The sequence below is a fragment of the Anoplolepis gracilipes genome, unplaced genomic scaffold (genome assembly GCF_047496725.1).
Source record: "Anoplolepis gracilipes unplaced genomic scaffold, ASM4749672v1 Contig19, whole genome shotgun sequence".
Lineage (NCBI taxonomy): Eukaryota > Metazoa > Arthropoda > Insecta > Hymenoptera > Formicidae > Anoplolepis > Anoplolepis gracilipes.
The window spans coordinates 1,943,057-2,015,145 of NW_027328667.1; the positions used below are offsets into that span (position 1 = coordinate 1,943,057).

The 72,089-nt window shown below is 39.1% G+C and overlaps 1 protein-coding gene and 1 pseudogene across 1 annotated transcript; one reads left to right on the forward strand and one right to left on the reverse strand.

The window, feature by feature from the left end:
• Window positions 1-13,997: 13,997 nt before the first annotated feature.
• On the forward strand, window positions 13,998-14,950 carry LOC140675515 (uncharacterized). Its single transcript, XM_072910113.1, has 2 exons — window positions 13,998-14,516; window positions 14,663-14,950. The coding sequence occupies exons 1-2, from the start codon at window positions 13,998-14,000 to the stop codon at window positions 14,948-14,950; spliced, it is 807 nt and encodes a 268-aa protein (XP_072766214.1).
• A 40,454-nt stretch (window positions 14,951-55,404) lies between these two features.
• LOC140675516 (uncharacterized) lies at window positions 55,405-65,088 on the reverse strand (annotated as a pseudogene).
• Between the last annotated feature and the right edge of the window lie 7,001 nt (window positions 65,089-72,089).

Consider the following 72,089-nt stretch of genomic DNA (forward strand, 5'->3'; position numbering starts at 1 on the left):
TTTTAAAGTACGTGTTTTATTTCGATATTTGTCTACTAATTTCCCACGTGAAATTTCCGATTTTCCAAATCGTGATGATTTTTTTGAAATTGGCGGAATGTAATACGTGTTTGTACTTTCGGTAGGAAATAATTTTACTATTTCTTCTGCTACATATGAAAAATCATCATTTTTTAAACTGAAAACAAAATAAACATAAAAATGAAAATATAAAATATAAACATATATAAACATATATATTAAAAAATATATATATAGATATTAAGGTATATTACATAAATAACAATTTTAACGTATTATAAATAAATGTAAAATGAAATTACTGGATAGTTTCTTTCAATAATTCTGTCAATATAATATCGACAATCATCATTCTAGAGTTTCGTGTTAAAAACTTGGAGGTTTTATAGGATTTTATAATTGCCTTTCCGTGAGCGTTAATATTTAGAATTTCTTTAAGATTCATAGTTCTCGTTCTTAAGGCATAAGTCAGCTTTCCCGAGAAAGCATCCCATCTTTTTAAATTATAAGCATCCTCAGATGAACTTTTTACACTTTTAGTATCTTCGAATGAATTTTGCGACAAAATATTGTCTGACATTTGAGGTATCTCTGCACTCAAGTTTGTAACCTAGTCAGTAAAAAATAGATATTAATGCTTAAGAATGAAAATAATTCCTCAAAAAAATTTAATTGTGGATGCTTATGTATATTAGAATGTATTTAAAAAATTTTTTTTCTCATTCTTATCATGGCTAAATTAATTTTCGACGTCAAAAAATTATTTTCAAATATTTATCCCCCTATTTCTATTAGCACGTTTAAGAGTTCACATTATTTTATTGGTAACATTTATAATTGATAATGTTTTATAAAGAGAGATTAAAAATTTTTGAGGAAATAAAATTCTTAAAAAAATTATCTAAAGTCAAGTTAGTGGAATTTAATTATTACAAAATTATAGGCGTTAAAATTCACTTCTAAAAAAAAAACATTACAAACATGTTTAAATTTAATTGAATTAAATAAGAAACAGGTTCTCCCCCTCCATGTATTTATTGCTTAAGAAATTGATAAAGTTTTTAAAGGATTTTTTCCATGATAAAAGTAAGAAAATTTTTTTTGTCAAAAATGAAAAATATATTTATATGCGTACTAACATGAGGCTCTTCCTTTTTTTTAAATATTGCCGTCCATTTTTTTGAAAATACAATTCTTAATCCAATTTTGGGCATCATCTCTTTAATAAACTCTGAGGTAAGGACGGGGAAATTTTCTTCCGTAATAGCATTCTCTAAAAATTTAAAATTTTTATTAAAATTTATTTTTGTCTCAAAAATGAAGAGAAAATTAATATAATAAACAAAATAAATATTTTGTGGATAAAATCAAATTTTTAGTTGATTACAAAACGTTTTGTTTTAACTAAACTTTTTGATTGTTGACAGACTATTTCAATGTTCAACTAAAAATTTAATATATGTAACTTTATTGCCTCAAAAACGGAAATTAAATAAGTACAAATGAAATAAATATTTAGTTGACAAAATCAAATGTTTAGTTGATTGCAAGATAGTTTCGTTCAAAATAAATTAGCTTTTTAATTGTTGACAAATTTAATGTTCAACTAAAAATTTAATATATGTAACTTTATTGCCTCAAAAACGGAAATTAAATAAGTACAAATGAAATAAATATTTAGTTGACAAAATCAAATGTTTAGTTGATTGCAAGATAGTTTCGTTCAAAATAAATTAGCTTTTTAATTGTTGACAAATTTAATGTTCAACTAAAAATTTAATATATATAACTCTATCGCCTAAAAAATGGAAAGAAAAGAAGTAGAACAAATGAAATAGAAATTTAGTCGATAAAATTAAATGTTTAGTTAATTGCAAGATAGTTTTGTTTAAAATAAATAAACTTCAATTGTCGACACAATATTTTATGGAAAATTTTTGACTTTACCAAATTATATTTAAGAACGCACATAGATAGATAATCATAATATCGAAAGTTTTCATCCATATTTTTCTAGCTAACAAAGTAGTAAACATGGAACCTAATAAGCGACTTTAAATTTTAAGCAGTTATACATCACTTTGTCCGATCAAAGATAAAGATATCAAATATCAAAGAACACGTGTCAAACACCGCACAACAAATACGCATGATACTACAGCAGCACAAAAAATGATGCACGTACAAACTTTTATAAATCTCGTGCTAGTTATTTATTAGTAACTCTAAATATGTTTTAAGCCATAGAAAGAAACTAATCTACAATGCATAAAGAAGTATATAGATGAGATTTATAAACGTTCGTACCGGCATCATTTTTTTGCCACTGTATCACGCGTGATTATTTGCTGCGTATGTGTTTTTTTGGTATATATAATATCTCTATCCTCGATCGACAAAGAAATGATGCAAGAACTATACGTAAATAAAACATGAAAAAACTATTGCATAAATGAAGAAAATAAAAAACTTTACAGTACATACCTTCCAATATTTTTTTAATATTTGCTTCTACGTCAGATTTCAGCCCCCACGACCGAATAATATCTGCCATAACGTTTCTCACTTCACACTTGACGACACAATTTGATATAATATAAACGATCAAACGATGTCTTCTTCTTGTGACGACACGTCTTCTTCTTATACGGCACGTCTTCTTGCAACGCGCACAGTATTGTAGACTCGGATGCCTAACACGAACGATAATACGACAAAAACGACAAAGGCGATCAAACGACAAAAAAGAAAAGACCCGCACTCACTATCCATCGCAACTTATTCGGAAGCGCCAACGTCATGTCCTTACGTGTTCGTGCAAGCTCAGCTAGCGTACTCTAGTGTAGTACTGACACTTGCGCGGTGATCAAAATTCAAAATTCAAAATTGAACAAAATTCAAATTTAAACAACAATTTTATTTAGTTAAAAGAAACATATTAAGCAGTTGACTTTGTATAATAATGATATGATATTTAATCACGCTCTTTAGTTATTTATGAAGAAAAATAATTATTGTTTTTAACAAAATCATGTGTAGATTAACTGAATTTTTATTTAACTTAGAAATTTTACCAAAAAGTTTATTTATTTGATTTTTGATAATGTTTGATTCATCTATCAAATAATTTTTTTAAAGCTTCAAAACTCTTCGTCATTTTGAAAAATTGAAATTGTCGAAATCTGTTAAATATTTTAACAAAAATTTTTTCTATATCTAATTAAATTATTTGGTTGAAAATACATAATATTTATCAGTCCTCACGGTATCATTTAGTCAATTTGATACTTGAAATTAAAATAAATATATTATCTAAGTAACTAAATGGCACGTAAAAACAAATAAATGCTACTAATATTTCGAACAAAATAATTTAGTTGAATTCATTTAGTTCATTCTTCATTAAAAATTGTTGATGGTAATATGATTAAACTATATCTTTTTTAGTGCAATTAAATAATTGTTGAATCAACCATTGAATTAACCAACTATACAAATTTAGTCCGTTCCACTATTTTTTTTTCTCAGTGTGTATATACAGGATGTCCCAGAACAACCTTCTGTCCGTAAAATGACGTATTTCTGACACAATTCTAGGACAATTTTTCCTTTACCAAAATTTGATTTGAAGCGTAGTTTTTGTGTTATAAGCAAAAATAGTTAGCAAATCACGCGTTGAGTATAGAAGGCAGGCAAGAGTGGCGCGACGCACCGCGAGCGCAGGCGCAACTGACCGTCCGAGGTAATTACTGCCGCATGAGTCGCTAACTATTTTATCTTATAACATAAAATTATGCTTTAAGTAAAATTTTGGTAAAGAAGAAAATGTCTTATAATTACATCAGGAATAAGTGTTCCTTAAAATAAAATATCGGACGCTGCGATCAGCTGATTGCTACACGCGATGTGTCTCTCAGCTGAGCCAGAAAATCAATATATCGATCGGTCTAAAGTCGTCGATGACAATGTCGATGACAATCGAAGGAGCGTCGCCGTCGCGGAGACGGTTATTTCTCTCTCTCTTTCTCTCACTCCCTTTCTTTTACGCACACACTCAGATATACATACATCGCGTGTAGCAATCAGCTGATCGCAGCGTCCAACAGCCGGAACAACTTTTGGTCATTAAAGTAACGCCCGCGCTCGCGGTATGCCGCACCGCTCCTGCCTGCCTTCTGTACTCGACGTGTGATTTGCTAACTATTTTTGCTTATAACTAAAAAACTACGCTTCAAATCAAATTTTGGTAAAGGAAAAATTGTCTTAAAATTGTGTCAGGAATACGTCATTTTACGGACGAAAGGTTGTTCTGAGACACCCTGTATATGTATATATATATGTATATATAGGGTGGATCATTTTAATCCATCCAGTCGAATATCTCGAAAACCAAGCCCGGGAGAGAAAAATGTTTCAGACAAAAGTTGTTTGGTTTCGAGGGGGCCATAAGATGATACCATTGGTTTGACCTTGAAGAATTATTTGAAGATCACATGAAGGTCACCTCAATTTTTTTAAATAGCATCCCCTATTTTTTATTACATATTCTTGTAACTGACCTCGAGAGCTGTCCAAAACACTATAATCAAATGTTTCTTTATTGAGTACTTTTCGAGTTATAAGGCAAGACCGGAACATTTCGAGTTATAAGGCAAGACCGGAACATGATCCAGCCACTGAAGGCAAGATCTGAGCATGATGCAGCCAGTAAAGGTAAGATTCGAACATGCTCCATACCCTACACACACACGCGCACGTACACACACTTTACATACACTTGCACACACCCTACACACATATTCCACACACACTCACACATAGGTTATGTGACATAACTTACACGCATGTCTACACACTTTACATGCTCTTACACTACACGAACACTCCACACACATACACATACATTCCGCATTCATTCACACATAACCTATACACACATACACATATACCTCACACACACTTATACATACACATCCCACATTTACACACACACAGATAATCGGCCCATGTAGACGATTGCTACAAATCCTATTCGCAGAAGTACAAACCTGATTGATCCCTTGATTGTTCTTGATGTTCTACTCATCTTAAATAGTCTATTTTTGAAATAATATACTTTCTATTGTTTCCAAAGAAAATATCGACAAGAAAATTTATTTGTCACTATTTAGGAATCAATTGATTACGAAAATCTCTTCCACTGTTGATCGGAGTATCAAACTTTATTACTCACAATCAGAGGCTTACGTCTGCCGACAATACCCATGGCTGATTATCGTCCCTCAGAGATTGTTGGTATTTTCCTTGTTCTCGGAGAATGTCAACTAAATTATCATGAAGCTTTGCGAGTTTACCGGAATCGTTACCCCGAAAGAGAACAACATCTGAATCATACTACAATCCGGGACCTCGAACTAAGAGCTCGCCAAGGCCGTTTAGAACGTCAAAGAGCACATCATGAGTATGATGAAGATGATGTGCGTCTGCACATTATCTTGGCATTCATCTTAATCCTTATACAAGTAGTCGTATTATGGCTAGAGAAATTGGTATCCCAAGAACAACGATCTTAAGAAATTTGAAGAAAATGAAGTACCATCCTTATCATATCACGTTAACACAAGCTCTTACTCAAGCAGATATGCCGTTGATGGCTGTCTGTTCCAGCTGAGACATGCTTACGATCTATAAATAATTGTGTTAAAGGTGTACATGTTGAGGATTTTAATCCTCAAGATCTTAAAGATACATCAGAATTATTTAGATTATTTCAATTCTGAAGACACTCTGTTACATTTTAAAACTGGCACTGAAATTGCAACGTCTTCTTCAATCGAATCGCTTTTTGCTGAATATAAGACACGAGTTTTCAAAGGATGCATACCGATGAGGGTCGATAAATTTGTAGCCAGTCTTCTGGATTATCTCGACGGCAGATTATGTTTGGATAATGCTGCAAATACTTTTTCTGCAGAACAAGAATGCAAAACATCCCCGAAATAATGATCGACACAAATAAATTGTAAATCTGAGGATGATAAATATTCCGACTTTTCCAGTAAGTCGCATTTTAATTCAACATCGATTTCTAACATTAATGATAACACTATTGCAAACAGCGTAAATTCTATTAGAGAGTGGATATAATTTGCCCATGTTCGAAATGGCCACGATTAAATTTGACCACATTCGAAACAGCCACGTTCGAAACGACCATGTTCGGAATGACCACGGAAAATATTGCATGGAGTTCAATTTTCCCACGTCCAAAATGGTCATGTTCGAAATGACCACGTTCGGAATGGCCACGGGAAATATTGAATGAAGTTCGATTCGACTACGTTCGTAATGGCCACGTTCGAAACGGACACGTTCGAAATAATCACGTTTAGAATAACCTAACCACGTTCGAAATGGCCACGTTCGAAATGACCACAAAAAATATTGCACAAAGTTCGATTTGGTCACGTTCGAAATAGCCACGTTCGAAGTGACCACGGTCCTGATTGACTACGTTAATATTAACCACAATAATATTGACCACGGTCCCAATTGACCACGTAAATATTGACCACACATACACACACACGAGGGGAGGTGCAAGGGGGGCCTCCGGCCCTCTCTCTCTCCTACACCCACCCCGCCCACCTCGCTTCGCGTAGAAAGTTGCAACCCATGTGAACTTTGCTTTGTCTTGCAACGTACATTGCACGTACGTCAATATTAACGTGATCAATCGGGACTGTCGCCATTTCGAACGTGGCTATTCCGAACGTGACCATTTCGAACGTGGCCGTTTCAAACGTGGCCATCACGAACGTGATCAAATCAAATTTTATTCAATATTTCCTGTGGCCATTTCGAACATGACCATTTTGGACATGGCCATTCCAAATGTGGCCGTTCCGAACGTGACCGTTTCGAACGTGGCCGTTTCGAACGTGGCCGTTTCGAACGTGGCCAAATCGGACGTGTCCATTTTGAACGTGGGTAAATTGAACTCCGTGCAATATTTTCCGTGGTCATGCCGAATGTGGTCGTTTCGAACGTGATCAAATTTAACCGTGGCCATTTCGGACGCTCCTATTACAGACAGTTTTTACGATATACAAAAGAATCATTCAGAAGCATCGATATGCTCCATTTCTGACGACACTGTAATCCATTAAATTTTTAAGAAAATTGGAGGGGTTTAAAAAACAAAGATAAATTTACCAACATTAAAAAAATCATACTTGAACAAATGTCCCGAGTGGGAAAGTATCGAATCAACAGATTTTTATCCCAATAATGAAAAATGGTAATTTATGCCAGCCAGTTAAATTACAAAGACACTATAATGATACAAAATACATACGCTTTTAACTCTCTTTTACATATAACTGCACACATGATAGGTGTCATACAGAGTACAAACGTATTGTACAAGATATGGATGATTCTTTCATGCAGTTAGCAACAAAAATTGTATTTAAAGGAAAAATAACTAAAAACGAGTACACTGAAAGAGCATCCATCCTCAATAATTTGTTATTATTCCAACAAACAAAGTACACTAGACATTTCCAATCGTTAGACGCTATGTGTAACGCTGCTCACCTAGCCGAATATACTTTCGCCTCGTAACCCAGTCTTTGCAGAAGCAAAAAATGGGAAATTTGTAATTACTCCAATGAGAGAAACTTCGCGACTATAAGTATTAACGTGGATGTCTTATTACATAAAGGGCTTGAAGATATCCAAGATGCCATTGATGACGTAATTATGTCGAAACAAACTTGCATAAAATATAATAATTCATGCTACATTGCAGAAAGATATGGTCCGCAGATTATAATAGATACAAGTATTTTAATAGACAAAAATTATTTAAAAAATATAGAATTAGAACCTAAAAGCTATAGTTTACATAGTATTGCAAAAAACATTATAATACGTGATAACAAATACGCATTGAGAGGAGTCGTCAATTACATAAATCATGCACAACATTACAGTTTTATTATTTACTAATGTCTCGTAGTATGAATATGACAACTTAAAATTAAAGAGAACACAAGTGTCTTCAACGAAATATATGATAGTGCCACACGTGTTAATATATGCACAAATAAAATAAAATACAGCTAATTTTATTTTTTATTTATCTCTTTTATTTTTTAGATATATTTATATATATATATATATATATATATATATATATATATATATATATATATTCATTCATGTAAATTTATGTATATTTTTATTATGTTATATGTTTATAATAAATTATTTTTATGTATCCAAGAGTTGTGCGATTTATCAAGTCCCAGCCATTTCACAAAAACTTCATCGCCTTTTTTGCGTATCACCTTTTCCACGAGATACACGTCGGGATTAGCAACACGTTGTAGTTCGTATTCGTAGAATCCTCCGGCTACTGGATTTCTGCGCGAATCTTCGAGTAGATATGTCGCGGGATTAGTATTTTGTATTTTGACAATTTTAAACACTTCGGCTGACCAATTTGGTGTGTAATCTTTATCAAAAATGGTCTTGAATTTACTCACACGTATTGAATCACCCACTTTGAATCTCGCTGGAGCAGCAATTTTTACATTGTTGTATACTGTATTTAAAAGTCTATCAGCGATTGTTGGAGTGACATCGATAGGTCTCATATTGATAGTGCGATGTTTTCGCGCGTTATATTCTGCAACGAGTTGGGATAAAACGTCGATCCACTTGTAATTACCATTTAGCGTAAACAATTTCCACATATTATTCTTTAAAGTGCGGTTGAATCGTTTCACGATCGAGGCTTTCATGATGGAATACGTTGAATAATGATTAATGTTATGTTTCTTCATGAGTTTTTGCACATTTGCATTATAAAATTCCTTTCCTCTGTCTGTTTGAAAATTTTTCGGACATCTTCCACCATCTCGAATTAGTTTCGCAATCGTTTCAGACATTTTGTTTCCGCTCTTACTTTTGAGCAATATGGCCCACGCATACTTGCTCAACACATCGATAACAGTAAGTATGTAATTGAAACCTTTGTTGACTCGTGCATAAAGACGCATCTCAACCAGGTCTGCCTGCCACAGATCATCGAATCCGCGTACTATGACGCGTCTACGCAGAAAATTTTTTCTCGCCGGAGCGTGCAATTCTTCCACGAGTTTCGCTTTTCAGAGTTGTTTTTCTTTTGTTGTATATTTGATCGTGGCATATTTCATAATAATGTAAAAGTTCATGTATAATTTTTTATGTATCTTTTCCTGAGTCGGATGTAGTTTGCACATGTGTCTGAAGCATTTTCGGCATTTCATGCATCATTATCTGAAGCGTTTGCACGCGCGTTTCGAGCGCAATAATTGTTTCCTCAATTTCTTTCTGTCTATTCCTCAAAATTTCAACACTCATTTCAACGTACCGTTTGTTAGCAGCATCGTTGTCATCTTCCGGTTGCGCTACACATCGTATCTTGCGCAACCTTGCGTCAAAACCGGCGCTAATCAGACACAGAGTGTTATCTCGCACATACGTTCTTAGTAATCCGTTCCATTCATAGTATGCATTATTCGACGTACCGAGCGATACTCCAAATTTATTAATTGACATTTCAATACGAAATGTTTTGACAGAATGACTAGTATCGTCAACATGTTTAATTTATAATAAGACCTGCCTCGCAAAACTCTTGGATAATTGACATAATTTCATTGCCATGAGCATTGTTAGCTGCTCGACGTGAAGCTTCCAGCAGCCGCAAACGATCTACCAATTCGTTGGGATCGTTTCAATGCACGTATTCAATATTATTCTCACTCAGTGTCATAGTGCGTGGTAGGTTTATACCTTTTCCAATTTTTCTCTTGATAGGAAATAATGAAGCGATTATATATTTATATTTGTATCCTTTGTTACCTAATACTGGATTATGCACACTGCTATCACGTCTATGCGCGTTTGTCGCCAGTAATATACTTTTATATTTATGCATATCGTTCTCTGTATATACAGCATCGTCGGGAATTCTCTTGAAAATTAATTCGTAGAGACCCGGCGTCCCCGCATATTTTACTCCATTGATAATTATATTATCATTCTTATCCATTTCGAAATGTTTATCGCCGAGTATCATTCCTTTGTCGGAAAATTTAACACCATATACGTAATCCATCTCGTTATTTACATCTTGACCCAAAATTGCTCCGATATATCTTTGTCCGAGCAAAACAAGATGTTCTCACAACATTCTGACTCTCGGATGTTTGTAATTGACGTTGAACCGACGTCACAACCGTTTCGGGTGTGGTCTCAAAAATTTCTTCGATGGAAGGAGACAAGATTATTTGAGGTTGTTGTACAGCTTTTATCGGAGTCGATTGTCTCATTCGCTTTGATTGATTTGGTGTAGAAGTTATCAATGAATCGTTTGATCGTTTTTGTCCTCCATTTGATTTTTTTTCATAAGTCAGTGTTTGATCGTTTCTGCTTTATGCTCTCTTCTTCTTCTCTGGGTATACCAAACGACTCCACTTTCGATGCATCAGATTCTACATCGATGGTATTCTCAATAATTTGTTTTAGAGGTTCAGTGATCGACTTAAAATGTTTCCAAAGCGACGTCTTCCTCAATTTTACCAGTTTTTAAAGAGTGATATTTTTTGCAAATTGATTCGCTCGTTTTTGCAATCTCTCACAATCTTTTCACGTTCATCATCAGCATCATTGTTGTTTATCATGATGGATATTTTGTAGACGTTGTTAGATTGATGTGTCGACAGCGACTAACCTCTACGGTATTGCAAATTCATTAAATCCTTTTCTATATCGTCCATTGGTCAGCGAGCTGTCTTTATCAATAACTACGAATCCATACTTGTGCTGCCAGCATTTCTGGCATAATGCGTGAAAATCGTCGTATGACATGTCAGTATTTACATGATCGTTGTACACATGTTTCAGGTTTGTACTATTCTGTTGAAATAAAATCAACAGATTCGCATTGTCGCGTATAAGATGCTTGGATATCTTGGCATACGTTTGACAAAGATAGAAACAGTCGACGCTCGAGTGTCGACCCATTGCAAAGTACTCTCTTATCGTATCTTGTTTATCGCACGCCACGTCATCAAAGATAAAAATGGAATTCGGAAGCGCCTCGCTTAGAGCAACGACTTCACTATTATTAGAAAATGTGGAATAACCAATTTCATCTATCGGTGTCAATAAATATTGATTTTTCGGTTGTTGAAGCGATTTTGAATAACAGGTTCTCAAAGCGAACACCGTACGAACTTTCAATTAGACTTATCAATACATTAGTCTTACCACAATTTGAAGGACCGCAAATAATACCTCGTATAGTAATTGGTAACATGTTTCCATGCTTGCGTATTTCTTTTTCAAGCATTAGTCTATTATCAAAGTTTATAACTTTGATTATCGTCGCTTGCCGCACAAACCGCATTTTGAGAATGAGTCATGAGACCTATTTATAGATGTGCATCGAATCGAAATCGCTCAGTATTGAAAATGTTTTTTCATCTGTCGGACGACAGTCATATTTTCGAGCTTACCTCTGAACAGTTGCAATATATACCAAAGATTATTTTATTGAGACAGTTTAGCCGCTACGTGGAACGTCTGTGGGACAAACTTCCCGAACATATAAAGGCTGATTCTGAAGTACAATGATATCGTAGATGTTTGCGACATTATAATTTACCGTGGCAGCAAACACATATCGACGGTCCAGCACCATTTATTAAAGACTGCTACGAATGTCAGCGAGAATTATAAGAGGTAGTGGTCTATTGAATCGTGCGATAAACGCGCTTCCTATCGAATTACATATTCCTGGATATCAGTTTTGCGGACCGGGAAGTCGTTTAAAAGAAAAATTGGCTAGAGGCGATCGAGGTATCAATCCATTGGACGCTGCGTGTCGCGACCACGATATAGCTTACTCGCGAAGCAACGACCTCGGCGAACGACACGTTGCGGATCGTATACTAGCTGTGAAGGCGCGGGAACGTATTACCGCGAGGGATTCGACTCTTGGTGAAAGAGCGGCTGCTACGGCTGTTTGGACGGCCATGAAGGCAAAAACGAAATTTGGTATGGGAATGAAGATGAAAAAATCATTCAAAAAGAAAAAAATGTTGAAAAAACGAATACTTCCAATAGCAAAGCGTGGTGGTATTTTACCGATTTTACCATTGTTGGGAGTAGTCGGTTCTTTGGCTGGTGGAGCAGCGGGAATCGCAAAGGCTGTAAACGATAGCAAGGCCGCGCAACGCCAATTCGAAGAAATGCAACGTCACAATCGTGCTATGGAAGGTCGTGGACTTTATCTCGCTCCGTACAAGCGTGGACGGGGGTTCTCAACGACTGCTAAGAAAAAAAACGTTAAAAAAACGTTAAAAATGCCTGCGGGTGTAACAACTAACGTACAATTGGAACAACTTATAAGACGTATGCGCATTCCTTTCTTTAGAGGTGTTTTCATGCGCAATAATTTACCGATAAGCGGCGTGCGACGAAACGAGAGCTACATTGTCAATTTAGACGACGTTGAGGGTCCTGGTACTCATTGGGTAGCATATGCAAAGAGGGGAGATAATGTTGTGTATTTTGACAGTTTTGGAAATCTTCAACCGCCCGAAGAATTGGTGCAATATTTTGGACAGAATGTAACAAAAATTGAATACAATCATGCGTCTTATCAAAATTATAATCAGAGTATTTGCGGACAATTGTGTCTACAATTTCTTCAAACGATTAAATTTAAAGCCTAACATTCTACTGTCGTGACTCAGTATTCGACATGTCACTGACACTTACGTTGACTGGTAAGAGTAGCATTCTTGCCGTAAGCTACTTTCCAGCCATAGATTTGAACGATGATGATTACGAACTTGGTTTAACGGATTTTGAAACTTATCATACGATACCGAACGTGAATTCCTCGAATAATAAATTTTACTTTGACAACGACGACACGGAAATTACGATTCCCGAAGGATCGTACGAATTGCATGGTATAAATGAATATCTAACGCATGCAATTTTACAATACGATTCCCACAACATTGTTAATAACAATGATGAGAAATATCCAATAGTGATTTGCGCTAATCATAATACGTTGAAAAGTGAAATTAAATGTATATACAGAATAAATTTTAATAAGCCTAACAACATAGGATCGTTGTTGGGATTCTCCAATCGTGTATTGCAGCCGCGGAAGTAGTACGAATCAGATGTGCCGATAAATATTATTAACGTAAAGATTATTCGTATAGAATGCAGTGTGACCGCTGGTGCATATAGCAATAGTAAGCGTGTACACACGATACATGAATTTTCTCCGAGCGTACCACCAGGATATAAGATATCGGAAACGCCCGCGCAAATTATTTATCTACCGATCGTCGTGCGAAACATTACTGATTTAACGATATGTGTTGTGGATCAGGAGGGTCGATTGCTCGATTTTCGAGGAGAGGAAATTACCGTACGATTGCACGTACGACAACGTCAAAAATAGTATGCTCGTGTTGAATGAAACGGAGCACGCGAGAGACAATATTTTTACGAGGGACAATACTTTTGCGAGGAGGCGAGCAGTGTCTGGTGACAATAATCAGATGTCTGGTTACGCTAAAAAGAAGCTCAGCGTTGAATCGTGAATTTTTAAAGTCTTTGGGATTTGTCGTACGAAATAATTGAAAGAATGATTGACATTTTGAACATTGGAAACGAACCGATCTTTGACGACCGTATAGTAAAAATTGAAACTCATACGTACAATCCATACGCAAATACAACACTTGGATATAGCGATGAGATACGGATACCTATACAGCATCAAGATTTGTACACGTTGCCGTGCGAGAGTTTCCTTTACGTCGAAGGAAAATTGACGATAAGGGAAAAAGGATGAACTAATGATATTGGGAAATAATTGTGTTGCATTCATGGTCGATGAACTTCGATATGAACTCAACGGTGTGGAAATTGATCGCAACAGAAACGTTGGAATAATTTGCACGATTAAAAACTACATTTCCCTTACACACAAGACAAGTAAAATCTTGCACAATGCTGCGTGGAATATAGTTGCAAATAATGGTGAAGGTTACATCAATTTTTGCGTGCCGCTCAACCTGTTGCTTGGATTTTGCGAGGCTTATAAGCGCGTTGTGATTAACGCTCGTCATGAATTGATTCTAATACGTTCACGCAACGACAACAATTGTCTATTTGGAGCTCAGGCTGCTGAAGCTGAGATTGAATTACACAAAATACAATGGCGTATGCCTCACGTAATATTGAACGAAATTAGTAAACTGTCCTTGCTACGAGCGTTGGAGAGCGGTAAATACTTGAACATGAGTTTCCGCTTGTGGGAGCTATACGAATTTCCTTTGCTACACAGTACGACCAAGCATTCGTGGACTGTGAAAACTGCCTCTCAGCTGAAGAAACCGCGATACGTAATCTTTGCATTACAGACTGATAGAAAAAATGTCGCGTCGAAAGATATTACCAAATTCGACGACTGCAAATTGACAAACGTTAAACTCTATCTAACTTTGATTTTTATCTGTATGATGATTTAAATTTGGATTTTGATAAAAAGAGATACGTTATCCTATTCGACATGTACGCGAGTTTTCGTAAATCTTATTACGGATGCAATAACGATAATGTATTATTTACCATGGCAAAATTTCTAGAGTGCGGTCCTCTCACGGTCATTGACTGCTCGCGACAAAATGAGTCTGTCAAAAATGCTACCGTGGACGTAAGAATAGAATTTGAATGTAAGCTAGACGTACCCGCAAATATTACCGCATATTGCCTCATCTTATACGATCACATTGTCGAATGTAACCCGTTGACAAATGTTGTCCGCAAAATTACATGAATCAGGAATAATCCCCTCCAATGTTATAACATTATAACATTATAAAATTAGCGATACTCGATGATCGACATTAGTCGTCCGTCGTAGTTCTCGCCAATATCCTTTCATTATGGTTGTGCCAACGTTTATGGATCTGCAAGGATTTATCGTTGGAGGAAAGTTTATTGTGAAAGAAATTGCGATTCTGACAAAGGGTTCTGTATTCTCTCATTATATTTTTACGAGTCTTACACCATTCCGTTTGCTCAAGAGATCTGAGAGATTTCAAGTTGCATGGTTGATTGGAAAACATCACAATCTGCAATGGGAAAATGGAAACATTCCGTACTACAGGGCCAAAAGTTTAATCACCGACGCCGTGACGTTGAAAGATGCATCTTCTCGAGTGTATGTCAAAGGACATGAAAAACGAGAATGGTTGGCAAATTTACTGGAAGACGATGAGAGAATCGATCTTATTATCGAGACATTAGATAACGACTATGATGACGTTCCTGCTTTAGATAAATTAGATGCTACTCTGCGTTGTGATAGACATGTACGAAATTGTGCTTTACAAAATGTATTTAAATTATTCAATTGGTGGTCGAATCATCATCATAAAGGTTCGATCAATCCATATTTATAATAAACTATTGTTACAATACATGTGTATTATTATTATTCTGGTAGCAGGAACGATCTGCGAGTGGAGAGTACTCCGCTTCGGTCGAGCGTTCTCGACGATCGCCACTGCCGCAAGTAAATTCCCCCGTATCCAGATCATCCAGAACACGGGAGACAATCAAGTCTCGGGGTGGAAAGTGAGCCGCCTCCGACGAGGGTTCTCGTTGTCGACCGATCCTTCCCCGCGAGTTCTCCGCGAACCCTTTCCTAACCCGCAGGATGGAGGGATTCTCGACCGAATCGAGACTAGGTAAGGACTTAGGTAAGGATGGTTATCGCTCTCTGTCTAACGACACTCCCTACGAAGACGTCCGAATAAAATATTAATCTCTTCAATTATATGTTACAGATATCTAAGGCTCTGGGTATGTCAAGGCGGACATCGCGGACCTTGCCACAGGTGAGCGGATAAGGAAAAAGAAAAGAGAAAAAAAATAAAAGAAGAAGCTATAAGGAATACAAGAACGCCCTGGAGGAGGCGCGCACCGACGCAGGATAACCGGAACGCCCTGGGAGAGGCGCGCGTCGCCACAGGAAGAAAGAGAGAGCCCGATGTAGGCGTGAAGGAAGGATGACCTCATCAGATAAGTAGCACTAATTAGCCCGATAATTTCAGTATTAAAATTAGAATAGAAAGCTTGTCTCTATATTTACAGGTGTGTGGACACGAGAGATTAATGGCGAGAAGAATTGACACCGAGAAGATGACCGACGCCCGGAATGGATAGGGGCCGCGAACTGACACAGGTATGTATATTTCGAGTAAATTACACGTACACAATATGATTAATGATCACATGAATATATCTTAATAATAACGACAACGTTCTCACTTCACTAAATTATTATGTGTTACAGGAACCACTGGGGAACACACTGCCACGCGGTTGTATACGAAAATGTGGATCTACAATATTATTAGGATTATAACATTAGTTAATAGAACTTTTCTTTGACTATAATTTCACGCGCGGACAGGTTTCGGACGCTTAAACGATATTAGATAGGCGGCATTAATAATAATCTGATTGTCTGGAGAAGAAAAGATATAACGCTTACATTGTTGATAGAGATAAATTTACTGCGAATGAAAATTAAGATAAAATGTCTTTAAAAGTGATAGATAGAATTCGATATGGAAAAAAATGAAAAATATTATTTTCTAAATGATTTTTAAATAATTGCAGCTTTTTGCGAAAAAAATCGACATAACTAATTGCGAAATTATTTGATTGGTCTTTTGCAGCTTCAAATTTAAAATATTTAAATGATTTGTCATGTCAGTTATAAAAGCAAGTTCACAAAGAGGATCTAAATCTTCGGAAAAAATTTAAGTTCATCAAATTTTGCAGGAAATTCTTCTTGTAAGAAAAGGAAGATTTCTTTTCTTATTGCAAAGAATTTTTCTAAACATTTTTCTGCGCTAAGCCACCCAACTTCACAATACAGAGGTATATCTGTATAAGTTGCATTATGCTCTTCGAGAAAGTGTTGAAACTTACGATGAGAAAGAAATTTGTGACCGCCTTTAATTGTATTAACAATTTTTGTTACAATTTTCATTGCGGTACGTAGTTTTACAACTTTCTCACATAATGCTTCTTGGTGAATTATGTAATGAATGACAGGAAAATCAGTCTCAATATTATGGTAAAAAGCCATCGAAAGTATAAATTCTAAACACTTATTGTTTATACGTGTTGGGATACATATATACACACACGGCAGATATGTACAAGCGCGGATACATTCAGCTACCCAACCATAATTGAATTCTGTACATTGATAACGTCTACTGGTTCCACATCCGTATTCCCTTATTCGCTTTGTATATTTCATCCGTATGATACACTGATCTATCCAACAATCTTCTGAATCCACAAATCGAGTAAAACTGCGTTCATTGGAATAAAGTTCATTGTTAGGATACTCGAGAGGTGATTTATAATTATTACAAATTTGACGGAAAATTTTTCTTTGTAAATCGACCGGTCATTCTGTATAATCGCAATCATACACAGTCAACAGCTTCAGCTTGGCGGGTGAAATGTTGCACATCTACATTTTGCATGCCTACTTCTCGATCGTGAATAAATTTTGGTATCGATATTCGTGAAAAAGTCTTCGTTTCACTGTCATCGTCTCGAACAAGAGTGATTACATGTCTCCTTCACATGTTTTTCGAGTTTTCTTATGAAAGGCCCCATTGTAAGTAATATTGTTCTTCTGTCTTTGACAAAAACAGTCATAAGAAATGTCTATAAAAATAATAAGTTCAAATATTTATCACCACACATGCAAAATAATAGTTTATTTTTCAGACACAGATCTTAGTTTGTGCAACAGTCATAGCGAAATTTTCTTTATCAGCTATAACAAGATCGTATTAAGGATGGTTATACACGTTCCTTCATAGATCACCACTAATAGTTTTATTTCATACATTAATCTTTCGTACAAAACGGGCAAAAATTACATGGCATTATTTGATAAGGATTCTATATCCGATTCAGACGAATCGGACGAAATGTTCATCAAGTCATCCATGAGCGCAAAGTTTTCTTTATCAGATATAACAAGAATGTCACAAGGATGATCGTAAGCTCTCGTTTTCTTCACCAGATATGACAAGATTATCACAAGGATGATCGCAAACTCTCCTATGATACACACTCCTCCCAAATATATATTTTAATCTCACATCTCCGTTCTTCTTCTAACTCGAGTATTACGTTTCATCTAAATCAGCATTTTTCAACATCTTTAGCAGAATGAATGTAAATCCAACTATACACAGAATACATTTTATAAAGAATAGGCGAAGAAAGAAATAATAAAAATCAGTAATAAAAAAGACAACTGTCGCTCTACACAGTATTCATACAGATAATTATAATAAAACGATTATTGAATCACGACACAATCAAATAAACATTAAACAGACATTGTATCGAACATTGATCAACATCGATTGAAACATCGATTCAACCATGTTTGAACCACTATCATATATCAAACGAACGTCGATCAACATCAAACAAACCTCGATCAACATTAAAACGAACTATGATCGGTTCGTAATCAGCTGTCATTGATCGACTACTTGTTTAAAGATGTTAAATATTCCACATCTATTGTCTGCTAAAAATGCAAACTAACAGAAAAATGCATCACGTACTGTAATATAATATTCACCACACAGATGTATACAAGGATAAGGTATATAATACTTGCTATAAGGAGAGGATAAAAAAAAGATATACGCATATGTATTTTGACAATAGTTTATTATAAATATGGATTGATCAAACCTTTATAATAATGCTTCGACCACCAATTGAATATTTTGAATACATTTTGTAAAGCGCAATTTTTATATGTTTATTGCACACAATGCATAGTAGATTCGAATTTATTTTCAATCGTCCAATTTAAATAATATTCTATTTAACTTTCCTAAGATTAGTTCCTTAAATTCTAAAATAAATTAATATTATTTAGTTTATAGAATATGAATATAATTCCTGTGTTTTCTATATTATGCAACAAATATATTTTTGCATACTTCTTTATTTATAAAAAATATATAAAAATATTAGTATTTTTTAAACTTACCATAAAAACATAGATTTTCATTTTCTACACGTAAAGCAGAATTTTATTTTTATAAAAGATGTTCTATCTGTAACAATTTTGTTGTTATTATTAATATCTGAAAAGAAACTAAGTATTAGTATTTTTTTTACAAATATCATATAACGTTAATAAATTGTAGCTAATGCTCATCGTTTTTGCTTCTACATTAAACAATATGTTTTCGTCTAATATATTTCTTCCAATATGTTTAGATGTACTCTGTAACTCTTTGTCATACAACACAAAATTTTGTTTCTGTGGAAGAGCTGGCAGAATTTTTTCTTGCGTAACACTATTTTTCTTTAAAGAAATCTACATCTTTTTTCAGAAGAGAAAGATAAATATTTTTTTTGGTTCTTATACGTCTTCTTTTTTTCTCGTTCTTGTAATTCATTTGAAGCGAGACCTGTATCATTATTTGATGTATCTTCTGCCAAAATTAATTTTTGTATACCTTCTTCGTAAGTATCTGAATAATATAAAATAAAAGTGTAAAAGAAGTTATAAAAATTATTAATAATATATGCAATATTACATGTAACTAATAATATATACAAATTTATGTTTTATATTATTCACTTACTCGCAATGCCAAAAATTTTTACTGGTAACTCCTTTCAATCTGACTTTTCTCATAGTATCTCTCTTGCCGTTATAGCTTTATTAATACGAAACTTTGTTTTAAAGTGACAAGGCCAAATACATGTAAACGTATCTGCGTTGTACCATGTAGCAGGTATTAGCTGCAAACTATCATTAAATTCCGCAATGATATATTTTTCGTTATCCATTTCTGTGTTGCGCAAAATGAACGAAGATCATGTAGAAATTATGTATACATATTTTATTATAAAAATATGTATATTATGTTACGCACAAAATTATATTTCATGACATGGTGATTTATATAAATCTTACATATTTCAATTTTGTACCAATAACACAAATTTCTTTATTTTTTGTGTAACATTTATATAATCAGAATATTATTACCATTTCATAACAAGCAGCAATTATTAGAAGAATTTTTACAATTATTAGTAAATTTTCCATTTGATATTCTGAGATACTACGATTCAACATCAACGTTATCAAGTATTGGGCCATTCTTGTGTAAATTTGTACATGAATATATCTTATTATTATTATTATCATGTTCTACAAATAATTAAAATTACAATTTTCAATTTCATTATACCTTTTAATCAACTGTTGCAATGGCTTTTCATTTTTCCGTAACTGTCTTTTTATAAATGTCATAAAATTTTCGAAACTGAACGCACAAAAATTATCGAGTGGACCATACAGTCTTACATCAGAACATATACGTAAAAGATTATGCACATTATGCGATATGTATTTATGTTTATCGTATAATATTTCAATCGACTTAACAAAATAATGAAGCAAAGCTTCAGCAAAATTTTTAATTCTTCTTGACATAAATTTCGACGTGTAAGAATTGTTACAGCTACATGTAATGTGAGAAAATGAGTATATATTTTTTCTTGTAATATATATTTCTTAATACAACAGGACTGATTATAATAGAAAATTTCTAAATTCTGCTGCTTTCCACTGCTTAACGTCTCTTATTGATCTAGGTCTTCTAACAAAATCAACCGGTGTAGTATTTCTAAATAAATCTGTAAATGTGATATTTTATTAATAACTCTTGCGTTTAAACATATAGAAGTTGGACCTTTCGTCCACAGTAGTATCATTTTATCATAACTCCTAAACAGATCAAATGCATATAATCTAACGGAGTGTTAGTTATAGGTAAAAAATTGAGAACATTATGTAGAATAGAAACACTAATTTGAAAATCTTTATAGGCATTAATCGCAAATAACTCATCTGTTCTTAAAGTATTGTTTTCTTTTCATATGGAAAGTGTTACGTACCGCAACTTTCCCACGCAAATATTTCACGAATAGATATCTTGTTAAGAGACAGCAGTTTCTCACGCTAGATGTGCATAAGCCACAGGACACTCTTAATATTTTTTCGCGAGATATCTCTTTCGGTTAAGCGATAAGCGCATCACTTTGAGATGCCACACGACTTTATCTGCATGTGGGGACCTCCGAGAATGAAGGTCCAGCGATATAAAAGTAGTCAGTTCTAAGTCGTCTCTCTCTGAGAAAACACCTTCGACTTGTAGCATTGCGCCAAATAAAGTCTTGTAACTAGATAACTATACCTTTTTATTCATTACACGTTCAGCACGTAACAATTGGTGGCAGCGGTACCCAGTTATCCAGAAGACAAATCGTTACCAACATTTTCACTTCGTTATTTACATAAAGTATGAAGTCGAAATAAAGCACGAAAGAAGAATACGAGCGGAGAAGTCTGAATTCAAGAAAACCTTACAAGCCGTACAGCGCAACATTGAGGTAGAAGACCGAAGACTAACGCTAACTGTTCCTGTTTAACAAGTGCAGCAATAGGTGCAATAATTTCGTAATCTACTCACCAATAAAACCTTGGCAAATAACTGCTTAATATACAAGGTATAAGGTCAGGCAGACGCTGCGGAAATACAATACAACGAGCAAAGAAGAAGACGAAGCATCCCGGAACCTTTCCGAGAGAACGACAACGAAACTCCGTGGATAGCCGACACGTAAAAGGGCTACTTCATCGGACTTCGAGTCAACAGCATCTTGGAGCAGCATCAAACATTCCTCAGTCCCCAGCAATGATTTTATACGCCGTATTACTGTAAGCTAATGAACTACAAGAAATCCTAAAACGCATTATAATACAGATAGTTCCGAAGAAGGTAGTTTAGAAAATAGTAGTTTAAGAAACACAGCAGCTTAGAATTTAAATTTACATTAAGGTAAAATCGATAATCATAAACGATCAAGCGGCAGATTTTACGCAAAATCAAGACGAGACGAGCCACAGTCGTAGATCCTCTGTTTCGTCAAATAATAGTTATTTTTCTGTTCGGAATAATTTAACACTTTTACCAGTTTTTAACGGCAAAAATATCCCAACATATCAATTTATATCCGACTGTAAAGAAATTCTCGAATTAGTCGAACTGGTCGAAAGAACCTTCTTTTTCAGAGCAATCCTTCAAACAAAATTAACAGGCAAAGCCGTACTAGTTAGATCCTTATATACGATAACGAATCTCGACGAATTATGTAGCGCGTTGGAAAAAGAATTCAGCAATAGCAAAACTTTTGATCATTGGGAACTCGAAATAAATAATCTCAGGCAAAATAGAGATGAATCCATTGAAAATTATATTACCAAAGTAAGGAAATTAAATTCTGAAATGATTATTGCAATTTCTAATTATCCTGATCCAGCAGCAAGAACAGGATTAAGAGTTTTTGCTATTAATAAATTAATAGATAACTTTTTCTGCGGATTACACAAACATATCGGACAACATCTCTTAGCACAGAAATTTAATACATTAGAAGAAGCAATAGAAAGTGCAGTTAGATTCATACGAAAATCACAATATCACGCAGAAAGATTTAAAGTTAATAAATCTAATGTTCAAACTATAACTTGTAATTATTGTAAAAAAATTGGGCATTCTAAAAATGAATGCAGGAGAAAAATTTTTCATACACAGAACCAAAACGGAAATTCAAATCCAAATTTTCAATATAATTATAATAGACGTGAATTTAATCCTGTGCAAAATTTCGACAATAATTCTGGAAATAGATTTAATGTACAAACCAATAGACACCAAATAAATAACGAGCAAAATAACGATAATCGGTATAGTTCAGGTAATTCAAATAATTATCGCCATAATATAATAATAGTAATAATCAACCTAACAATAATTTAAACTATCAAGGCCAAGCGACAGGCGTGCAACGCTAGGGTCATTGAGCCGTGCAAATCCGATCCACCTGATCAAAACAGAGCTCGAACATACACAATCCGAACAAATTCCCGAAGCGTCATCTCAATCCCTTTCGGCGAGCTCAGAAATCTAACGGACAAATTCTTATTAGATACGGGTGCTGACATAAACATTATTAAAGCGAATGCCTTGCTCCGAGACACATTAGTATATCAAGATAGAAAAGTCGAAATACAGGGCATAACGAAAGAAAAACAACAAATTCTCGGAACTGTACATCTAAATTCAGAAAACGGCAATCATGAATTTCACGTAGTACCGAGTAAATTTCCATTGACAGAACAAGGAATTATCGGATCAACCTTTTTACGTCTTGAAAATGCAAAAATAGACTTTGAAAAACAAACGGTTACTATACGAAATAATAAAGTATATTTATTAGAATATAGTAATATGTCAACATTATCGACTAGAAGCATATGCCCATGTATAATTAAAGCTAAAAAAAAATAATATTAATGACGGATTAATAAATCGACAAGAAATATCAAACGGCGTATTTCTTATAGATAGCATCGTAAAAGTAATTAACGGTAATATACATACATATGTAATTAACACGACAGAAAAAGAATTGAATATCGAGACACCCATAATTGACGTAGAGCCAGTGTTAATCAACACGAGCCCGAGGGACAGCCCTGCGTGCGTAATTAATTTGGTGATCTCAAATAATCTAACAGATAGATTAATACTATTGAAGGAAAATCTAAAATTAAATCACCTAAATGAAGAACAACTTTCTATATTACCTACGATAGAAAATTATAACGACATATTTCATTTACCGGGAGATAAATTAAAAGGAACAAATCGAATCGCACATTCTATCCCTACTACGGATAACGCTCCTATAGCCGTTAAACAATATAGATACCCACCTATCCACAAGGAAGAGATTAAACAACAAATTAACAAATTACTTGAACAAGATATTATTCAACCGTCTCTTTCATCATTTAATTCACCATTATGGTTGGTACCTAAGAAAGCGGATGCTAATGGTAACAAAATATGGAGATTAGTGATAGATTTTCGTAAATTAAATGATAAAACTATCGGCGATGCTTATTCTTTGCCTAATATAACAGACATTTTAGATCAATTGGGAAAAGATATTTTTCGTGTTTCGATTTAGCGTCGGATTTTCACCAAATTCCGATGAGTCCGCAAGATTCAATAAAAACAGCTTTTAGCACACCTAACGGTCATTTTGAATATAAAAAGATGCCCTTTGGATTAAAGAATGCCCCTGCAACATTCCAACGTTTAATGGATAATGTTTTAGCAGGTTTACAAGGAAATGTTTGTTTTGTTTATTTTGTTGTGCCTCCGTGAGGGGGCACAGAGTTTTTTCAGGATTCGTTCAGGGAAGGCCGGGGATACGGCGGGCAGTGGCCTCTTTTTATTTTAATCTCTCTTCCTTTGCAATATCGTGTATCCTCTTTATTTATATATAATAAATAACATTTTTATTGTCTATAGTGTGATATTTCTCTGGTATGATATTAAGTCACTGCTCCCAGCGAACGTTATGTCACTCGCGTTTATTATCGGTTAAAGTGAGAGAGCGGTATCTCTCGTATGCTCTGTCGCACAGGTAGTCTGATACGCGATGACTTATCTCCGACGCGCGTATATCTCTTAGTTATTCGCGTATGACTCTGTTGAATCTGGTCAACAGCTGCTCGTGACGATTATTACTCGTTAGAATCTCTTTTACGACTGCCCGTCGCTTCATCGCGGCGGGTGCTGTTCTTTTCTCCGAACTGCATGGTTTTTCGGAGAGGGTCCCTTAGCAACATGACCAAATATGGTTATGTTGCTGAATTCGCGTTTTAGTGCAGGCGAGGAAGTTCAAAATCAAATTTCCTCGCTTGTACTTTTTGCAATTCGGCGACATTTTTCCGGTGCGTCTCCGAGAGCGCTTTCCGGTCTCGCGTTCGCGCTCGGTCTCGGGTGCGCGTGGCTCGCTGCGTCAGCGACTCGCGCGATTATCGCTTCGGTCGCGATGCATTCCTGCATCTTTATAATTATATGTATATATATATATATATATATATATATATATATATATATATTCATTAATTAAATATATAGCCTTTTCTGGGGCTATAACAATTTAGACGATATCGTCATTTATGCGAAATCTTTAGAAGAACATAAACACTTAATCAACTTTTTGAACGATTAAGAGAAGCCGGTCTTAGCTTGCAACCAGATAAATGCGAATTTTTCAAAAAGGAATTGATTTATTTAGGCCATATAATTTCAGACAAAGGGGTAAAACCTAATCCAGAAAAGGTGCAAGCAGTAAAACAATATCCCGTTCCAAGAAATCATAAAGAACTTAGACAATTCTCTTATTATCGACGTTTTATCAAAAATTTTAGCTCGCTTACTCATCCATTTACGTCACTTCTTAAGAAAAATATACCATTTAAATGGGAAATGTGATAGCAAATAAATTTTGAAAAAATTAAACAATTATTGTCAAGTGAGCCTATTTTGCAATATCCAGATCTTAATAAAGAATTTATATTAACTACGGATGCTAGTGATGAAGGAATCGGTGCAATTTTATCACAAGGAAAGATAGGAAATGATCTTCCAACCGTCTATGCTTCTAGAACGCTCAATAAAGCAGAACGTAATTACGACACTACGGAAAAAGAACTCTTAGCCATCGTATGGGTAACAAAGCATTTTCGACCATACTTATATGGTAAAAAATTTAAAATAATTACTGACCATATACCATTAGTTTGGCTTTTTTAATGTTAAAGATCCGTCATCTCGTTTAATGCGTTGGCGATTAAAACTGGAAGAATACGATTACGAAGTTCTACATAAAGAAGGGAAACAAAATACTAATGCGGATGCTCTTTCAAAATATACTGTAAATGTGACAAAGCGATAAATATGTGGCAGACCCGATGGAACTCTTCAAGTAAGGGTCGTACCACGTTCGCCTTCTTTAGGGACGTGCGAGATAGGCTAGCTGCGCGTTCGTTAGATATAAATCATTGGAGCACACAGGTCCTCACTGGACACGGGGATTTCAGAGAAAGACTCGCGTCGTTAGGTCTCGTGGAAAGTGACGTGTGCATTTGCGGAGGTGGAATCGATTCAGTCCAGCACTTCTTGCTGGAATGTCCCCTCTTTGACGCGCAGAGAGAGATACTGCGAAGCGTCGTACCGGAAGGTGAATGGCAGTGGCCGGATGTGGCACGCTTCTTCGTGTCAAACCCAGAGGCCCTGTCCGTATTCACCGATTTTTGCCGCGAATCCCTCTGGTTGAAGGGATACGAAACGTAGATGAAATATTAGGTAGGCGCGTGGTTCAACCGAAGAGGTCGGAGCCTTCGGATATGGGGGTGTGACCCCGTAATCTTCTCGGGACAACCACGCTCTCGAGCAGCGTTCGCGTCGCGTTAGATAAAATTAGGTAGGACTCCACTTACCTTATTACGCCCACCTATCCCACCATTCCCTTCGCCCGACAGGGTCAGAAGCGTTCATCCAGGTCGGGATGCAAATGAACAGGCCTCCCCGTGGTCCCCGTGGGCACGACGGATAAGATAGTGGGGTGAAGGAGTCGGATAGTGGCGAATGCCAGCCGGCGGAGTTTATGTCACCCTAAGGAAGGAAGGATGGGCTTATTTGTCGTGGCCAAACTGTCCATCCTGCTCACACGAACCAGCAGGCGCTACTGGATTTTTCCATCGCCCGTCTCGGGGCGGTTCCGATAGACAGTGGATGTAAAAATGTGGCGTATGCCTGAAAGGGCGAGGTAGCACGGGCCTTTCCCACTCGTGGGAACGGCTCACACATTAACTGTAAATGTGACATCCCCCTCGTGGGCACACCTTGTCGTGGTGAGGGGGCCTAGTAACCGAAAGGTGAAGCCAACGTGTCCAAACAGCATTGCCACGAGTCGGTGTCAGCTTGCTGAACGAATGGCTCTTATGTGGCAAGCGCACTGCGTGCGTTGTTCAGACGGTCTACGGCCGTCCCCCGTTTTTTTTTTTTTTTTTTTTTTTTTTTTTTTTTTTTTTCCCTCCCAATTTTTTGCGGGTGCTCCCGCGGGATGAGGGTGCGGAGCGGTGGGTGCTCCTGCCGTGAAGCGTCCCTCAGTGGGGAAAAGTGGGAGCCGGTCGGGACCCTCGCCCGAAGGACTGGATGGGTGACTCAGTCACCCGCCGGGCCAGAGGCGGGGACCACCCTGATCCCAGTGACTCCCACGTGTGAGTGTGTGTGTGTGTGTGTGTGTCTGTGAGCGTGTACTAATTCTCTCTTCATTTTCAGGAATTTTACTTTCAGTACAATCGGGTTTCGGATGTTGCCGTCTGTGGCTTCGTCGGCTAGGGCGGTCGTTAGGTCGTCGTTGTCGTCGCGGTCGCTTTCGTCGAGGTCGGGCCCGTATAACGTCTAAAGACTAAGGTGTTAGGAACCGTGCTTAGGGTCTGCATGATCGCGTAGACGTGAAATGTCGCGGTCGCGAACGGTCCGCTCCGGGATACCTGCCGTCCTTCCGGAGTATTTAGGCTTGGCGGCGTAAAGGTGGCTCTACGTCGCTCGACCACCCCTTCCACCGTACTCGTGGGAACAAATATGGTGTTTGAAAACAGAATCTTTGACGTGGTGAGGAGGAGTGCCCGCCTGGCCGACCGCTTCCGGTCTGGCGCGGCCGCGAGTAGGGAAGCGCGGGGTGTCTCCGTCGTTGAGTCGCGGGTCTGCTCGACCGCGTGCTCGGTGGCGGCCTCCGCCTCCTCGAGAGCGCCTCACCGAGCTGTGCGCGGGCGGGCCCGTGACACAATACGCGATGGCGCACAGCCCCGAGATTGCGGCCTTCCTGCCGCTAGAACCGCGTTCGTGAATCGCGAAGCAACCGGGATTAGATCCGCGTACGTTGTGTTAGAGCGCTGTTCTATTACTACGATCAGGTCGGCGTCGGTCAATTCAGCGCGAGAATCGGAGACCGGCGTAAAACAAATAGCGCGCGAAATAGAAAAGTCCGCGATTAGGCCCGCGATTAGACCCGCGCTTAGATCCGCGAACATTGCGACAACGGTGCGAAAGACGGTTAGATTCGCGGACCCAACCCCACCCCACACAGCGAGTGGCCCGGCGCCACAGGAATTAGGTAGGATAAGCTCTAGCTTAGGTAGTGCGTCCACGGGTGTTAGGATGCTGCAGCTGAACATGCGACGTTCGGCTGTAGTAACGGGTGAGGTACGTCAACTCGTAGTCGAAAAGCGACTTGACGTCTTAGCACTGCAGGAACCACACGTCGGGAAACAAGGTTCGGGTTACAAAGTCGTAGGATTAGGCATAGGGATGAGGGTTGCCGCAGTGCGCTCACAACGTCCGTGGGCAGCAGTGGTAATCTGCAATCCCAATTTAGATACGGTTTTCGTCTCGCAGCTTAGCACTACGCATTGTGTCTGCGTGGAAGTGCGGGCCCCCAGCTTCTCTTTCTACGTTGTCTCGTGCTACTTCCAGTACAGCGACGAGATTGAGAGAAGCACCTCAGCCACCTCGAAACGGTGCTTCGTTCACTGAGGGGGGAGAGACTTATTATAGGTGTAGACGCCAATGCTCGATCGTCACTCTGGGGTCCCCAAGAGACAGACGATAGAGGTGCCAGATTCGAGGACCTCATCAGGGCATTTGGCTTGTCAGTGGTCAACGATGCTGGACAGCCGCCCACCTTTTGGACGACAAGGGGTTCGTCATTCATCGACGTAACTCTGATGTCGCCCTCCATGAACAAGTTCATCTGTGACTGGAAGGTAAGGTGTGACTGGACCACCAGTGACCACAGGGCCGTGGACATAAGATTGAGATTGCCGAAAGAGTCAGGTGCCGATCGGGGCGCTGGGAACACGAGGTTCGACACAAGTCGGGCCAACTGGGAACGGTTCTCTGTCACCCTGACAGATCTTTCAAGATCGCAACTGGAGGCTATCGATCTGTGCTCCACAATAGAAGTAGAGAAAATGGCAGAAACGCTCACAGTGGTGCTCACGGAGACCTGTGTCGCGTCAATGCCTAGGAAGCGCAAATTTAGGAAGTCCAACCCGTGGTGGACTAAAAAATTAACTATAATGAAGAAACAGGTATATAGATTGCGTCGTGCCCTTCAGGGAGGGCGAGAGGACCCTACTTACCTCCGGGTGCTGCTGGAGTATCGTTCTTCACAAAGGCAGTACTGTAGGGGGGTGAGGCGGGCGAAACTCGCAAGCTGGCGGAAGTTCGTCACATCGCACAGCAACCGAGAGCCCTGGGGCTTCGTTTACAAGCAACAGGCGAGCAAACTCCAGGTTGAGGGGGTGCTAAGCACACTCCGGTGTGGCGAATATTCCACAAAGTCACTAGGGGAGACCGCTAGTTACCTCCTGGATGTGCACATCCCAGATGACCGGGAGATAGAAGACACGCTCGAACAGCGTGAAATTAGAAACGAATGCAGGGTCGCTCCCGATACAGCCGACGCCTCTTTCTTCACGGAGGCGGAAATGGCTCGCGCGGTGAAGACTTTTAAAAACAATAAAGCTCCGGGTTTAGATCTAGTCGAGGTCGCCGTACTCAAGGCGGCCTGTAAAATAATCCCCGGTCAGTTAGTTAGGCTTTTCAACGGGTGTCTCCAGTGGGGCGTCTTTCCTTCTGTCTGGAAGGAGGGTTCACTCCGAATCCTGCTGAAAGGCGAAGACAAGGACGAGAGAGACCCGAAATCCTACAGACCCATTTGTCTCCTCTCCGTAGTAGGAAAACTTTTCGAGAAGCTTATAAAAGCTCGTCTGCTAGACACGTCACTGGCACCGGGGAAGGTCTCCGATCGACAATTCGGGTTCATGCCCGGAAGGTCGACGGAGGAGGCTGTCGTGGAGTTGCGACGGATGGTCTCTGCCTCCGAAAGGAGGTACGCCATTGCGCTTCTCTTCGACATTTCCGGGGCTTTTGACAATGTCTGGTGGCCCCTTGTGTTAGATAGCCTTAAGAAACGAGATTGTCCGCGTAATATTTTCGAAGTACTCCGGAGTTACTTCAGCGATCGAAATGTAAAAATCTCTCTTAGCTCCGCGGAGGTGTCCAAGCGGGCCGAGAGGGGGTGCCCTCAGGGTTCCGTTCTGGGCCCGGCCTGCTGGAACCTCATGTTTGATGGCTTATTGAGATTACTGGAAGACGTGATTCCAGAAAGATTCGCCGCGTACGCGGACGACCTCGTGGTCGTCATAAACGGAAACTCGCGAAGAGAACTGGAAACAGAAGGCCAACGTGTAGTCAACATAATAACAGAATGGTGTAGGTCCGCGAAACTTCAGATTTCCGAGCGTAAAACTGAAGCCATCATTCTGAAATCCGACGCGATCGCGAGAAACCCGATAGGTAGACGGGGAGGAGCACGACCGGATAGGAAGCGAAAAACAAGCAAGAAAACCGTTGACTTCGATAACAGACCGCCAATTATTAAAATCGGTGAATCGAAAATAGGATTTAAGCGAACGGTTAGGTATCTTGGCGTCTATTTGGATAGAAATTTAAAGGTCAGATCGCACTGCGAATATTTAAACAGCAAAGTCGGTCCGCTGTTCGAGAAGTTAGGTAGAGTAGCGAGAGCCCATTGGGGCCTGCGTTTTAGGACACTCTCCACAATCTACCGGGGCGTGTTCGCACCGACAGTGGCTTATGCCGCTGCGGGGTAGGCCGACCTGTGTACGGAGAGAGATATTAGAATTCTGAGAGCCTTGCAGCGTCGAGTCCTAATTTCAATGACTGGCGCATACCGCACGGCCTCGTGGGAGTCGCTTTGCGTCGTCGGAGGAGCGACTCCTGTAGACATAGTTCTTCGCGAAGGTGCTGCGCGTTATAACGTTAGATCGGGAAAAGACGCCAAGATCGGTAATATTGAGATCCCCGCCGGAACCGAAAGAAAAACCGCGATCGTAGGAATAAAAAACGAAGCGATAAATATGTGGCAGACCCGATGGAACTCTTCAAGTAAGGGTCGTACCGCGTTCGCCTTCTTTAAGGACGTGCGAGATAGGCTAGCTGCGCGTTCGTTAGATATAAATCATTGGAGCACACAGGTCCTCACTGGACACGGGGATTTCAGAGAAAGACTCGCGTCGTTAGGTCTCGTGGAAAGTGACGTGTGCATTTGCGGAGGTGGAATCGATTCAGTCCAGCACTTCTTGCTGGAATGTCCCCTCTTTGACGCGCAGAGAGAGATACTGCGAAGCGTCGTACCGGAAGGTGAATGGCAGTGGCCGGATGTGGCACGCTTCTTCGTGTCAAACCCAGAGGCCCTTTCCGTATTCACCGATTTTTGCCGCGAATCCCTTTGGCTGAAGGGATACGAAACGTAGATAATATATTAGGTAGGTCCGTTGTTCAACCGAAGAGGTCGGAGCCTTCGGGTATGGGGGTGTGATCCCGTAATCTTCTCGGGACAACCACGCTCTCGAGCAGCGTTCGCGTCGCGTTAGATAAAATTAGGTAGGACTCCACCTACCTTATTACGCCCACCTATCCCACCATTCCCTTCGCCCGACAGGGTCAGAAGCGTTCATCCAGGTCGGGATGCAAATGGACAGGCCTCCCCGTGGTCCCCGTGGGCACGACGGATAAGATAGCGGGGTGAAGGAGTCGGATAGTGGCGAATGCCAGCCGGCGGAGTTTATGTCACCCTAAGGAAGGAAGGATGGGCTTATTTGTCGTGGCCAAACTGTCCATCCTGCACACACGAACCAGCAGGCGCTACTGGATTTTTCCATCGCCCGTCTCGGGGCGGTTCCGATAGACAGTGGATGTAAAAATGTGGCGTATGCCTGAAAGGGCGAGGTAGCACGGGCCTTTCCCACTCGTGGGAACGGCTCACACATTAACTGTAAATGTGACATTTGCGGAGGCGGAATTGATTCAGTCCAGCACTTCTTGCTGGAATGTCCCCTCTTTGACGCGCAGAGAGAGATACTGCGAAGCGTCGTACCGGAAGGTGAATGGCAGTGGCCGGATGTGGCACGCTTCTTCGTGTCAAACCCAGAGGCCCTTTCCGTATTCACCGATTTTTGCCGAGAATCCCTCTGGCTGAAGGGATACGAAACGTAGATTAAATATTAGGTAGGCGCGTTGTTCAACCGAAGAGGTCGGAGCCTTCGGGTATGGGGGTGTGAGCCCGTAATCTTCTCGGGACAACCACGCTCTCGAGCAGCGTTCGCGTCGCGTTAGATAAAATTAGGTAGGACTCCATTTACCTTATTACGCCCACCTATCCCACTATTCCCTTCGCCCGACAGGGTCAGAAGCGTTCATCCAGGTCGGGATGTAAATGGACAGGCCTCCCCGTGGTCCCCGTGGGCACGACGGATAAGATAGCGGGGTGAAGGAGTCGGATAGTGGCGAATGCCAGCCGGCGGAGTTTATATCACCCTAAGGAAGGAAGGATGGGCTTATTCGTCGTGGCCAAACTGTCCATCCTGCACACACGAACCAGCAGGCGCTACTGGATTTTTCCATCGCCCGTCTCGGGGCGGTTCCGATAGACAGTGGATGTAAAAATGTGGCGTATGCCTGAAAGGGCGAGGTAGCACGGGCCTTTCCCACTCGTGGGAACGGCTCACACATTAACTGTAAATGTGACAGTCACACACGAACCAGCAGGCGCTACTGGATTTTTCCATCGCCCGTCTCGGGGCGGTTCCGATAGACAGTGGATGTAAAAATGTGGCGTATGCCTTAAAGGGCGAGGTAGCACGGGCCTTTCCCATTCGTGGGAACGGCATCACACATTAACTGTAAATGTGACAGTATCTTGTTGGTGCATACTTTGGATATCAGAAACTTAATAATGCTAATGTTTTTTTTCTTTTTTTGCACCTTTAAGTTAACGACTTAATTATTAATGGTTATATTTATAACGAAGACATTATTAAAGTCTCATTATTTGCTTTAATAAAGCGATGCACCTGTCAAATCTTTTACATTATCTATAAAAAGTCATACCGGGTTTAACAGTGGTTTAATCAAGGGCAAATATATAAATAATAGACTCTGCTTTCCATGTAAAAAGAAAACAATACTTTAAGAACAGATGAGTTATTTGCGATTAATACCTATAAAGATTTTCAAATTAGTGTTTCTATTCTACATAATGTTCTCAATTTTTTACTTATAACTAACACTCCGTTAGATTATATGCATTTGATCTGTTTAGGAGTTATGATAAAATGATACTACTGTGGACGAAAGGTCCAACTTCTATATGTTTAAATGCAAGAGTTATTAATAAAATATCACATTTACAGATTTTACTTAGAAATACTACACCGGTTGATTTTGTTAGAAGACCTAGATCAATAAGAGACGTTAAGCAGTGGAAAGCAGCAGAATTTAGAAATTTTCTATTATAATCAATCCTGTTGTATTAAGAAATATATTACAAGAAAAAATATATACTCATTTTCTCACATTACATGTAGCTGTAACAATTCTTACACGTCGAAATTTATGTCAAGAAGAATTAAAAATTTTGCTGAAGCTTTGCTTCATTATTTTGTGAGTCGATTGAAATATTATACGATAAACAGTACATATCGCATAATGTGCATAATCTTTTACGTATATGTTCTGATGTAAGACTGTATGGTCCACTCGATAATTTTAGTGCGTTCAATTTCGAAAATTTTATGACATTTATAAAAAGACAGTTACGGAAAAATGAAAAGCCATTGCAACAGTTGATTAAAAGGTATAATGAAATTGAAAATTGTAATTTCTTATTTGTAGAATATAATAATAATAATAATAATAATAAGATATATTCATGTACAAATTTACACAAGAACGGTCCAATACTTGATAACGTTGATGTTGAATTGTAGTATCTCAAAATATTAAATGAAAAATTTACTATTAATTGTAAAAATTTTTCTAATAATTGCTGCTTATTATAAAACGGTAAATATATTCTGATTATAAATGTTACACAAAAAATAAAGAAATTTGTGTTATTGGTACAAAATTGAAATATGTAAAAGATTTATATAAATCACCATGTCATGAAATATAATTTTGTGCGTAACATAATATACATATTTTTATAATAAAATATGTATACATAATTTCTACATGATCTTCGTTTATTTTGCGCAACATAGAAATGGATAACGAAAAATATATCATTGCGGAATTTAATGATGGTCTGCAGCTAATACCTGCTACATGGTACAACAGATACGTTTACATGTATTTGGCCTAGTCACTTTAAAACAAAGCTTCGTATTAATAAAGCTATAACTACAAAAGAAATAATTACAAAAGGTATGTCTTGTAAATAAATGCGAAATCTACGTAAACATGCACAATAACTAAAGTTTCCAACTCAAAACTATCATATTGTTACGTCCCAGCACCAAAAATTTTTTCATTAGCTTTAAGAAAACACCAAACCTATAATCTAAGTCTAAGTAATAAGTTACCGACTACATCTTAGCCGATAAGTTACTCATTATATAAGTTATTTATTATATTTGTTACCGACTCTAGCCGATAGTTCAAAAACGCTAATCGTAAATAGCCGCCTTCCCACCATGAGACTCGCCCGCTATTCCGAACCCTTAGATAACCCTTTCTACGCATCCACCCCACTCTTCAACCTTGACCCGCACAAACTAAAGAACGGAACAGTCTCGAAATTCGACACATTAACTCAAGACTTTGAGCGATGCACTTCTTTCTCTAGAAGTGCTCCTCATTCTTGCGATTCCATTTCCAAATACTATTCCACTCCAACACATTTTTCCATATCCATATTCGTTTCTATTTCAGTACGCGATCCTATTTCACACAGTTCCACCTCAACACTATTCTACCTCACACGAGCGTACTCCATACTATTATTTCATTATACTGCATCTGTACACTCAACACCAACTCTCCGCGCCGATAGCTCTCAGATTTTATTCACGCGTTACCTCTGTAAACCATTCAATGTAAGTGTAGCTAAAAATATACATATATTTATGAAATTTCATTATGTACTAATAACTGAAACGTACCTAAAGCCAGTTCGCATCTACGTTCGGCGTCATATTAAGTGCTACTCCGATTCCCCGATAAAACCTGGTTTCGACCATTAACAAAGACCAACAACACAGCGGTACGGACGATTGCACGCTCATTACTATTCCTATCCTGCTAACATCGTGCTAATATTCTGCACATACAACACTTCTATTCTAAGACCAAAGTTTACACCTACTCCCGATAGCATCGTGCTAAGATTCTGCACATGCCCCCTCCCTATCTCAAAACCAATGGTCGAACCCAATAAGTACGCGAAATTAATTCGATCTTTTTCGTAGATGCCAAAAATAAGAAGAGGCGGACACAAATATCACGCGCGGCGTTTGAAGCGGATAGCGAGTTCCTCGGGACAGAACGCCTCTATTTCGACTCAGAGTACGAGGCGTACTTCAACACCGCCTTTCGAGCGAAGGAGGCCAAACCTCTGAGGAAAGACATCCGCATAAAATCCATAGGATATTTTCGGTGGCCGTGCAAGCTAACACTGTTAGACACGCAGCGACTGTTCCCCCCTCTGCCGCCTCCGAATTACGTGCCGGGAGACCCAAGGAGGACGCGTTATCTCCAGATACGCGACGAGATTTTATACTTGAACTATGTATTCCACCCCCGAGCATTGGGGTTCCGCGGAACAGCCAATAATATTAGATTAATATTACACGGAACGAAACGTAACAATATCCTGTAATAGAACTACGTAAAACACGAAAACTTGGAAACGTGCACATTTTCTCGTGCCGACGAGAGATACCATTTACGACCGACCCTTTTTTTTGCTTTCTGCGTTTCACTTGGGCCAGCTCACTCCTGACCGAACCCTTTCAAAATAGTATTTTTCCTTCGCGTTGCTGAGTTCGTTTTACGATTGACCTTTTTTTTTTGCTGTGTTTTGCGTTGACCAGTCTCGATCTCGACCAGGTCTTCCCGAAAAGAATATTTGGCTTCAAAATAATATTCGTTTCAAATAATATATAACGCGCGCTTGTTCTATCCGACAAATTGTAAACAACCAGCATTTAAACCTGATAAATAAATACGAGAAACCTACTTTTCATTATTTGATTATTCGTAGTCCTAGCTACCCCTTCCCCTGTCCTCGACTGCGACTAACAATAACGTTTTATACGAATAATAATAATAACTAACTATAACCTATTAACAACACATCTACATGTGTTACGGACGACTGCGCCCCGCTCAGGAGGGCCACCCCTCCCCTCCAGCCGTCGAAACGCACCGATTAGAGAACGTTCATTGCACCTCAGGATTTGCTCATAAATCAGAACTTACTCCGTATTGCGCGTCTTGCTTCGTGAATTCAAATAATATCGAGAGGGACTCTTACGCATACTTTAACGTACACCTCGCCATCGACAGCACGCGCTATACTGGTGTATATTGCATGGCCTGTCTCCGTAACCTAGCGGAGTTTTTCCCATTCGACTGCAAACTGTGTGTCAACGCCTACGCCGACTTCCTCAGAGGTTTAGAAATAGAAATATCTCCTACTATTCGTTAGCGGACCCGATTAAAGTATTCGTTAGTGAAACTATTCTTGAGAGATTCACATTGCAAGACTTCTCTTAATCGTTAATCGCCGTTTTCGCCACTGCCGTATCACTACATATACGGCATCTGGTAACACCACCGCCGACAATAAAAAAAAACACAACGCATCGCACCATCACACCTCCTAATACATCGCTTTCAAGAGGTGAAACATTCATCGTTCGGATAGCCTTAGTCGCGGGGAATCCCCAGAAGTTTAGCTTCTGAAATAAGCGACTGATCAGGTGAAAGGTCCGAGCACTCTCTGGAGCCGCGACCCCGCTTGATGTAACAATATCGTGTTTCAGCTTCAGTAGTTCTTCGACTAAAATAAAATACGGGATTCATTTTATTGTCATTCTGCTTTTGCATCAGAATTGCTCCGAACCCATGAATACATCACAGTGTAATTCCGTATTAGCTTTTGGATTATATACAGCTAAAATTGGCGCTTCTACTAATTTATTTTTTAACATTACAAATGCGTTTTGTTCACATTCTTCAATTTTAAACGTAATATTCTTTTTTAGAAGGTGATATAATGGTCGCGCAATAATAAAAAAATCTTTAATTAATCTTCGAAAATATGAAGCTAATCCAACAAAAGAATGGACTTCTTTAATTGTCTTGGGTTCAGGGAAATTCTGTACTGCTATAACACCCCTATCTGTAAGTTGTTTTCCCTCTTTCGATACCTTATAATCTAAATATTTCACCTCCGAGTATAAAAAAGCACACTTCTCCAGTTTCAGTTCGAGTTTATTATTAATTAAAACTGTAAAAACTTTTTTTTAAATCTCAAGATGTAATTCCAATGTCTCAGTCAACTAAAATATCATCTATATAAATTACAACATTGCCATATCTTTTATTAATTATGACATGACTTCATTTACAAACCGTTGAAACAATTGTGGTCCAATCTTAAGGCCGAAAGGCATTCGTAAATACTCGAACTGACTTAATGGAGTTACAAATGATGTATACCTTATCGATTCTGACGCCATTGCAATATGGTAAAAACCGTCTTTAAGGTCCATTGAACTATAAAATCGTTTGCCCCGTAATGCATCCAACTGGTCATCAATCAAGGGTAATGGATAATTGTCGCGTACCAGAATCTTATTTAGCGCGCGATAATTTACGCACATCCTAATATCTCCTGATTTTTTCCGAGTTAACGTAATTGGGGAAGCATACTCTGAAATACTTTTTCTTATTATATTTCTATATAATAAATGCAATAAATCATCTAAAATTTACTGAACTTTTTCTTTTTCTGAAAAACCTAATCTTTGAGTGCCAAATTGCACCGGTTTATCATCTTTCAAAATTAAAGTTGCTTCTATTTTAACATCAGGAATTTCTGGTCTAACAGGTTTTACATAATAGTCGCGAAAGATATTTTCAAATAATTTACGAGTACTTGCCGAAATATCACAACTTACATTGATATTATTGTACTCTGATTCATTCCAAATAAGTAATATTTCGCTTACTGCTTTATCAAAATCTGGATTATTAGTCAAACGATAATTAAAAGATTTTAATGCATTTCTACCTATTAATAATGTAACAGACATCGTGTTATCCGACACTACACCAATAGTTTTATTATATCTATCCATCGTTATATCAGCTTTAATTATTCCTTTTACCTTTAGTTTAGAATTGTTAATACCATGATATCTACTCCATTTCGGTCCTGGAATTTGCAAATTTTTATTATTTATTAAACTTTCCTGAATCAGAGTAATTGGACATCCTGTGTCGATCTGAGCGATACATGAAAATGATATGCCTCCTGTAAATCAGTCACTCTCTGAAATTCATCTCGATGCTCTCCGTGCACATTCACGAAATGAATTCGTCATCCTCGTCGTTCTCTTCGGAATGTTCGTAATTGTCGGATTTGCTTTCCTCTGACACCGATTGTTTATCTTCTTTAATTAGTCCTACTTGTCCGTCGACCTTTCGATTAGTCGAATTAAATTTTTTTTTAACTCGATTCCTTGATTTTCTTATTTCTTGCAGAACAGTCTTTCGCGTAATGGCCTGCCTCCACACTGATAACATTTTATAATGCCTCTAGCATTTAATTTTGGACTGTCTTTTGAGACTGTTTTCGAAGCAGTATTAGACTTGAAGTTCTTAGAATTTTTACGATGAGTTTGAAAGATATCTTTTAAATTAATTCGCTGAAATGCTTTTGAAAGATTGCATCTTCGCTTGATTTTTTAATGTCTTCGATGGTATTCCTTCGATTATATAATCAACTATTTCTTCTTCTGCAATTGGAACTTTATTTCCTTTAATCATTTTATCGTGGCAGTAGTCGCTAAATAATTCATTTTTTTCCCACATTCGATTTTCTTTCTAATCTGTTTAAAAGTTGGTTAAACATCGTGTTTATTTTCTCCAAAAGTCTATCCACCTTCATCGACAAATGTTCAACTAGAGAAAAATACCAATCGGCTGCTTTCCCATGCAATTTCGACCCAACCAATATTTTTGCAGCATTTTCATCAAGCTCATATGTATCTCTCAGTAAATTAATTTGAGCTCTCCAACGTTCAAAATCATCGCCTGAACCATTGTATTCACTGAGAAGATTGCTGACATTCTTGATATTCAATGTAGTTCGGGAAACTGTAGACAAACTATTTCTTGGGCTATTTCTTAGTGACGCTCGTAATAAATCATTTTCCCGACGTAATAGTTCGATCTCTCTTTGCATTATTTCACGTTCTCTTGATAATAATTCAATTTCTCGTTGAAAAAAATTATCACCTTCCGGAATGATCTCTCTTGCTCGTACAGTCTCCTCTTGATCGCCATCCTCAGAGTTATCTTCAAATATTTGCTGTTGAATTACTTCAGTCCCCAATTCAGGCCCCAGAAGGATCTGCCTAATGTATCCTTGCAATCAGTTCAGCCTTACATCTTGACGTAGACAATTGATGTTGTCGTAAAATATCTTTTAATTGTATCACACTAAGCGCATTTGCATCCATTTTGTCACAACTAGTACAATAGATTTTCCTTGTATGCATACAGCAATACTTGTTTCAATAAATTCTTCCTTTTGCACGCACACAGCAATGCTAATATGCACACAGCAGTATTCGTCTCGTACGCACATAGCAGTACTAGATTCTTATATCTCACTTCTGAATTTGTAGCAAATAAACACAACTCAAATTTTATAAAAATCTTTTATATTTTTTAAATTGTATAACGTCCATTTATTATTTTCTTTTTTTTATATCTATGTAATGCCGCCTTATTTTATTTCACACCGCCGTGTTATACCCGCTCAACCAACTTCGCGCGCTACAAGATAGACAGAATTTACTTGATAGGACTGAGATTGTTTACAAAATTGACTGCAATGACTGTGACGCAACGTACATCGGACAAACTAAAAAACATTTAAACACACGGATAAAAGAACACAGAAATAACATAAAAATGCACGCTAGCAATCATTCGGTCATTAGCAAACATAGGACAGATTTCATGCATAATTTTAACTGGTCAACACCGACAATATTGCATTGTGAAAAGCATATTAAAAAAAGAGAAATTGCAGAAATGTTTTTTATTAAGTTTTATGATAACAATTAATTTAAAAAAAAGACATTAAAAATTTAAACCCGATTTATATAATAACATTCTCAGTTATTTTTAAAGAACTTTGATCTCAGGCGCGTTTTGTTTGTCACTGTTTTCGAAGATATGCTTAGTCTACTTTTTGACGTGTACGTGTGACGTTTAACTTACAACGCTTTAATTTTTTAACGTCTTGAAAGATACGTTTCATTTGCGAGCTCTGTTGTTAGAGTAAGATAAATGTTAACAAACATAACTTAATAATTATTAAAGTTATTTAATACTGTATTATGTCAATTCTTATGCAAATTGTTGATTTTTACGTTTTAGACTTGAAAAGAACCTAAACCAAAGATCGAAACGTTGTCATCATAAAAAGCTTGTTCTAACTTTGAATAAATGAATTTAGCTTATTTCTGCCAGTTTGGTCGCTTAAATATCAAACCTTCCGAATCATTTCATCACTGGCAATATTAATTATTACTAAAAAATTATTTTGTATAAATTATTGTCAGGTTAATACAGGAAACTGTGACATTGATAAAGATGAAATATTACTTAAATATACAAACTTTGATGAAACAGATATGTTGGAAATTCAGACAGCTATTGATAACAATGCTTCTTCTGTTAATCTAGAAATAGATAACTATGAATATCGCTCTATGCCAATAACGGAAGAAAATGCATTTACGTATATTTGTGGATACTTATTAAAACGCTGTTTTATAAAGCATACATGTGAAACATGCCAATTACTACTTTTAGAAAAAAAGTAGTAATCTAAATACTTTAAAATTATATAGCTATTTTAGAGTATATGATAAAATAGAAAATACATTTGGCCGTTTGGGACTTCCGCTTCCGGTGCGTTCAATGGTGATACGTGGCGAGTGAGAGATTTCTTCAAGTAAAGTGTACAAAGGTTATAGTAAGAGAGGAGGGCTGAGAGTGTGTGAGGGTGAAAGACGAAGAGTGAGAGTGACGGGTGAATGTGAAGAGAGCAGAGGGAGCGAGATATAGGGAGGAAGAGAGGATCAACAGGCAAGGAAAATAGTGACAATTAGGTATAGAGAATAGAATAGTGAAGAAGGGTAAGTGGGCAAGAGGAAGGAGGCATAGAGAGCTCAGGCATAGAGGAAGGAGTAGACAGAGGGATAAGACGGATAATAAGGGGATAAGGCGTGAACGTAGGGGGCGTTAGGAGAAAATAGAAAGGCGCGAGAAAAAGAAAGCATCAATGGCGGAAGGTATAGGGAGAATCGGGAAGCTTGGAAAGGAGAGAAGAGGGAGCGAGGGGAATATGGAGGATTGGATAAAGAGGAAAAGAGAGGAGTGGGAGAGAAATGAGGAGCAGATATTTGTTAAAAGTAGAAAAACGGCTAGATCTCCGGACAGGAAAGAAGAGAGAGGGTTAGAGGAGATGATGAGGAGGTGAAAGGAAGAAATGGAGGGGATGATGAGAAAGGGAATGAAGGGGTGGAGAAAAGAGTTAAGAGGGATAGAAGAGAGGTGAAAGGAGGAGAAGGAAGAATTAAAAAATTATATTAAGGGGTTAGAGAAGAGGGTAATAGAGTTAGAAAAGGGGAAGAAGGGGACGGGGGGAAGGAAAAAGGGGAAAGAGGGGAGATGGTGAGAAGGGTAAAGGAGATAGAAAGGAAGATGGAGATGAAAGATAAAGAAGAGAGAAGGAAGAATATAATAAGAGGAGCGAAGATTAAGAAAGGGAAAAGAAAGGAGATGGTGGAGGAGATCTTAAGGGACATAAGGGCGGAGGTGAAGGTAAAGGAGGTAAAAAAACTAGGAGGTGACAGGGAAAAGATAGGGAAATGGTGTTAGTGAGGCTGGAAGATGAGGAACAGAGAAGGGAGATATAGAAGAAAAAGAGTGGGCTGAGGGGGAGAAAAGAAAGAATTTTGGAAGACTGGACATGGCAGGAAAGGAGGATGAGATGGAAAATGGAAAAGATTGCAAGAAAGGAGAAGGCAGAAAGAAGGATAAGGATGGGGTACGGGAGGACGATGATAGAGGATAAGTGGTGGAAATGAGATGAGGAAGAGGAAGGGTTGATAGATGAGGAAGGGTAGAGAAGAGGGGAAGAACAAGGGGGAAACTAGGGAGTAGGGTAAGTGAGGAGAGGAACAAGGCTGAAAAGAAAGGAAGAGAGGAAGAGAAAGGGGGAGAAGGGGAAGAGAGAGGATGGAAAGTGGTTTTTTGGAATGTGGCAGGTTTGAAGAAAAAAGATGAAGAATTCTGGAAAGGGTTAAGAGAGTGAAATGTGGTGATGTTATCGGAGACGTGGTTAGATGAGAAGGGTTGGAAGAGAATGAAAAAGAGGTTACCAAATGAGCTAAAATGGGGGGTACAATTGGCAAAGAGGGAGGGAAAGAGAGAGAGGCCTAAAGGAGATATGTTGATGGGTATAAGGAGAGAGTGGATAGAAAAAGGAAGTGAGATAGAAGGGGGAGTGAAAGGTATAATGGTGGGGAGGGTAAAATGGAGGGAAGAAAAATGGAGGGTGATAGGAGTATACGTGAGGGAGAGATTAGGGAGGATGACAAGGGAATTAGAGAGATGGGTAAGAGTGGAGGAAGAGGGAACGAAAACGTTAATAGGGGGGAATTTCAATGCGAGGACGGCGGAGAGGGAGGAAGAGCAGATGAGGAAGAGGAGGAGGAGAAAGGAAGGCGATCAAAAGATAAAAAGAAGAATAGGGAGGGTAGATATCTGAATAGAATTTTTAAAGGAATGAGGGCTGGGAATCCTTAATGGGAGGACTACAGGAGATGAGGAAGGAGAGTTCACGTTCACAGGAGGGAAGAGTGATTGATTATGTAATAGGAGATGGGGAGGTGGAGGAAAAGATAAGGAATGTAAGGGTGGGGGATAAGAGAGATTCAGACCATCACCCGATAGAAGTATGGGATAAGAGGAGAAGGAAGAGGTAGGGAGGAGAGAAAAAGGAGAGAGAGGTTCTGGAGAAGTGTATGGGATGAGGAGGAAAAAAGAAGTTCAGAGAAAAGCTGGGAGAGATAGAACGAAGAAGCAAGAAGAATGAAGGATGGGAAGAAATCGAAAAAAAGATAAAGGAGGCAATAAAGGTGATGAAGGAAAGAAGGGGAAGAAGAGATAGGGGGAAAGAAGGTTGGTGGGATGTGGAGTGTAGAGAGAGGAAGAGAGCAGTAAGGAAAGAGTTAAGGATTTGGCGAAAGGAAGAAGGGGAGGGGGAAAGGTATAAGAGAAAGAAGGGGGAGTATAAGGAGTTGTGTGAAAGGAAAAAGAAAGAAGATAATGAAAAATGGGAGAAAAGGACAAGGGAAATTAAGGAGGGGGAAGTATGGGAATTAGTAAATAAAGAGAGGAAAAGAGGTAGAAAGAGAGTAATTGAAGATATCGAGATGGATGAGTGGAGGGAACACTTTATGAGGTTGCTGGGGGAAGTTGAGGAAAGGGTGGTAAGGGGGTATAGGGAGAGGAGGAGGAAGAGATAGACTTAGAAGAATTTAGAGAAGTGATAGGGAGAATAAAGAATGAGAAAGCAACGGGAATAGATGGGATACCAGGGAAAGTGTGGAAGTACGGAGGAAGGAGGTTAGAGAGGTGGACATAGGAGTTTTGTAATAGGGTATGGGGAGGGGATGGGTAGCCTGAGGGATGGAAGGAGGGGATGATAATACCAATAGTAAAAAAGGGGGAGGGAGTGGGAGACTACAGGGGGGTGACACTGATGCCAACATTATATAATACATCTTGTGTATGCGGCAATACTGGCGGAAAAACTGAGAGAAGAAGTGGAGGGGAAAGGAATTGTACCGCCGAATCAGACGGGATTTAGGAAGGGGATGGGGACGATGGATAAAATATATGTATTGAATTATCTGATAGGGAGGCAATTGGAGGGGAGAAGAGGGATGGTGGCATTATGCATGGACTTGACGGCAGCGTTTGATTCAGTAAATAGAGGGATAGTAATGGAAATGATGAGAGGGCGGGGAGTGAGAGAAGGACTGATAAGGAGGATAGAGGAGACTGGGAGAGACAAAAAGTAGGGTAAGGATAGAGCAGCGAATGGGGGAGAGTTTTTGGACGGGGAGGGGAATGAAGCAAGGATGCCCGCTAAGCCCGATGTTATTCAATATATTGATTGCAGATCGGGAGGAGGAAATGGGAAAAGTAAAGTGGGGAGGGGTTGTGTTAGGGGGAGAGAGAATATACACGCTGGCGTATGCGGATGACTTAGTGCTGGTGACGGAAGATGAGAAAGGAATGAGAAGTATGATGGATAGGCTAGAGGTATATGGATAGAAAGGGGCTAGAAGTGAATATAAGGAAGACGAAGATTATGAGGTTCAGGAGAGAGAGGGGAGGAAGGATATCAAAGAGGAGCTGGAGATGGAAAGGGAAGGAAGTGGAAGAGGTAAAGAAATATAGATATTTAGGATATACGCTACAGAGAAATGGGGGACAGGAGACACAGGTGAGGGAAAGGGTTAGGACGGCAGCTTCAATAATGGGACAGGTATGGGGGATAGGAAAGATAAGATTTGGAAGGGACTGAGGAAGGAGGATATGGCTCTTTGACAGGCTGGTATGGACGGTATTGGGGTATGGGGTAGAGATATGGAGATGGAGAGAGAGGGAGGGGATGGAGAAACTAGAGTAGAGACACTTAAGGTGGGTACTGGGAGTGGATAGCAGGACACCAGGATACATGATAAAGAAAGAACTACAGAGGGAGAAAATAAGAGTGAAAGCGAGAAGAAGAGCATGGGACTACGAGAAAAGGTTAAGGGAAGGAAGGGGGGTTGAGTTAGCAAGGTGTCTAGAAGAGATAAGAGATAGGAGCAAAGTAGGGGAGGTTGGGTCGAAGTGGGAGGAGGAAAGCGAAGGGTTTTTTAAAAATAGAGGGATAAGAATGAAGGAGATGGAGGAAAAGGAAAAGACGGGGGAGGACTGGTATAAGGGAATAGAAGATAGCGACAAAGAGAGGCAGAGGAAAGAAAGAAGGGGAAGGATAGAGGAGGCTAGATTTAATAGATGGTATAAAAAAGTTAAGGGATATCGGAATATTTAAAGAAGGAATGGGGAGAGAACAGATAGGAAAGGGTGGCTAGATTTAGATTGGGGGGAGATGAAGGAGAGTAGGTACTGCGAAGAGCAGGGGAAAAGACAATGTAGACTATGTAGAGGGCAGGAGGAGACGTGGGAGCATATATGGGAGGGTTGTAGGAAGTGAAAGAAAGGAGAAGGGAGCTGGCAGGATAATGTGAGATGGGTTCTGGGAGAGGAGAGGGAGAGAGAGGAATGGATAAGGAAGGTGGAGAGAGAGAGGGATGGGAGGGAGGAAAGTGATAGGAGAGAGAATGAATGAGGGGGAGAGAATGAGAGTGAATGGTAGGATGAAAGGAGAGAATGGAATCGAGGGGAAGGGAAAGAGAAAGGAAAATAAAGTTTTTAAGGCAAGAGGAAGCAGAAGTCCGGCGGAAAGAGGGTGGTGTGTGTGTGTAGGGAGGGTATGCGATTGGGGGGGGGGACATAGAAGGGTCGCCCACGATCGCAAGCACTTCAAAAAACAAGTTAGGTTAAGTTAAGATACGTTTAGCGGTAAGTTAGGTTAAGGAAATTTTGTATCGAGTTGAAAACCCCAAGGGGAATCAATAAATATACCTATCTATCTATTTACATTTGACTGTTTGCTTATTCCAAGTTCTCTATTTCTACAATATATTTAAAAAATACATACAAAATTTTTTGAAAATTTCTTTATTATTAAACAATTTAATATAATGCAAAATTTGACATCTATTCTTTCAAAAATAGAATTTTCTCGTCCATGTAATAATTTTCCGAAAATTTATTTAATTAAACTTTATATTAGAATCCGTATATTTTATAATCGAGATTTCAAAGAACAAAGAAAACATAATAAAAAATAACAATTCTACATAATAAATAAAAGTTTATTAATATTAATCTTCATATTTATTAATATTCATAATATTTATATGATAATAGTTATACATATGTATATATGTATAATATTATGTTTCATAATATACATAGTTTAAAATTTGCGCATAATATAATTGTCTGATAATTTAACAATTAATATTTATGTTATTATCTAATTACATACTTGTAATAAATTTTATAATGTATAATTTTTGAAGAATTATATATATTCTCGTATATTTCATTATATTTTAACCAATATTTAATTTCCTTTTAACAAAAGTTTGTTTAATCATGTTTAAGCGTGTGATATGAACTATATGTATACTTAATTATTGATATGCATGTAAATTGCATAATAAATTAATTACTATAATCTGCACGTTAACTGCATCATGCAACTGTGTATGATAATATATAAGGTATAAGAAATCTAATATATTCTTAATTATTGTTGGTTTTCCATTTATTAATAAAATTATATTTAATTTTTATAGATAACTTCTACTGCCATAAATTATGGCAGAAATACAAAAAATTATAGAGGCTTCCGCTTCCGGTGCGTAAGATAGTGACACGTGGTGAGAGTGAGCTGCCGATTAAGCTGTGTGTGAAGTGTGTTAGAGAGTGAGTTAGTTGAGTGAGTGTGCAAGAGGGTGAGAGGGTTTGAGCAGAAGTGAGGAAAAAATAAGAGGAAAGGCGGATGAAGAGGGCTAGGCAAGAGGAAAGACAAAGATAGAACTCGACGGCGAGGAGCGTATAGTATATAGAGAAGAGACTGAGAAATAGGAACTGGGAGAGATAAATGGCGCGAGAAAATAAAATGGCGAACAGCAAGTTCGGAAAGTTGACGGATGGCAGAGAAAGGAGAGGAAGCTGTGGGAACATAGAGGAGCTTCTAAAAAGAAAGAGAGAGGATCCGAGGGAGGAAGGGGGAGAGGGAATCTTCAGTAAGAGTAGGAAGACGGCAAGATCACCGACGGAGAATAGGGAGGGAGGGTTAGAGAAGATGGGGAGGTGGAGAATAGAAATGGAGGAGATGATGAGGGAGGATCTAAGAGGGATAAAAGAGGAGATCAAGAAGGAGGTCAAAGAGGGGATAAGGGAGCAGAGAAGCTTATTGAGAGAGGAGATAGAGATAATAAGGAGGGAGTTTAGGGAAAGAGAGGAGAGATGGAGAGTGGAGAGGGAGGAAATGAGGGAGTGCATAAAGCGGCTTGAAGAGAAAATTAGGGAACTCGAGAAAAGCAAAGAGGGTAGGGAAAAGTGAAGGGAAGAGAGGAAGAGGGGAAAGAGGAGTGGAGAGAAAGGTGAGAGAGATAGAAAGAAGAATTGAGATGAAGGAGAGGGAGAACAGGAGGAGAAACATCATAATTAGAGGTGTAGAGGTAAAGGAGGAGAGGTGAAGGGAAGCGGTAGAGGAAATTATTAGATCGATAGGAGTGGAAGTGAACGCGAGGGAGGTAAAGAGAATGGCAGGTGAACGAGAGAAAAGGGGAGAGATGATATGAGCAAGATTAGAGAATGAAAAGCAAAGAAGAGAGGTTATGATAAAGAAAAGGAATTTGAGGGTCAGGAGGGAAAGGATCACGGAGGACTGGACACGGGAGGAGAGGAGAATGAAATGGAATTTAGAAGAGATAGCAAGAAGAGAGGACTCTTATGTCTATCTTATACAAGATATACATGGCGGTACTAGAGGATTGAGGGCAGAAGTGGAGGGGAAGGGTCTAATACCACCGAACTAAATGGGCTTCAGAAAGGGGATGGGGACGATGGACAGTGTCTATGTCTTGAATTATTTCATAGGGAGACAGGTGGAAAAGAAAGGGAGGATGGTAGCACTGTTTGTGGATCTGAAGGCGGCTTTTGACTCGGTCAGGGGGGTACTCCTCAAAGCGATGAGAGAGAGGGGGGTGAGGGAAGGCCTGGTCAGGAGGATAGAGGAAGTACTGAGAGAGACGAAGGGGAGAGTAAGGGTAGGGACGGAATTAGGGAAGAGTTTCTAGACAGCAAAGGGAGTGAGGCAGGGATGCCCGCTGAATCCCATCCTTTTTCATATATTGATAGCTGATATAGAGGAGGTGATGGGGAAGGTGAAATGGGGAGGAGTAAGGTTGGGGGAAGGAAAGGTGTACACGCTGGCGTATGCAGATGATATGGTTTTGGTGGCGGAGGAGGAAGGTGGAATGAAAAGCATGATAAGAAGGTTGGAAGAATACATGGATGGAAAGAGGTTGAAGGTCAACGTCTCCAAAACCAAGGTAATGAGGTTCAGAAAAGGAGGGATAGGATGACCAAAATGAGCTAGAGATGGAAAGGGAGGGTTCTAGAAGAGGTAAAGGAATTCAAATATCTGGGATGCATGCTGCAAAGGAATGGTGGGCAGGAGACGCAGGTGAGGGATAAGATTAGGAAGGCTGCGGCGGTAATGGGACAGGTATGGGGGATAGGAAAGAGGAGGTTTGGTGGGGACTGGGGAAGAAGGTTATGGCTGTTTGACAGACTGATGTGGACAGTAATGAAATATGGAGTTGGGGGAAAGGGAGGGAATGGAAAGAACAAAGAAGAGATATTTGAAGTGGCTGCTGGGAGTGGATGGGAGAACACCGGGATATCTAGTGAGAGAGGAGTTACATAGAAAAAAATTAAAGGTGACAGCGGGGAGGGGGGCACGAGGTTTCAAAAAGAGGCTAAGGGAAGGGAAAGGAAGCGAACTAGCGAGAAGGTGTTTGGAAGAGATTATGGTCAAGGGAAAGAGGGCAGGAGAGGGATCAGGATGGGAGAGAGAGAGGAAGGAATTTTTTAGGTGAGAGGGTTGAGGATAGAGGAGATAGAGAGTAAAGAGGAAGAAAAGGAGGATTGGTATGGGGGCAGAGGAGAGGGAAAGAAAATTACAGAGGGGGAAGAGATGGGATAAGATAAAGAACTCGTGTTTTAACAGATGGTACGGGGAGGTGAAAGGGATAGGGATACCGGAATATTTGAAGAAGGGATGGGAGGAAAACAGGTGGAAAAGAATAGCGAGATTTAGGCTGGGGGGAGAGGTAAGGGAAAGTAGATACTGGGAGGAAGAGAAGAAAAGGGTATGCAAGTTGTGTGGAGAGGCAAGGGAGACATGGAAGCATGTGTGGGAGAAATGCCGGACATGGAGGGAGAGAGAGGGAAGCTGGCAGGAAAATGTAAGATGAGTGCTGGCGAAAGAAGGAGAGGGGGAGGAGTGGATGAGGGAGATAGAGATAAAGAGGAAAGGGGGAGAGAGGGAGAGAAGAGAAGGGCATAAGGGAGAAGAAGAAGGAGAAGGGAGAGGTTTTAGGAGAGAGAGTGAAAGAGGTTGTTTTGAGTGAGAGTGTTAGTTCGAATGATGGGGCGAAGGGGGGAGTAGAAATATGAGAGTATGATATGGAAGGCAAAAGGAAGCGGAAGCCCTGGATAGGATGTGTGTGTATGTGTGTGTGTGCAAACCCTCGGGGGGCATGGTGGCAGGAGGAGGGAGGCCACGGTGCGTCCCGGAGGAGAGGTAGAAGCGGTTTTGAGAGTAGTTTTGTAAGATAGTTTTTAAGATAATTTTAAGTTTTAGGTTAAGACTTAGGTTAAGTTTTAGGATATAAGAGTAATGGTCGAAGATGAGATTGTAATTTAGAATTGTAACCCCAAGGGGCCCAATTTAAATAAACATTTATTTATCTATCTATCTACAAAAAATTATATTCAGATATTCACCTTAATATTGTTACGTCACTGCTTAGCGTTCTCGCGCCGCGTTGCACGGCCGCTCGTTATGGCAAAAGAAGATCGTCTTCGGGATATCGGGAGATTCGGTTGTCAAACGGCAGACATTTTGAGAGATCTCTGACAGCTGTCAAGCTGAACGGTCGCATCTTACATCGATATTTGTGATACTGTTATTTGTGTTTCTAGAGTTGGTGTTCACTATTAAAGTTGTTCTTATTAATTAAAAAGTGTATTTTTATTTACGAGTGCGGTCCGCGTGTGTCAGTTACGTCCGCGGGATCGATATACAGGGTGTCCCCGAATTGGCGGATCAACTCTCGTCGGTAGATAGAGCGTGTTAAACCGAAGAAAAAAATCTTATATCATTTTGCTAAATTCGCAATAATTAATAAGATATAAATTAATAAAGATCGGCCAATCCGTGCCAGTATAAGCGTGCGGCACGAAGAAACCTCCCAGTTGTTATTTGATACTAGGCGCGCGGCAAGCCGTAAACGCAGAACGCACTGTACGTGTCTCTTTAAGTACGCCCTTTGTACGTCCTTTGTATGTCCTTTGTAGACCGCTCCGCCTACTGTCTCGCCGCGCGCCTAGTATCAAGTAACAAGTAGGAGGCTTCTTCGTGCCGCGCGCTTATCCTGGCACGTATTGGCCGATCTTTATTAATTTATATCTCATTAATTATTGCGAATTTAGCAAAATGATATAAGATTTTTCTCTTCAGTTTAACACGATCTATCTACCCACGAGAGTTGATCCGCCAATTCGGGAACACCCTGTATATCGATCCCGTGGACGTAACAATGTTTATCAATTTTAACATCTTTCAAAAAGTATAACAGCATCGATATTGATATTACTACTCGAAGTATTTATATTTATACTTATAAATGTATCAATTTATTCATGTATAATTTATCGATTATATATCAATATATTTCTATATTTCTATATGTAAATAAAATGTCTTTTTTACTTTAAATGTGTCCAACTATATATTTTTGCTTTTAATATTTAATTAATATATATAATGTTTATTCTTATAGGATTACATAAAGATGACGGATGGAGAAAATGGGCGAGTTAAGAAATCGGATTATTTTTGAGGTTTTTAGAAGGATAGGGAAAGTGGAAAATAAAAAGTAAGGACAGATGGGAGAGCGGAAGGACAGTGCTGTGAGTGAAAGTGGAATGAAGGAAAAGGTCAAGCAGGGAAAAGAAATATAAGGACGAGAAAATTGGAACGAGAGAATGGAGAAGGATGACGTGGAAGAATTGGGAAGTGAAGGAACGAGAGGAGGGTGGAGCGAGGAGAAAAGGAGTGGATGCGAGAAGACGGAGGAAGTTGGTAGAGGAATATAGGATGAATTTGGTGAGAAGTGAGACAGAAGAAGAGAAAAGAAGGAAAAATGGTGATGAGAATGGAGCCAAGAGGTGAAAAGGGGAAGGAGAAGACGGCAGAGGCAAGTCGGTACGGAAGAGCGGAGCAGAAGGGCGGCATGGCGGAGGGAAAGGGGAGTGGAGTAACGGCAGCGGACGACAGGTGGCGATAAGCGGTGGAAAGAGATGCAAAACCGAGAGATGAATCCGATAGATCGATATCGGAAGAAAGATGGTGGAGATATCGATCATAATAGGGGTGAGAAGAAGGGCTAAAGCATAAACGGTGTCAGGTTGAGAGAGAAAAGAGGAACAGTGAGGTTAGAAGTGCAAGTGTTACGTGAAAGAAGAAGAAAGAGAGAGGAAATGAGGAAAAAGGGACAGGGAGAGATGGAGGAGCTGAGGGGGATAAGGAATGAGATGAGAGAGTTGAAGGAGTGCTTGGGGGAAGTGTTAGTGGTGGTAAGGAAGATTTGCGGAGAGCTAGAGGTGAGGAGAGAAAACAGGGAAGGAAAGGTGGAGTGTGAGAGGAGAGAAAAGGCAAAAAAGGAAGAAAAGGAGAGAAGAGCGGCGGAATGGCAAGGGGAAGAAGAGGGAGGAGAAAGAGAAAAAAAAGGAAGAAAAAGAGAAGAAAGAAAAGTGGGAGAATATCTGGAAGAGGATGGAGGGAAGAGTGGAGAGAGTAAGAAAGGAGAAAGAACGTAAGGAATGGAAAGAAGAGCAAGAGCGAGAAGGGAAAAAGAGGAAAGAAGGAAGAAGAGGAAGAGAAACGTTTTATGGAGAGGAATAGAAGGAGGGGATCAGAAGGAGAGGAGGTTTATTGTGAAAGGGATTGTAGAGAGGGAAGTAGGCAAGAAGTTAAGGATGGAATAGATAGAGGAAAGAAGAAAGGAGGACGGAACGTAGATGATGCTGACAGAAATGGAGAAGAGAAAGGACAGGGATGAGGTGCTAGGGAAGGAGAAATTAGAGGAAACTGGGGTGTGGGAGTAGACGAGGACCTGACGTTGGAGAAGAGGAGGACGAAATGGAGGATCGGGGAGGCAGAAGAGAAAGAGCGAGAGGCAGGAGAGTGATGGCGACATGCAGGGAACTAAGCATGGATAGGAAGAGATGGAGATGGGTAGAAGAAGAGAGGAGATGGGAGACAGAGGAGGAAGAAAAGGAAAAGGAAAGAGGCAAGAGGATAGAAGAAGAGTATGTCTGAGAGAAAGAAAGAAAGGATTGAGGGATAGAGGGAAGGAGAGGCGAGAAATGGATCAGAAAGAGGAGAAGGTGCTATTAGTTTGGAAGGAAGAGAGGAGGGAAAGGAGAGGGATATCATAGTCGAGAAGAAGGAAGAGAGAAGAGGAAGATCGCTGAGAGGAAGAGAGGATGGACACAGAGTCAATTGTTAAGAGACGGAGAGGACAGAGGGAATCCAGAGGAGAGAAGAAAGAGAAGGGAAGTAGGAAGAAAGGGGCGTGAGAAGAGAGAAAGGGCGGAGAGAGCAGGAGTGTGAGAGGAAAGAAGAGAGGAAAAGGGAAGAGAGCTCGGAAGAGAAAGGAGAGGAAGAGACAGGGAGAAAGTAAGGGGGAGGAAAGGAGGAATAGGGTTGAGAGAGAAAGGGTAGGGTGCGAGGGAAGGAGAGGGAAACAGTTTGTAAGGCTGTACAATGGCCAAGTTCGGGGAAGAAAAAGGGAGGGTTAAAGTGGAGGATGAGGAAGGGGTTTGATAGAGATTCAGGGAGAATCTCGGGAGTATAATTATGTAAAGTGTAAATATGAAATGCTGTATGTTTGGATAAGAGAAAGGAGATTGTAAAGGGTATGGTGTTCCTTGAAAACACCCCGGAAACCTGCTGGACCCGGAATAAATGTATCTATCTATCTATTTATTCTTATAATTTTATTTTGTATTAATAATATTAATAAAACAATATCATAATTATATTAATCATATTTGATATTAAATAAAATATAATTAATAAAATAAATGGTAAATCTATTCAAGCATTGTCAAAACATTTGGCACATATATTTGGACAATAATAGTTGTCAAGCAGTTTCTATTATTCAAATTAAAGCGCCCTTACACAATCAACAATATGGCAGATGGTTGTCATAAAGATCAAAGGTATCGACACAGAGTGTACTTACTGTTCTTACTTATACTGTGCCCATAGGCGCTGAGTCTCAATAAATAGAGTGCGGCCGTTCGGCCCCCGAGACCGTTAGTAACGGCGTTCCGTTATATGACAATACGACTTTTTATTTATTGTAGGTATGATAATAATTTATTAGCTATTATTCGTTTAATTCTATGTTTGACCGGGACGGCCAAAAGTTAGGATGTCCGAGCTGTAGGCAATATAAGTATTGTAATGATAATAATAAGCGACGCAGAGACCGTAACGGTCAGATACATGTTTAATTGCGGGGCTGTCTTTCTAAGTTATCGTCTCGAAAGTCGAAGCCAGAATGCGCAGGGTTTACCTTCCACCAACGCGCCGACAAAAATCAAGTGATCCGTGATTTCGTCAAGTAATTGACTCGATTTTCGGAATGGGGAAACTCTTCGGTACCGCTCTGTATAAAAGAGTGTGATACTGACAAGGGAACAGTTGGAAGTGTCCCTCACCAATTTTAATGACCTTCGGATATGTTGTAGAGCATAAAAAATATTAAACTTATATTTTTTTTAGCAGCGTATCTCAACGTTTAGGGGTTGAAACAACCCTTCGAAGAATAACGAATTTCGTTTTTAGCGAATATCTTTGAAAATATAAGATATATGAAAAAATGTTTCATACAAAAGTTTTATGGTATTTTGTACTCTTTACATTAGTGTCATTATATTTTTTTAAAATGTCAAATTTTTTTCAAAATTTACGCATTAACATCTGCGTATGGCTCTCATTGCCAAGTTTATAGTTACGTATTTGTAAATATTTATATATTTCGAATTATTAAATTCACGCTGGCTAAAATCGTCTTTTTCGGTTATCAATCAATAGGTTTATAAACAAATAGACAAGAGAAATATCGATGTGAAACTGAATAGCTCAGCGGTAAGAGCAATCGCCCAGCAAGCGAAAGACTCGGGTTCGATTCCCGATTCAGCGACTTCGCCTTGTATTTTTTTCTCGTCTACATCTCTTTAGGGGAGTTAGAGAATTCTCAAAAATGAGAATCTATTTCTTGGTAAAATACACCAAGTAAATTATGTGCCCTGTGCACGATTCAAATTTCGCGAAAGAATTAATTTCTAAAGAAATTTTACGCATTAACATCCGCGCATGGCTCTCATTGCCAAGTTTATATTTACGTGTTTGTAAATATTGGAGCCTTATATATTTCGAATTATCAAATTTTTTAATAATTTACCACCCCCATCCCTTATTTTGCAAAATTTTAAAAATTTTGTAAGAACAAAAATTAAAGAGTATCAAAAGCCAAAATCCATCCATGTATAATAGTATATGGATTCCATGAATCAATTTTGAGAAAACAAGATAACTTCGTGCTATAGGCGCTGCGCTATAAATTGTTGCGCTCTTTCTTTAGTTGTGGCACATTAAATAACTGTCTCTTGTGCATATATTGGGATTGAAATTGTTACTAACGTAGTTTCATATGAATAAGAATTTTTTATTAGACAGAAGTAAAAGAATACCAACATTTATTGCATGGATAAGAAAAACTGCTAAAAACTTTATCAGTATTCATCAGTAACTGAAAACATATTTTTTAAAGAAATCAATACAGAATTAGTTTATGTATATAAATGTATATGTCTTACATTTATGACATATATTCATTACAAAGATGATGTTCATGGAAAAAAATGTGTTATATAAAGCGATTTTCTACACCAAGAACAAGTTATTATTGCTGTTTTGCCATAAATATCGCATTTTACTTTAGAATTTTTTTTAAAAACAAAATTATACTGGTGTTTCAAATTCTGTCAATCTATTCTGCATGTATCCATTTTGAAACCACGCATATTTAAATAAATTTTGAAACCTAGGCGACGAGATCTGATAGTGCATTAATGATTGTAATTTTAAGATATTATTTCTAGCATGAAGATCCAAAACAAAATCTAACAACGTAACAGTATCAGAAAAGTATTTAATAAAATTATTCCACAACCAAAATCAGTATACGTCTAATGGCTGTATTTTTCCCGTTGTAACGACGGGAATAGTTAGGAAAGCAATATCTGTTGCAGAATCTGGTTTAGTTTCTGAAATTATGTTAGGACAATGTCCACTCCATGAATCTAATAATAGTACTGATTGTGGTCCGACATTCGGAAAAAATACTTCCTTTAACCAAATGTTTACATAATTTGATGTTAATTTGCCTAATATTGAAGTCATAACAAAGATATTAGGCGCCTTAAATAATGTTTCCTGTACTCTTGGACCAAACGTTCCTGTAACTTCTTTTAATACTATAAAGAGAGGTGATAATAATCTGCCATCAGCCGAAATAGTCGGTTGAATTATATGTATAGCTATGCGTGGTTGATGATACAGACTGTACTATATAGATTCTATCTTTTTTATATCTTTTTCGGCTAAAGTACAACCTGAGTGAAATTCTAACTGAAATCTACTTTGATACGAATTATAAATATTTTCCACTCTATATCGATTAATATAATATTTTACATTTGTAATAAATGTATCGCATTTATTTTCCAAGTCTGCTTTTGGTAGCACAGATTTTTTTGTTACGAATTTTGTTATTTCCGAGACACAATATTATGTGCTTTTTTGAATCTTTTTACCCATGTTTCTGAGGCTTTGAATCTTGGCGCATTTTCTTTTACTTGTGCTTGAAAAGCCCATCGAGCGATATCAATATCATGATTGATGATTTTTCTTTCAAGTGCTTCATTAAAATGGTTAATTGTGTATTTAGAAATTTTTTTTAATTTTTCCAACCCACTACCACCTTCAATGATTTTTTCCCATCGTCGTAATTGCCGTATCAATGTAACTTTTTTAAATTTTTGTTTAACTCCTTCAAGCGATCTTGGTCTAGTTTTACCGCTCCTTCAATATTCCACAGCTTGCCTCTTATAGTCATTCAATATTGTTGCTTCAATAAAACTACTGTTACGTCCAGACTCGGGAAGGATGAGTTAGAAAGAAGGGCGTAACAGCCAGCTCTTGAAACCGTACGGATTAGAATGTAGATTTCGAGTCGAACGAATTATCAGGTCCAAAAACAAGTGAACGATAATGAATATCGATATTACTTGTTATTTCGGGATTTCCGCTTCCGGTGCATTGAGTAGTGAGACGTGGAGAGAAAGAGGCTGTGAAAAGTGAGGTGAACAGGTGGATAAAGTGAGAGAGGAGGTCTGAGAGTGTGTGAGGGTGATAGAGGGAGAGCGAAAGTGACGAGCGTGTGTGGAGAGAGTAGAGAGAGGGAGATATAGGGAGGAAGAGAGACAGAGGGAAGGGAAGAGAGGAAGGAGGAGATATAGAGAGAAGGATGAAAGAGATGGAAAGAAAGATGGAGATGGAGGATAGAGAGAAAAGAAGGAGTAATATAATAATAAGAGTAGAAGTAAAAGAAGGAAAAAGAAAAGAGGTGGTAGAGGGGATAATAAGAGATATAGAAGGAGAGGCGAGGGTTAAAGAGGTGCCCCCTCGATGACGCACCACCTTGACGTGGTGGGGGGGCTCACCCGGAGAGTGATCCCGGTGTGGTTGTCGGGTTCTAGGACTCACAACCTCCGCGTGATCCCGAAGGGTGCTAAGAGTGCGTCGAAGACTGATGGATGCCGAAGCATTTTAAGAAGTCCCGCTCGGTTCAGATACCGAACAACGGTACGGAGGGGGTATCATCCCAGCCCCCTCCGGGTCGTCATCATGCCATGGGCTACCTACAGATTTGCCAGCAGGATCCCTAGGGGAAATGGCGTCCGCTGTGATATCACAGATGGACTCCTTCGCTAAGGTCTTGGCCGAAACGGGGAGTTCACCAATGGAGAGGCTTTTCAGTCCTCGGTTGGGAACGCGAGAACCATCGTTGACCGGGCTGGGGAGCGTATGAAGACTGCCGCACAGACAGAGAACGCTGTCTGCAGATGTTGGAGCATCTGCATACTGCGGCGGTCATCCTGGATGGCTACAGTTCATCGCTGGAAGAAATCTTCCAGGCGATGGCTGTGGAAGGAAGGAAGATCGCCGAAAGGTTTAGACCTTTCTCGACGGCGGTCTTTCTTGAGAAAAGTGAGATGGCGGGTGGGAGAACCGCCATCAGGGAGGTGGAGGTCCAGGCCTCACCTCCAATAAGGGAGGTGGCGACTCAGTTGGGGGGGAAGCTCGCGACGCGATGTCGCAGACCTCCTCTGCTGAGTTCGCCAACAACGCCGGAATGGCCGCCCCCGCTTCGAAGGGAGAAATCTTTCTCCCGACGATGGCGGAGGTAGAGATGGTGGAGGCTTTGTCCGACACCACTGAAGTGATGAAGGGTGTGGAGGAGTCTGCCTCCTCCACACAAATGCCCTCACAGAGGGAGGTCCCCTGTGATATAAGGGCGATGCGGCGGGAGGCGTCAGTCCTTCTCCCAACGGATTGGAAAAGGATCGGCGCCTTGATAAGGAAAGAGGTGTAGCTGGCGATAATACCGCCAACTGTGACCACTCCCCTTTCACGTCTGCAAGGGGATGCGGATGGAGGGGAGACGGAAGGGGGCTCCTGGTCGTAAAAAACGGAGGGCCAGTTGGCCCTAAAAGGAGGAAAAAGAAGAGGGGAGGGAATGGTGATAAAACCACCCCTTCCCTTTCTGAGGGTGGAGGGGCGAAGCCTTGCGAGGACAGGACCGTCTTCTCAACTCTCAAGGGTAGGAGCAGGGGTGCCCGGGCCTGGACACGGATGGGTAGCACCTGGATTCCCAGGTGCTACAAATGCCTCGTGTTGGGGCATGTGGGCTCCGGGTGCGCCTCGAATGTGTCCAGGGGACACCTGTGTTACAGGTGTGGATCCCCTGGACACAAAATAGAGGGATGCCGTTTGCATCCCTGCTGTCCCGTCTGTAAGGACGGGGTAGGTGATTGCGGTCACGCCCTGGGAGAGGGAGCTGTGTGCTCCTCTCCCGGCGGGGGCGCGACGGCGGCGATCATCGGGGGCTTGCCCCCAGTACCGACTCTTTTCGGCCCATCGAGACTGAAGAGAGCCAGGAAAGGGGTCGGATGACAGTTCCGGGGGGGGTAAGGGTGAGGGGGATCAGGTTTTGCCTGCCCCTAATATTTCCCTCCCTCCCAAACATCCGACCGGGGCCGTGAATACGGGGGGTTCTTAGCCTCCCTCGCCCAAAAGGGCCGCTAACATCCGCGGCCATAGTGTGAGGGGTGGGAATAACCCGCCCCTCTCCGGGGTCAAGGGAGGAGCAGGTGCGCGAACACCTACTCCCCCATTGCACCTTGACCCCAAGGAAGAGGTGGCGTTGTGTATGGTTCCGCAACGTCGCCAATGGTGGCGCCATTGAGGTTATTCTCAATGGCGCACCATGGGATGGAGTTCCTCCCCGAACATCAGGGGGGAAAATGCGGGGGTGGGTCCTGGTAGAATGCAAAAGGGAACCCAGGGCTCACTCATTTCAATCGCAGCGCAGAGAATCACCGTCTGGTTTTTAGTGGGTATACCCCGTCTATAGGGGGAGTCCCACGTACCCCTGAGGAGTTCCCGCTCCACAGGGGATGCGTAAAGCATTTTCCAGACGTTAAAAAAAAAAGGGTTAAAGAGGTGAAAAGGCTACGGAGAGACAGAGAGAAAGGCAGGGAAATGGTATTAGTAAGGTTGGAGGATGAGGAGCAGAGAAGGAAGATATGGAGGAAGAAGAATGGACTGAGGAGGAGGAAGGAGAGAATATTAGATGATTGGACATGGAAGGAAAGGAGGATGAGGTGGAAACTGGAGGAGATTGCGAGAAAGGAGGAGAATGCGGGGAAGAAGATAAGATGGGGGTAGGGGAGGATAATGATAGAGGACAAGTGGTGGACATGGGAAGAGGAGGAGGGAAGGTTGGTAGATGAAAAGGGGAAGAGTAGAAGAGAGGATAAAGAGAAAATTAGGGTGCAGGGTAGACAAAGAGGGGAACAGGAGGGAGAAGGAAGGGGAAGAGAAGGGAGAATGGGAAGGATGATAAAGAGAGGAGGGGGGATGGAGAGCGGTGTTTTGGAATGTGGCTGGATTGAGAAAGAAAGACGAGGATTTCTGGAGAGGTTTGAGAATATGGGATGTTAGTAGTGTTATCGGAGACATGGGTAGACGAGAAGGGCTGGGAGGGGGTGAAGAGGAAATTATCAAGAGAGTTAAAATGGGAGATACAAGTAGCAAAGAGGGTGGGGAAGACTAAAGGGGGATATGTTGATGGGTATAAATAGAGAGTGGCTAGAGAAAGGAAATAAGATAGAGGAGAGAACGAAGGGTATGATGATGGGCAGGTTGAAATAGGGGGAAGAGAAATGGAGGGTGCTAGGAGTGTACGTGGGGGAGGGCGTGGGGAAGATGACGGGAATTGGAAAAGTGGATAAGAAAGGAAGAGGAGGAAGTGAAAACGCTAATAGGGAGGAGTTTCAATGCGAGAACAGCAGAGGAGGAGGAAGAGTGGACGGGGGAGAGGAAGAGGAGAGGGGAAGGCGATCGAAAGATAAGAAGAGGAATAAGGAATGCAGACAGTTAATAGAATTTCTGGAAGAATGGGGAATGGGAATACTTAACGGGAGGGTAAGAGGGGATGAGAGAGGGGAGTTTACATTTACGGGGGGAAGGGAGATACAGTAATTGATTACGTGATAGGGGACGGGGAGGTGGAGGAAAAAGTTAAGAAATTAAAAGTGGGGGATAAGATAAATTCAGATCATCACCCTTTAGAAATATGGATGAGGAGAATCAAGACAAAAGGAAGGGAAAAAAGAAGGAGGGAGGAGCGGGAAGGGGATATGGGATGAAGATAGAAGGAACAGGTTTAGAAAAGTGTTGGAGAGGTCGGGGGAGTTAGAACAGGGAGGAGAAGGGAGAGGATGGGAGACGAAATGGAAGACAGAATAAAAGAGGCGATAAAAGAAACGGAGGAGAGAAGAGGAAGAAGAGAGAGAAAGCAGGAAGGATAGTGGGATGAGGAATGTAAGGAGAAGAAAAAAGAGGTGAAGAAAAAGTTGAGGGAGTGGCGTAGGGAAGGGGGCGAGAGATACAAGAGTAAGAAGAGGGAGTATAATGAGTTGTGTGAGAGGAAAAAGAAGAGAATGAAACATGGGAGAAGAAGGCAAGGAAGGTTAAGAAAGAAGGCGAGGTGTGGGAGCTAGTGAATATGGAGAGGAAGAGGGAAAAGAGGAGAGTGAATGAGGAGATCGGGATGGAGGAATGGAGAAAGTATTTTATGCGGTTGCAAGGAGGAGTAGAGAGTAGAGTGATCAAAGAGTACAGGGTTAGGAGGGAGGGGGAGTGGGATGAGGAAAAGATTGGGATAGAAGAGATTAGGGGGATAATAGGGAGAATAAAAAATGGAAAAGTGGCAGGGATAGATGGGATACCAGGGGAAGTGTGGAAGTACGGGGGAGGAGAATTAGAGAGATGAGCATGAAGATTCTGTAATAAGGTGTGGGGAGGGGAGGGATGGCCAGAGGAATGGGGAGAGAGGGTGGTGATACCATTATTAAAGAAGGGGGAGGGAGATAGGGTGGGGGACTACAGGGGGTGACGTTGATGCCAACGCTGTATAAAGTCTATGCGACAGTGTTGGCGGAAAGGCTAAGGGAAGAGGTAGAGAAGAAGGAGATAGTGTCTCCAAATCAGACGGGATTTAGGAAGGGGATGGGAACGATGGACAATGCGTATGTGTTGAATTATCTGATAGGAAGGCAACTGGAAGGAAGGAAGGGAAGGATGGTGGCAATATTTGTAGATTTAAAGGCGGCGTTTGATTCAGTGAATAGGGAGGTTTTGTTGGAATCGATGAGAGGACGAGAGGTAAGAGAAAAACTGGTAAGGAGAATAGAGAAGATAATGGGAGAGACAAAGAGCAGAGTGGGACAGGCGATGGGGAAGAGTTTTTGGACTGGGAAGAGAGTAAGACAGGGATGCTCTCTGAGTCCAATGTTGTTTAATATCTTGATTGCGGACTTGGAGGAAGAAATGGGGAAAGTAAAGTGGGGAGGAGTGATGCTAGGGGGAAAGAGGGTGTACACATTAGCATATGCGGACGATTTGGTGTTGATTGCGGAGGAGGAAGAAGGGATGAGAAGTATGATGAACAGGCTGGAAAAAAAAAGGCTGGATAGAAAGGGGCTGGAGGTAAACATAGGGAAGACGAAAGTTATGAGATTTAGGAGAAGAGGGGAAGAAGAATGACAAAGATAAGTTGGAGGTGGAAGGGGAGGAGGTGAAAGAGTACAAGTATTTAGGGTACACGCTACAGAAAAACAGTGGTCAGGAGGCACAGGTGAGAAATAGAATTAGGAGGGCGGCAGTGTTAATGGGACAGGTATGGGGGATAGGAAAGAGGAGGTTCGGAGGGAACTGGGAAAGGAGGATATGGCTTTTCTATAGGTTGATTTGGGCAGTGTTAGGGTACGGGGTGGAGATATGGGGATAGAAAGAGAGGAAGGGGATGGAGAGGATACAAGAGAGATATCTAAGATGGGTTCTTGGAGTAGATATCAGGACGCCGGGATATATGGTGAGCAAAGAATTGCAGAGGGAGAAACTAAGGGTGAGAGCGGAAAGAAGAGCATGGGATTTTGAGAAGAGGTTGAGGGAGGGAAAGGGAGGGGAGCTGGCGAGGAGATGCATGGAGGAGATGAAGGATAGGAGTAAGACAGGGGAAGTGGGCTCAAAGTGGGAAGAGGAAAGAGAGGGTTTTTTTAAGGATAGAGGGATAAGAGTGATGGAGGAGAAGGAGGAGAGGGGGAGGATTGGTATAAAAGAATAGAGGACAGGGATAGAGATGAACAGAGGAAGGAAAGAAGGGGAAAGATGGAGGAGGCAAAATTTAACAGATGGTACAAGGAGGTGAAGGGGGAAGGGATACCGGGGTATCTGAAAAAAGGATGGGAGCAGAGCAGATGGAAAAGGGTGGTGAGGTTTAGATTGGAGAGCAAGATAAAGGAGAGTAAATACTGGGAAGAAGAGGCGAAAAGACGATGCAGAATATGCGGAGGGGAGACGGAGACATGGGAGCATGTGTGGGAGGGATGCAAGGAGTGGAAGGTGGGAGAGGGAAGTTGGCAGGATAATGTGAGATGAGTTTTAGGAGAGGAAGGAGAGGGAGAGGGATGGATGAGGGAAATTGAAAAGGAGAGGAGTATAGGGGGGATGGTGGAATGAAAAAGAATGAAAAAAGAGGAAAGAATGAGAATGAATAGTAGAAGAAGGGAGAGAATGGTTCGAGGGGATGAGAATAGTTAAGAAAGAAAGATGAAAGAAACAAGCAAGAGGAAGGAAGCAGAAGTCCGGTGGGGGGAGATGTGTGTGTGTGTGTGTATAAGGGGAGGTGCGAGCAGGAGGGAGCCAAGAGGGTTGCCCACGGTCGCAGGCCCCCCAGGAGATAGGTTAAGTTAGTGATAAGTTAGGTTAAGCTAGTTTTAAGGTAATTTTGTAAGAGTTGAAAACCCCAAAGGGAATCTCTCTCTCTCAATAAACAAACTTATCTATTTATCTATCTATCTATCTACTTATTATTTTGGACATTCGTCAAAAGGTCTTTTTTTGGTAAAGGAAATTAATCTTTATTATGCGGATAGGATCAAGTGCGATCTTTCAACCGATGCTTTCAACTGATAGAGGGATTAGAAGTCACGGAGAGAATTGAATTTTAATATTACATAAATTTATTCATAGTTTTGAAAGTATATTACATCAAATTATTGCTAAGTTTGGTTATAAATGTGTGTATATAATATGTGTATACATGTGTTTGTAATTGAATTATAATTATTCTCTAATTTGTGTTTGCGTGAGTACGTGTGTGTGTTAATTGCGGGTGTTACATAAGTACGGAGGTCATCACCCAGAATAATGAAAGGGAGAGTGAGAGTCTAAAGTTTTATGTTCTGGGTGGAAAGATTACATATTTTATTTTTGTTGTAATAAGAAAAAAAACTGTGTGCGTGTTTTTCTGATTCTATCTAATTAAGTTCGCCTTACTATTTTGGTGAAGTTTTACGTTCGGTAGTTTCGTGGTGTTCTCTTCGTCTCGGTGTTGTTCTGCAGCTGAGCGTTGAGGGTTGTGCTCGTGGATCATACACTGAATTTGCGGGGAGCGTCTCAATTGACCACGTTGTTATTGACCACAGATACTTTTGACCACGTTGCTTTTGACCACGTTGCATTTGACCACTTTGCTTTTGACCACGTTGCATTTAACCACGTTACGATTGACCACGCGTTGCATTTGACCACGTTGCAATTGACAACGCGTCGCAATTGACCACGTTGCAATTGACCATGTTATTATTGACCACGTTGCATTTGACTACGTAGCTGGTCAATATTTATGTGGTCAATCGCAACGCGTGGTCAATCGCAACATGGTCAATTGCGACGTGTGGTCAATTGCAACGTGGTCAATTGCGACGCGTGATCAATCGCAACGTGGTCAAATGCAACGCGTGGTCAATCATAATGTGGTCAAATGCAACGCGTGGTCAATCGTAACGTGGTCAAATGTAATGTGGTCAAATGACTCCCACTCGAATTTGCGTTAAAAGGAGAGCCCGAACGAAAGTTAAGTTTCCGAGGGAAATTACTGGTACAACACTACTGACTATCGACGCCGAATTTCTGAGATGATTGACTTGAAAAGTTCTAAGTGCTTGAAGAGTGTTAAGAATAATGTTTCTAAGCGTTCTCGAATTTCTTTCTTTTTATATAATTTTCCTGAGGCGTGTTGGGCGGGACCACGTATTGAGATTGGTCCGAAGGTATTTTTTCTCCGCCTTGTTTTGATCGTTGCTGAGCTCGTGAAAATTAGGAAATCTTAGAATTTACTCAGCTGTGTTTATTGTTCGGTTACATAAGAGATTGATAATTTGTCGTTGGTCCCTTCTGTACTCGTTTAGAAATCGTGTCTAAATATTTGAGTTACGGTGTGGCAAGAACGATCTATTTATCGTGCAACTTTTCCTTATTACTAATTGGGCGGTCATCATTTAATCTACGTAGTGACGAACCGTAATGTGTTTCATCATCGATCCCTTCTGTATTTGTTCGAAAATCGTGTAATGTTTAAAGTGTTATTTGACAAGAACGGTCTGTTTGTCGAGTGACTTCTCTTTATCGCTTATCAATTAATTCTTATGAGAGGAAGAAACGTGGAGCCGACAGGACATAACATTACAAATAACTTTTTCTGGGAGATAGATTTTCTCTTCATTTGCCTCTAATAAATCAACTTCTTCCGCTTCTGGAACCTCATATTTATCGTAAAAATCTAATGTTTCTTCCTCTTTTAAATGAAGTTTTTCACCTTTTATTTCTAACAGCATACGTTCAATTTTTTTTTATTTCTCTTTCTTGCAAAGTTATCGGAGTTTGTTGATAATTCAAAGCAGTAAAAGTTCCAAAAAGTAAAAGCATTACGTTGTATGGATTTAACTGCACCATTCTGAAATATTAAAATTAAATATATATCTCAAACTTTCATTATATATAAAAAATAATACATTTCGTAATTAATAAAATTGTCTTTTTATGATAGTTATGTCATGTCTTACTTTCTCTTGTAAAAATATAATAAGGCAAAATAAATTAAGCTATTAAAACATAATAATAATTTTGTATTTTGTGTGTGTTGTGATGATAGAGAAACCACAAAATATTAAAATAGGTATTCTAAAATTTGAAGTAACCAAAAAATAATTTTATAAACAGAAAATAATGGTAAATGTCTAAAATAGCTACTGGAGCAAAAAATCAATTTTTTTCAATACCAATCAACAAAGCTATTATGGAAATGGAATGTAGAAATACTTTTAAGGAGGGGCAAGTCTTAAGAAGTTATTGAATAACAAGTTATAAAAATAGGATATAAGGTAAATATTCACATAAGGTCAACCCTTTCAGAAATTAATGACCTTGACATATATTATCAAGATCACTGTCCTGAGTAACGTTTAAAAGGTTTTAGCCGTCGCTCGTTCTTTGTTAGAAAGTTATAAATAAAAAATGTTTCATTTCAAAATGCCATATTTATTGCTTTATCTTCATATATATCTTCAATATTTTCATAATACACACACACATACACGGAGGGGGAGCAAGGGGGGCCTTTGGCCCCCCTCCCGCACCTACCCCGTCCACCTCGTTTCGCATGTACGTTGCAAGACAAAGCAAAGTTTACATAAGTTTGTAGCTTTTCACGCAAAGCGAGGTGGACGAGGTGGGTGCGGGAGGGGGGCTAAAGGCCCCTTTGCACCCCCCCCCCCCGTGTGCGTGTGCGTGCGTGCATGCGTGCGTGTGTGTGTGTTATGAAAATATTCCCTGGTCCATATTTATATTATTCCATGCAAAATTTTAAACTACGAACGAATAATTATATTCTATTAGTCAAACTTCTTTTGTTAATAAGGAGGAAAATAATAGTGCAGATTCTGCCAATAGAGATATTATATATGTATAGAGCACGGGAGTGCTATGCTAGCTCATGAGTGGATGCGATAGCGAAATAGAAGGAGAACGCTGCATATGGGCCCCTGCTGTCCTTGTCTATCGCGCATGCGCAAGCTGATACAAGTGCCCCTCTCTTTTGCTCACAGAATAACAAGAGTAACATTTTTATAACGCGTATACGCGATAGACAAGGACAGTAGGAGCCCATGTGCAGCGTTCTCTTTCTATTTCGCTATCGCGTTCTCGGCCCCTTCCCGTGCTCTATATCTAATATCTCTATGATTCTGCCTGAAGATTGAACTGGAAAAAAGCGACTTTATAGTTTTGCATATAAATAGTGAATTAGATAATTTACATATAATGTGATATGAAAAGGATTTCAGAGATCTGTATAAGATTGTTGACAATTTAGTTGTTGTTTCACTTTAACATATTTTACAGATATTAATATTTTGTGGTTTATGGCAAAACAAATTGACATACACAATTTGCATTCATACGCAAAAATATAACGTCGCTTTTTTCCAGTTCAATATTTAGATAGTCTGTACTATTATTTTCCTCCTTGAGTTATAAACAAAATTGTTTGTCTGAAATATGTCACTCTCATAAAATGGATGCAGATTGTGTATGTCAATTTGTCTTGCCTGTTAACTACAAAATATTAATATCAGTGAAATATGTTAAAATAAACCAGCAATAAAACTGTCAACAATTTTATACAAGCCTCCGTAATCCTTTTCGTACCATATATGTAAGTTTTCTAATTTACTATTTATATGCAAAAATATAATTCACTAAACATATACACATACAGGATGTCCCCGAATTGCCAGATCAACACTCGTGGGTAGATAGAACGTGTTAAACTGAAAACAAAAGTCTTATATCATTTTGCTAAATTCGCAATAATTAATGAGATATAACTTAATAAAGATCGGTCAATCCGTGCCAGTATAAGCGCGCGGCGCGAAGAAGCCTTCTACTTGTTACTTGATACTAGATGCGCGACGAGATAGTAAGCGGAGCAATCTACAAAGGGCGTACTAAAAGAGACACGTACAGTGCGCGCTGCGTTTATGTCTTGCCGCGCGCCTAGTATCAAGTAACAACTGGGAGGTTTCTTCGCGCGCTTATACTGGCACGGATTGGCCGATCTTTATTAATTTATATCTCATTAATTATTGCGAATTTAGCAAAATAATATAAGACTTTTATTTTCAGTTTAACACGTTCTATCTACTCACGAGAGTTGATCTGGCAATTCGGGGACACCCTGTATATAATTAATTCAATCGTCAGGCAGAGTCTACTCTATTACTTACTTCCTTGATTCATAAAGGAAATTGTTTGTCATGTCATTCTCATAAAATGGATATTGATTGTGTAAGAATATGAATAATGAATTAGAATACATATAACGTGGTGCAAAAAGGATTAGAGGTCTGTATAAGATACAGAGGTCTGTATAAGATTTGTTGATGCTTTATTTTAGTATATTTTAACCTGATATGTTTTGTGATTTACAGAACAAATTGGCATACACAATCTGCATCCATTTTGTGAGTGACATATTTAAGACAAACAATTTCGTTTATGAATCAAGGAGGAAAGTAATAGTCAGACTCTGCTTGAAAGTATCAAAGATTAAACTGATAAAAGCGACGTTATATTTTTGCATACATATATTTGTGTTAGAATTATCTAATGTATAACAATATTTTTTTTCATGTATAAAATTTTTATATCGCATAAAATACCTGATATAATAATAATAAAATTTTTTCAAATATCATATGTTGTTAAAAAATTATTGCGATATTCCGTCATTATCATATTCATAACACTAATGGAACATTTACTAATCCTGTTTGATATCCACGTAATAATAAAAATAATGCCCTTTATATTTAAATATTCTATATAATAATTAGTAATAGATATTCACAATCATATACAATATTAAACTTTAAATTTTATGAAAATAACATAATAAATATATAATTCAAGAGATTCAAGAGATTTTATATCCTGTAATTATTTTACGTCCATAATTTCGTTTCTTTGAAAATTACAAAATTATTATTTATTGAACTATTATATTTTGTTTAACATATATCAACACATGCTTTTTATTGTTCAATGTAGGATATATTTTTTTCTTTCATTTCCATGTCAATAAAATAATAGAAAAACTTGTCAGTTCTATTAATTAATATAAATTTCTTACCTAATTAATATTAATTTCTTGTTTTTTAGTTTGTATCTATTACATCTACATGTATACATATATATACAGGGTGTCCCAAAAATGCCAGTAAATATTTTAATGGCAGGTTCTTTAGAATATTTTAAGACGCAAAGTTTAATACAAAAATGTCGAGGCTACAATAGTTTTCAAACTGAAAGCAATTATATTTCACAAATGATAGGGCTGAGATTTCGCGCTCTCAGGTGCGGCAAAATAACAAGTGATAAAAAGTGCTCCTATAAATAGCGCTCTTTTCACGATATTATAAATATTATGTTATCACTTATTATTTTTCCATACCTGAGATTGCGAAATCTCAGCCCTATCATTCATGAAATATAATTGCTCTTAGTTTGAAAACTATTGTAGCCTCGACATTTTTGTATTAAACTTTTCGTCTTAAAATGTTCTAAAGAACCTGCCATTAAAATATTTACTGGTATTTTCGGGACACTCTGTATATACATATACAGGGTATATGTATATACAGGGTGTCCCATAATTTGAACCATCCGTCAGGTGGGGAGCGTCCCGTTTGACCACGTCACGATTGACCACAGCCACTTATATCGACCAATGCTTAGAGTCATCAGCAACGATTAATCAATCAGAGAGCTTTATTTTAAACTGGCCAATTGACGACGTGGTCATCAGCAACGATTAATCAATCAGAGAGCTTCATTTTAAACTGGCCAATTGACGACGTGGTCAATAGACTCCCCACCCGTCAGGTGTATGAGTATAGAGTAGGTTAAACTGAGTAAAAAAATTATTTACCATTTTGCAATTTTCGCAATAGTTAATGAGATATTAATTATAAGAGATCAGCCAATCGGCGCCCGGCAGGAGCGCGTGGCACGAAGAAGCCTCCCACTGTTACTTGATACTAGGCGCGCCGACGAAGCGGTGGGAGGAACGTTCTACATTGATAACCTGAAGAGTCACACACAGTCACATAGACACATCGTCGGCGCGCCTAGTATCAAGTAACAGTGGAAGGCTTCTTCGAGCCACGCGCTCCTGTCGGGTGCCGATTGGCTGATCTCTTATAATTAATATCTCATTAACTATTGCGAAAATTGGAAAATGGTACATAATTGTTTTACTTATTGTCAGTAAAGTCGTCAACTCCATTAAATTTTTCATTTACAAAGTTTGTACATCTAAAATGTTATAAAACACATTCCTTATATTTTGTTAACGTTGAAACATTTAAAGTATTTGTAAAATTGGAACAAATGTTTCGTTATTACTCTACTTTTTTTAAAGATTTTCAAAATAAATTAATAAATCTTAATTGGACATTGTATCTAAATGCTCAATTTATAAAAGTTATTAATGATAGTTATATTTTAAATTGTCATAATTTATATTCTAAAATTATAAAAAGATTTATAGTTTAGAGATTAAAAATTTATAATAAAAAAAGAATTGTATGCAGAAAGGGATATGATAGTAAATCTATGACAATGCATGCTGTATTTTAGTGATATATTTGATGATATTTTATTTTTGTGATAATATTAATTTTATTATTATTTATTTATTTTTTATTTTTTTTATAATTTTATTTTATTATTTTTTGATAATATATATATTTTTAAATATATATTATAATATTTGTGATAATAGTTTATGTTTTCTCATGAGATACACAAATATTATATATTTTAGGTTTTTATAATGCTTGTGATAACAGTTTGTTTTCTCATGAAAATAAAGCAATTTATTATTTCATGCTTTATATGTTCATTTTTTTATTTTTATTTTATTTTGTTGCAATTAATAAGGATTAAATTTGGTAAATATTGACAATAACGGACCCAGTTTTAATCACCTTGACCTTGATATATGTTGTCAAGATCACCTTCCTGAGTAATCTTCAGAAGATTTTAGCCGTCGCTCGTTTTTTATTAAAAAGTTATTAACAAAAAAGTTTTAAAAATTATACAAATATAAATAATCAGAAAAGCAAACATATATAATGAAATATATTTATTATAGTACATATGTTATTATATAGAAAAATAACTGAGAAATATATCTCGTGATATCTGCGTGTTTATGTTTTCGTATGAATCGTCTCTGTATTTACATTAGCAAGGATACATTGTGTCCGCATACTATATGATCGACAAGTACACTTAACTCACTTTTTTGCTGTGGCCACACACACGCACGCATGCACGCACGGGGGGGGGGTGCAAGGGGGGCCTCCCGTCCTCTCCTTCCCGCATCCACCTCGTCCACCTCGCTTCGCGTAGAAAATTGCAAACCCAAGTGAACTTTGCTTTATCTTGTAACGTACGTGCAACGTACGTGCAATGTATGTTGCAAGACAAAGCAAAGTTCACTTGGGTTTGCAACCTTATACGAGAAGCGTGGTGGATGGGGTGGGTGCGGGAGGGGGAGGGCCGGAGGCCATCCTTGCACCCCTCCGTGTGTGTGTGTGTGTGTGTGTGTGTTATGAAACTAATTATATTTAATTCTTTGTGTTTGTATTAAAGTAAAGAAAATTTTGTATTTATAATAAAAAACTTCTATATAGCAACGATTCACTGCTCCAAATTTATTTTTGTTCATATATGTATCAGTTTTATATCAATATTACTTGTTTATCTCTCTTAATATTCAAAATAGTTGCTATATTTTCTATACTTTTTTTATTAATAACTTTTTAATAAATAACGAGCGACGGCTAAAACCTTCTGCGGATCAGTCAAGAGAGTGTTCTTGACAACATATGTCAAGGTCAAAGTGATCGGGGCTGGGTCCGTTATTGTCAATATTTACCTTCAATTTAATTAAGGATTTTATTTAATTACTAAAAATTAAATATAAACAGTTTTTTATTATATATATTATTTTGATGTTTAACATAAAAAGATTATAAAATTTAGTTCTAAAACATTTATTTTTTATTTATGTTACTGAAATATAATGTTTATGCTAATAGTAAGGTTAATATGATTCAAATATGAGCGGGAATTGCCCAGATATAGAGGACCAATCAAAATTGGATATCATATGCGAGACTCTTATTAGAGGCTCTCTAGGTCGCACCTAAATCGAGGACATGACTACTCTCAGGCTTCTCTCTGCTATTACATTTCTATATAAAAATAACATTTGAGAATGTCAAAAAAACGTTCGAGAATGCGAAGAGGACCTTATAAGCAGTACCTGCGGCACGTTAATATTCCTATTCCATCCAGCACATTTTATTGATAGAAGTGGCAAAAAAAAGAAAATGATCAAAATCAAATAGTAGTTCAAAATGAGTTCATTGACTTATTTGCAAGTTTTATTATATTGATGTAACGTGTAAAATACTCAATGATATTAAATAATATTTAATCATAGAACACCACTTTAAAGTTGTTTGAATTCCGCGCCTCCTCCGGTAAGAGTCAAGCGTGGTAACCATGGTGTTAGCGCTTGTTGAATCGAGGCGCTTTGAGTCGATTTCCTCTTTTTTCAATAAAAGCTCTCTCTCTCTTGCTTCCTCTTTCGCTTGATCCTTTTCTCGGATACGTATATATCTTTTTGACGATATCTCGAAAAGCTGCGCAGCAAATCTCTGGAATCCTATAGAGGATATTCATTCTTGGCTGGAAAGATCTCGATCGCCTAAAGGACGCTTTAGGCGATTTTTACGAAAAGCCCATTTAAAGACTTTCTTTCATTTGGCAAATTCAGGGTTTGTTCGACCGCAGGTTATGTAATAGTCTCTCCCAGGTCAGGC

Excerpts from the sequence above, each read along its gene's own strand:
- LOC140675515 (XM_072910113.1), top strand. The coding sequence starts at position 13,998 with ATGGTCGATGAACTTCGATATGAACTCAACGGTGTGGAAATTGATCGC. Across the intron at positions 14,517-14,662 it reads AGCTGAAGAAACCGCGATAC|AGATACGTTATCCTATTCGA; the intron begins GTAATCTTTGCA and ends TTTGATAAAAAG.